This window comes from Mesoplodon densirostris, chromosome 2 (genome assembly GCF_025265405.1).
Source record: "Mesoplodon densirostris isolate mMesDen1 chromosome 2, mMesDen1 primary haplotype, whole genome shotgun sequence".
Taxonomy (NCBI): Eukaryota; Metazoa; Chordata; class Mammalia; order Artiodactyla; family Ziphiidae; genus Mesoplodon; species Mesoplodon densirostris.
The window spans coordinates 47,437,766-47,509,555 of NC_082662.1; the positions used below are offsets into that span (position 1 = coordinate 47,437,766).

The window sequence follows — 71,790 nt, forward strand, 5'->3', positions numbered from 1 at the left end:
TCAATTCTTTTCATTCTTTTATCTTTATTCTGTTCCACAGCAGTGAATTCCACCATTCTGTCTTCCAGGTCACTTATCCGTTCTTCTGCCTCAGTTATTATGCTATTGATTTCTTCTAGTGTAGTTTTCATTTCAGTTATTGTATTGCTCATCCCTGTTTGTTTGTTCTTTAATTCTTCTAGGTCTTTGTTAAACATTTCTTGCATCTTCTCGAACTTTGCCTCCATTCTTTTTCTAAGGTCCTGGATCATCTTCACTATCATTATTCTGAATTCTTTTTCTGGAAGGTTGCCTATCTCCACTTCATTTAGTTGTTTTTCTGGGGTTTTATCTTGTTCCTTCATCTGGTACATAGCCCTCTGCCTTTTCATCTTGTCTATCTTTCTGTGAATGTGGTTTTTGTTCCACAGGCTGCAGGATTGTAGTTCTTCTTGCTTCTGCTGTCTGCCCTCTGGCGGATGAGGCTATCTAAGAGGCTTGTGGAAGTTTCCTGATGGGAGGGACTGGTGGTTGGTAGAGCTGACTGTTGCTCTTGTGGGCAGAGCTCAGTAAAACTTTAATCCGCTTGACTGTTGATGGGTGGAGCTGGGTCCCCTCCCTGTTGGTTGTTTGGCCTGAGGCAACCCAATACTGGAGCCTACCCGGGCTCTTTGGTGGGGCTAATGGCAGACTCTGGGAGGGCTTACACCAAGGAATTCTTCCCAGAACTTCTGCTGCCAGTGTCCTTGTCCCCACGGTGAGCCACAGCCACCCCCTGCCGTTGCAGGAGACCCTCCAACACTAGCAAGTAGGTCTGGTTCAGTCTCCCCTGGTGTCACTGCTCCTTCCCCTGGGTCCCGATGCACACACTACTTCGTGTGTGACCTCCAAGAGTGCAGTCTCTGTTTCCCCCAGTCCTGTCGAAGTCCTGCAATCAAATCCCACTAGCCTTCAAAGTCTGATTCTCTAGGAATTCCTCTTCCTGTTGCCGGACCCCCAGGTTCAGAGGCCTGATGTGGGGCTCAGAACCTTCACTCCAGTGGGTGAACTTCTGTGGTATAAGTGTTTTCCAGTCCGTGAGTCACCCACCCAGCAGTTATGGGATTTGATTTTACTGTGATTGCGCCCCTCCTACCATCTCATTGTGGCTTCTCGTTTGTCTTTGAAAGTGGGGTATCTTTTTTGGTGAGTTCCAGTGTCTTCCTGTCGATGACTGTCCAGCAGCTAGCTGCGATTCTGGTGTTTTCACAAGAGGGAGTGAGAGCACGTCCTGCTACTCCACCATCTTGGTTCAGGCCCTTGACATTGTGGCTTTATTATCAATAACCGTTTGATTTGTTCACTGTCGTACACATTTGCTTTTTATCTTAGTAGAGAAATTTCTGAAAAATTTTAGAAATAGCCATATTTTAGTATTTTTCTATTCTTATGTAACAATCTACCTTGATTTTGCTCATCCAAAACAATAATTCATAACTTATTTGACTCAGTCCTGTGGGTCACTCATTTTCTCAACATTCAGTTCAACTTTTTACCTACTTGCCAATGTCTCTTTCCTGCACTCTTTCTTGCTCTCATCCCGTCTTCCTAAAAACTTACTCCTAAGTATTTTATTAACAAGGAGGCATAATTGATTAAAAACAACTTAATGTTTTCCTTTCTGAAGTTATTTGCATTTTAACCCTTATATTAACAAGATAGGACTCTAGTGGAGGAATTGTAGGCATCCATCAGAAAGTTGGAGAAGACCCCTATAAGCAATTCCTATAAAGTGTTGCTTATTCTGCTTATTTTAAGGATTTGGGGGTATTACCCACTCTGTTTACTCATCAGTTAAGCTGCAAATATGCTTGATATACCTCAAGTCCTTCATATGAGTCAAGGTGGCAAAACAGAGAGTTGGCAATTTCAGGCAGAGATTACCTGTTGTTGTCATGCTGGGATGCCTAGCATAGTGCCAAGCATACAACGAATGCACAACTATCTGTTGTTTAATTGGTCAGCCAAGAGTGATTCAGGCTGTGGCCATTGATCCCTAGATTGCTGACTTTATTTGCTTTCACTGCCAATCCCTGCAATTCTGTTACAGATTATATGCAGGAGATGGTTGTGAGCTCTGTTCATGGTTTCTTCGTATGTAGAAGAACGAATGGTCTTACAAAATCAGGAACATGCCTAATCAGGCATGATCAATTATTAACTCCATTTCCAGCCCCTCTCCCCACCCTGGAGGATGGGGGTGGTGGTGGCAGGGGCTGAAATCATGGCTTGGCCTTTCTGGTGACCAGCCCCCATCCAAGAGCAATCCAGGTGCCCACCCAGAGTCACCTCATTAGAACAAAAGACACCCCATTACCCAGGAAATTCCAAGAAATTTAGGAGTTCAGTGTCAGGAACCAGAAGTATCTATCTATCAGCTATATCTATCTATCTATCATCTATCTATCTATCATCTCTATCTATAGATATACATTTATATCTATATTTATTTATTTTTATTATCTTACAGTGCCCCATTTTTTTTTAAATCATTCCTTTGGATCTACCCCCTAGGGAAACCCATGGGGAGGAGTATGATGGGCAGAGCAGGATTCGGCTATTTCTGTGTTCCTTGGCTCAACTATCTTCAAACCATCTGTCATCAGCAGTTCAGGCTGCTATAATAAATTATCACAGATTGTGTGGCTTATACAACAATTTATTTTGCATGGTTCTGGAGGCTGGGAAGTCCAAGATCAAGGTGCTGGAAGATCTGATGAGAGCCCTCTTCCTGGTCTGCAGATGGGCATCTTGTATCCTCACAAAGAGGGCTAGCTGTTTCATTTCTCTTCTTAGGACACCACTCCTATCATGAGGGTTCCACCCTCATGGCCTAATTACCTCCCAAAAGGCCCACCTCCCAATTCCATAACACTGTCAACATATGAATTTCAGGTCACAAACAGTCCATAGAATCAAAATACCACCTCCTAGAACTCAACAAATCCTCCCAATCTTTCACAACCTGCAATGACTACAGCGATCCTACAGGATGAAACCTGTAGGCCATCTTAACACCAGGACATAGCTAGAAAACATATTTTTGAAACACATCTACATTTAACTTGTGTAGTGTGTGTACGTGTGTGTGTATGTGCGTGTGTGTGTGATTTTTCTTATATAAGCCAAGTTTGGAGAACCAACTGTTGCAACTCTGGCCTGAATGTTGGTGTCTGGACACTGCCCACAGTGCCCACAGGGTCTGGTAGGGCAAGACGGTTCCCTTGCAGAAGGAAATGCTTTGGGTCAAAGCAGAACCCTCTGCTGATCCCTAGTGGCTTCCTTTCTGAGCTGAGTTCATGAAGAGATTCCTGACTCCCCACTACGTGTGGGGCTCAGCCAAGGGTCTCATTTCACTGTTTCTAGACCTGGAGCTAAGGTCTCAACTAGCTCGGGGTGAGGCTCTTGAAGCATTTTGATGTTTTAAGACATGAGTCTGCATCCTTGTTTAACTCGTTAACGGCCTCAATGTGGCCTCCAAGCAAATCACTTGACCTTTCCTGAGCTTCACTTTCCTCATCTGTAAAATGGGGATAAAAACTGACCTGCTTTTGTTACAGGACTGTGAGGATTAAAGAAGATATTGTATGTTGCATGCTATTCAAATATAAGGTGATATTTCAGGTTTCAACTACAAAATCTGTTTTAAGGACATTAAAGATTTCTCCTTTAAGGAGAATTTACAAATCCTGATTTGTGAAACTGAACAATTGAAAAAAGAATTTCCTAAGGGGTTCCTCTCAAACAACTTTAGGATGGGACCCTGACATCACATATATTTTAGGAAAACGTCCATCATGTATATCTATGCATTTGCATAAAACTTTATTGCACTAAACTCAACCCTTGTGTCTCTGTTCATTTAAACCTGACGACCTGTAACAATTAGGGTGAACTAAATTGCTCTAATAAATAGTCCTGAATATGCAGTGACTCAACTACAGTGAGTTTATTTCTTGTTCCCAGACCAGGCCAAAGTTCAGGTTGGTGGGCAGTTCTCCATACAGTGATTCCGAGATCTAGCTCCTTCCCCTTATGACTCTGCTACCACCTATGGCCTGGTTGTCATCTGCGTCCAAATAACAGAAGAGCCAGGAGAACCTCACACAGGGCCTTACCACTTCTGCTCACATTCTCCTGGAGCGACTCTAACACAAGGGCACATCTGAGGGCGAGGGAGGCTGGGAAATGTAGTCCAGTGGTGTGCTCAAAGGGAGGAAGGGGTTTTGGTGGACAGTTAGTGGTCTCTACCAGTGTGTAAATGAGGAAAGAGTCTCAATAGGATTAACTGATTTGCCAAAATTAGTCAGGTCATCCAAGTGACAAAGCCAGGACTGCAGCCCAGAGCTTCGGTCAGGTCTGGTGCCTTAAAAAGCACAGCCCCACCTCGATCTGAGCCCCACCTCACCTGAACTCTTCTCACTGGTCTCCTAGCTTCCAAGTTCCTCCTTGTACTCTGTTCTCCACACTGCAGATAGGGGAACATTATCAACATCCATGCCAGATCATTGTGACGGTGACGGAAATTCAAAAACAGTTAAGAAAATCACCCTGGTCCCTCTGCCCTAACACACCTGTCCCTTCCCCGCCATCTTCCAGCCCTCGCGGGTTCAGAGGGAAACTGGAGCCTGCACTTGAGCCCGGAGTGCCTCCACGTCGTGGTCCCCTGATCAAGAAACGACAAAGGCTACTTTCCAGATCACACTTTTATTCTTACAGAAGCGGGGGTCACACAGCCATAGGGACATGAAGTGTTCAGACAGTAGGCACAGCGCCTGCAGCTGCAAGAGCCTGCTGGGGGGTGGGGGGGACCCATGCCTTTTTCCGTGGTCCCCACGATTAAGGAAAAAACTAAAAATCACACAGCATTCACTGCCATCCCCACCCCTTCCCTTTCAGTAACAGCTAATTAGATTATGCATCCTTCCAGCCAAAGAAACTGGCTAGAATCCGGATTTTACAGAAAACCTTCATGCAGAGAAACTCAGCGTTCCGGAAGGGAGGCCTCTTCTTATACTTTCCACACACGCTGCCCCACTCCCGCCATGTGCCAAGTTTAATTCCACCTGAAACCACCACCTGGATGGGTAGTGACAAGACTGGCTACAAGAAAGAGCTGGTCACTCAGCTCAACATGCTTGGAAGACTGCCCCTTTCTAGGCAAGATATCACTGAAGCAAAACACTAACCTGAGGCTGGTGTGATCCCCAGACCCTCCCTTCCAAGCCCCGGGTTCCGAGTGAGGTCTGTGAAGGGCAGGATTTTGGTTTGTAGGACTGAGGATAACAGAAGCTGCTGGCATCTCTGCCCACACTCCCAGGGGCCCAGGGACGGAGGCCCCACTGGTGAAAGGATGGGGCCTTATCTGTTGGGCTAATCTAGCTCGGGCTCACCATTCCTCTACAGCAAGTAGGATCATCAGTTTAGCACCGAGCGGGAAGCCCACGGGCCCACTAGGAGAGCTAATGCCAAGTATTCACGTGCTTTGCATACAAGCGAGAAAATGAGGTTTCTTATTTTTTTCTTATGCCCCCTCCAGAGGCCAAATGGGGAAGAGTGGTTCCTCTGCCTTCTGAGTGCCCTGAATGCGCCCAGAACTCCCAGGACCATGCCAAGACACTACAGCGTGCCAAGCCCAGGGAAGGATGACTGAGCCTCGGCAGCCAAATCGTGGCTCTGGGAGGATTCTGGCAACCTGTGGTGCCAAGACTGACACTTCCTTTGAGGCCATGGATGCGCCTTTCTGAAAAGATGAGAGCTGGCTCTGGGCTGAAGGAAGGACCTTAAGTGGCAGACAACCCCCAAGCGTCCACTTAGATCATTTGTTTTTCCTCTGACTATCCGCACACAAGAGGCTTTTCACGGGGTTTGCAGTCGTGTTTAAGACAGCTCTGCACTTCTAAAGCAGAAGGGCCCCCGGTGGTCTTGTGTGTGCTGATGTGACAGATGAGGAAACTACAGCTCAGAGGGACAAATGACTTGCCCACGGGTGCAGAGCTCGTGAAGAATACAGCAAGGACTGAAACCCAGGCCTCCTGGCTCCCGGTGCAGTGCTCTCTCTCTCTCTCCCCAAAAACGTCACCGCCTGGCACAGTTCACTTGATTCCAGCTTCCCTTACACAATTCCCTCTCAGATTCTGGGTTTTCAGCTGAGGCTGGGCAGTTCTTAAGACGGAGCTGCATAAACAACCAAGCTTTACTAGGTGGGCAGGGACCTGGGAAGGTTTCCTTCCTTCTGGAATGGAAATGGAGCTAAATTTTCTCTGAGCTTAGGATTTGTAAGGCACTAAAATTAACTACAGTTGGGGGCCAGGGGAGAAAGAAAAAAAGGGGGAGATGAGTGGTTGGAGAAATCAAGTTGATGCTGTTTTCTTTCAGCCCTGCAGTGAGGAACCCCACGAAACCGGGTGACGGTGGGCTCCATTTTCCTGCTTGGCACGGTCCCACCCCCCCAACTCCCACTCCTACTGCAGAGCAGAGGACACAGCCCCACCATGGCAAAGCGGGTCCTGGGAACAAGAGCCATGGAGGGTGGACAGCCAAGAATGAGCCCAGGTCCTCTGGATTCAATTCAGAGCAGAGACCACTCACCCAACCTGGGCAGGTGTCCCAGGCCTGGGCCCGGCCAGGATTCAACCCTGAAGTGTCTTCTCCAAGGACACAGTCCCCTCTGAGTGGATTTGGGCAATGGCTGCAGTGGGCCTGCAAGCCTGAGCATGGAGGAGGAAGGGGCAAGGCGCCACCGAGCATGGCAGGGAGAACTTCGGAATCAGACCTGGCTTTGGCACAGCACATCTTGGGCCCGCCCCATCTGTTGTCCTCCCAAGACCCCAGGGATGGAGAGGAACCTTCCTTCCTTCCCTCCGCGAGGAGGTCTTGCAGCTGACAAGTGATGGCAGCGCAACTCGAGGGCACCCACTTCAGCCAAACCCGAGCCCAGGTGACCTAACATGGAGCCTTCCCGGACTCAACCACTGAATCCAAAGCACTTTAGTCCGACGTGACGCTGAGTGGGAAGCCGTGCTAACAGAAGCTGCCACTTCTCCGGCATCTCTGCTGCGACAGGTGCTTGACTTAGATGACAACAGCAGGCAGACAGCATTACCCCCTTTTAACAGATGAGGAGCAGGGCTCAGAGTGGCTGAGTGACTCACTCAGAGTCACACAGCTAATGAGCGGCAGAACTGGGAACTAGATTCGGGTTTGTCTGACTCCAAATCTCATGTCCTGTCCACTCTACTTGGCTGCCCCTGAAAGCTGGGAGCAAGCTGTCGGGGCCATCTGGGTGGGGTTTCTGGAGGGGTTTCTTTCTGAAAGTGTGGATCTGGCAGAGCAGCCAAGCTTGAGTGAAGGGAAGATAGATGCCTTCTGGCCCTGGGGACAGGGTCCGCCCTCGCGTCCGCCTTCTTCCGAGTGGGCTCCGGCTCAGTGCCTGGCAGCCTTGCAGATCTTGTCATAGACCTCCGGGAAGGCGTCCTGGCAGCCGAGCTGTTTCCGCAGCCTATGGTACAGGGAGCCGTCAAACATCTCCCAGAACTCCTCCCGGTCCATGTAGCAGTCGGCATACAGCATCTGGAACCTGCAGCGCAGACACAAGGGTGAGGACGTGGGGACGGGGGTAAGAGGGGCGGGGAGGGGAAAGGGGCGCAAAGAACCCCAACCATCCCTAATGCGCCCCTAATGCACCGCCTGCTCTGCAGGGCAGGACGCGCTTTTGGAGGATTTCTCTTGTTTAATCCCCCTAATGAGCTAGTGCTTGAGGCTGGTGCAGGAAATTTTATCCCCATTTTACAGACGGCGGGCGGGGGGTGGAATCTGGGCTCAGGGCTTTAAGTGGCAGTGGAGGCAGAGTCAGGAGCAGAATGCAGTGCACCGAATGCCCGTCTCCCCGATACGGTCGCCAGGCTGCTTTCTCTCTCTTTTTTGATGTTCAGTAAACTGCACATAAGGAAAGTGTACAACTTGAAGCTACAAGGACGTATGTCGCAACACAGGGAATATAGCCAATATTTTATAATAACTATAAATAGACTATGACCTTTAAAAATTGTGAATCACTAAATTGTACACCTGTAACATAATATTGTACAGCAACTACACTTCAGTAACATAAATAAATAAAATAAGCACAAAAATTTTTTTTAATGAATTAAAAAAAAGAAACATACTGCTTGATAAGTTTGATGTATGTCTGTAACCTTGAAACTGTCACCTCAGTCCAGATAACGGCCATATCCATCACCCCCAAACTTTCTTCATGCCCCAAATTCCCGTGTTGTCTGTCCATCACCCTCCACCATCCCAGGCAGAACTGCCTTCTGTCACCATGGGTTCATCTGCATTTTCCAGAATTTTATATAAATAAAATATATATATATAAATAGAATCATACAGTACTCTTTTTTCCTGGCTTCTTTCCATCAGCATAATTATTTTGAGATTCGTCCACGTGGATTTTGCACATCCATGGTTTGTTCCAGGATGTTTCTGAGCAATGCTCTGTCCAGGCCTCTGTGTGGTTTTCATGGTCCTGAGTACCCCCCCAACCTCAGCTTTGGCCTCCAACCTGGAGTGGGAGCCCCTGGACACGTCTAAAGCACCCCCATCAGCGCTCTGCGGCTGACGGCCACACTCTGGGCACTCGCTCACCCGTGCACACTTCGGACGAACTTCTCCAACTGCCTCATGCAGGACCGGGCTTCAAAGTGCTTCACACGCGGCTCCCCGTAGGCACCAATGTCGACATAGAGCTCGGCCTCGTCTCCCTTGGGGTGTACCAGGCCCGGCTGGCTGGGCAGGATGAATGGGCACAGCCAGATGGGGTAGACCTGGGGGGCCAGGGAAGGCGTGTTGGTGCTTTTCCTCCCCCAGGAGGCAGGCTCTGCAGCACTCCCCTCTCTCTACTGCTCACAGGCCACCCTCACCCCGCGTCCCCACTGAGCTCCCGGCCCGGCTCACGTGGATGTCGCTGTGGAAGGTGTGCAGGGCCCGCGGCAGGCACTTCATGGGCACCAGCATGTCCTGCACCACGTGGTGCTGCTCGTACAGCTTGCGCAGCGTCTCGCCCTGGGTCAGCTTCAGGAGGGAGATCTTGGGAGGCACCATCCAACCAAAGAGGTAGCGGAAGACGGGGTTGTTGCCAAAGGGGATGATGTCCTGAAAGACAAGGGTTGGGGATGGAGAGAAGGAACTCAGCAGGGCCCAGTGTCCCCAGGTGCCAGGGGCCGGGTCCTCCTCTGGTGCTGGACAGAAATGCGACAGGTCCACTCCTATCTGGCGGGGAGTGGTGGTACCCAGGATTTACCCAGCTGGATCTGGGTTTGATTCCCAGCTCCGGCATTTACCAGCTCTGATGATGATCTTGGGCTGGGGACTTAACCTCCCTGAGCTCAGTTTCCTGATCTGCAAAATGGGGCTCGTGAGAATGAATGGTAAGATACCAAATGGAAGGCACTCAGCCCATTGCCTGAAGCAAAATAACAACGAAGCTATCATTGCTGTTCTAGTGGCTGAGGTCAGTGTGGCTGGCACAGAGCAGACACTCCATAAATGTTTGAGAATGCTGTTGAATGGCAAGAGGGATGGATACTCAGAGAGCTTAAGCCATTTCCCTAAGGTCACACCGCCAGAGACGGCTCCCACCGAGGTGGGGAAGGTCTCGCTCAGGTTCAACGATGAGCCCTTTGGTTTATAGCATCTCCTTAGAGGCCTTCTCTGACGCCCCTATTAAAATGTCACTGCTTCCCATCCCTCCATACACACAACAGCAAATTTTTGCTCACCTGTAAAGCCAAGCTTGACAGCTACCTTCAGTCCTAGGCAGAGCTATAGCCACTTTCTCTTGCTCCTGTGGCCCTGCACAGTGCTACCCACCCTGCCTCCCCCAAGCTGGCCTCTTGGGAAACCCCCCTGAGCAGGGCTGTCCTTCCTCTCCCACGCCTCAAACCTCCACAAGGGAGGAGCCCCCCATTCACGATCGTCCTCCCTGCCCCCAGTCTGCCGTCTTCCTGAGGGCTGCCAGCGTGCACCTGATACCCCATCCCCATAGCTCCTGGGCCCTAGAAGCCAAGGACATTCCTTCATTCGTTAGACAATTACGAGGCGCCTATGCGCTCAGGTGCCAGGTTCTGTGCTGGGTGCTGGGGATACCCAGATCATCGAGCCGTGGTCCCTGACCTCAGGTGTGAAGAGCTGCAACAGAGAGATGCAGAGGCAGCTCATAAAAGGGTCCACGTCAGACTAGGGTCAGCGGTGGCTGCCCAAAGAAGCCCCCAGGCTAAGCTTCAGAGGCTGCATGACTCTTCCTCTCCCCTCCCTTCCCCTCCCCTGGAATCATCTCCTCTGATCACCAGCCCACTCCCATGAGGGAGGGAGGGGCCTGTCTGCTCTCTGCTCTGTTAGATTCCAGCTCCTACACCAGTTCCTGGCTCACAACAGAAGCTCAGGAAATAGCATGGCTTTTATTGTTCCCTTGGTTGTCCTTGGAAAAGCCACACAGGCCCATAGCAGAAATCCCCCTCAAAGGCTAAGCCCTGATCCCATTTCCCTCACAGCCCTGACCACTCATCATTCCTCCTCCATCCCAATCTCTTTCCCCTCCACAAAGGCAACCATTCTGAGGAATTATTTGTGGACCCTTCTAGAGACATTCGATGCACAGACAAGTCCATGGGCTTAAAAAAAAAATACATGTCACAAATGGCAGCGTCCTCCTGCTTATCACTGTATCCTGGGTGTCGGCACACAACGCTACTGCATTCTTTGTCCTGGATGCCTGACCCTGTACAGACAGACCTTGTTTTATTGCACTTCTGATTTGTGATCAGTGATCTTTGATGTCACTACTCTGACTTGCTGACAGCTCAGATAATGGTTAGCATTTTTTAGCAATAAAGTATTTTTAAATTAAGGTATGCCTCCCCCCTTTTTTTAGACATAATGCTAGTGCCCACTTAATAGACTACAGTATAGTGTAAACATAACTTTTATGTGCGCTGGGACAACACTGTAAAGCAATTATAGCCTAATAAAAATATTAAATTAAAAAATATATATATATGCACTGGGAAACCAAAAAATTTGTGTAACTCACTTTATTGTGATATTTGCTTTATTGCAGTGGTCTGGAACCCAACATGCAATACCTCCAAGGTCACCCTTCACGGGGTGGGGCTGCGAAGTTCTAGCCCCCTGGCCTCAAGGTGGGACAGCTCTGGAGGGCCATCCAGCCCCAGAGCTCCCTGTGGGTTGGCTGAGGTCTTTGTTGTGACTGCCTCACACCTCCCCTTTTCCCTCTGCCCGGCCCTGCTTCCCTTTCCCCTCGCAGCTGAGGATCACCAGAGTTCTCCTGAACAAACTTCCTGTGCGCACATCTTGGTAGTAAAATACCCATCCTTCCAGATTCTTCCTTTAACTTCAGGCAGTACAGGCTAGTGTTTAACAGCACAAAAATATAAGACAAACCTCATTTTGAAACCTAACTCTGTGGTTTGTTTTGTTTTGTTTTGTTTTTTAGTTTCTGCTTTATAACAAAGTGAATCAGTTATACATATACATTTGTTCCCATATCCCTTCCCTCTTGCGTCTCCCTCCCTCCCACCCTCCCTATCCCACCCCTCCAGGCGGTCTAGCTCTGTGGTTTTAAAACCCATCCAGGAGTTCTCTGCTGCTCCTTTCTTCAAGAGGTGGAGCTTAATTCCCCCCTCCTTGGGTGTGGGCCTGACTTGGTGACTCCGTTCTAATAAGAGAGTACGGCGGGAGTGGCGAGGTGCCAAGACTGGGTCATGGAAGGCACTGAGGACCCCTCCTTGGTCTCTCTCTTGGATCACCTGCTCTGGGGGAAGCCAGCTGCCCTGTTGTGAAGACACTTGAGCAGCCCAGGTGGCAAGGGACGGAGGCCTCTTGTCAACAGCCACGTGAGGGACCCTTCCAGGAAGCAGACTCTCCAGCCCTACTAGAGCCTCCAGCACACCAGCCCTGCCGACACCTTGACTGCAGCCCTGAGCCAGAAACACCCACGTCATCGCTCTCCAATCCCTGAGCCTCGAAACTGAGATAACAGAGGGCAGTTGTTGTAATCCTCACAATTTGGGGTTAATTCATTATGCAGCAATAGGTAACCAATACACTCTTATCTCTTACTGAGTTGTGTTACTTTAGATAACCTAAACCAGTTTCTTCATCTGTAAAGGGGAAATAGCACTAGCACCTACCCTCACAGGGCTGTTAGGAAGATGGAGAGAATGCATGTGAAGTGTCTGGCCTAAGAACTAACATGTAAGGAGTGATTCATGTTCATTGCTGCTGTTATCATTCGGATGTGCCCTCACGTACTTTGCTGGCCCCTCTTTCCTTTCCTGTCTCTTAAATATCCCTGCTCTTGACAAAACCACACCTCCCACATCCTTAACACTGCTCTTGGCAGGGATAAAGAGGGACTCGGGGGTCTTCTGCCTTTGGCAAAACTTTCCACCAAACGCTCTGGGCCTGGACACTGCTCAGAGGATTAACAGGGATGGGGGAAGCCCAGAGCTCCCCAGGCCTTGATGAAGCCTCTGCTGGCCACTCCTCCACCCCGTACCACTGCCCCATCACATCCTGCCTGAGAGACCTAGCCTACGATTAGAAGGGATCCGACACCTCCTCCTAGGAGACCACCAGGTGTAATTCCTTCATGCCTGACATCCCTATTTATCTCAGTCACGGTGGACTTTTGGGTGCCTCCCACTAGCACCCTTGATGTGCTACAGCGATGCAATGTCTTTTAACCTGACCCCACTGGCCACTGTCCCCCCATCTGCCAAACCCCTCCCCTGTGCTCTCTCGTGGTCTAGACAGCAGCAAACCCCCTCCATCCTCAAGCTCTTCTCTCGACCGTCGTGTCCTCTCCTTGCTCTTAGCTGGAACCTGGCTGGCCCCTGCAGCCCTCCGAGGTGGTATCATTTTCTCTCCATGACCCTCTGGGGTAGACGGAGGTGAGGTGGGTTCCTCATTACTGCTTCTAGGTCTCTGCCCCTCCCATTCCCTGAAAACCCTCAGCGGCTTTGCAGCCACCTGCCCATCATCTCCACCCCCGTCATCTCCCTCGTTCCCAGGTCACTGCCACCTTCTTCAACACCCATCTTATCACTGATGTGATTTAATATCCACCTCTATGATCTTTCCCACGCCCCAGCCTCCTGTCTTCCAGCGATCTTACCTTCCACCTGGCCTCTGCCCTGACTCTCTTGTCACACTCCAGAGCAGGGGATGAGGAACTATAGCCCGTGGGAATCGGTCTGCAAGAGGATCCAGTCTGCTGGCCAAATCTGGCCCCCTGCCTGTGTTTATACATAGTATCACTGGAGCACAGCCATGCACGTCTGTTTGTGCACTGCCTGTGGCTGCTTTTGTGCTACAAGGGCAGGGCTGAGCGGCTGCGACAGGGCGTAGGACCCGCAGAGCCTAAAGCTTTTGCTATTTGGCCCTTTAAGAAAGTTTGCTGACCTCTCGATGTTGTCCTATTGTCTGTATTCATTGCCTCTGCTGACTTGGAAAAAAACAAAGCACATCAGAGCTGTGAGTTGAGTTTATTCAGTGTCTCACTGACTATAGCCTGGGAGACCCGCTCTCAAACGGCTCTGAGAAACCGTTCCGAAGAGGTAAAGGCCAGATCAGTATGTATGTGATTCTGGCAAAGCGTACGTGTAATCAAGCACAGGTCTCGGTCGAAGGTTGTTGCTAGTTATGAGGCACAGCCATCTTATTAATGGTTTTGGTACTTTTCTAAGTATGGGAAGATCCAAGAATTTGGGTTCATAAAATTTTCTCCCCAAAATATCTACCTATCTGAAGGCTGTCTTTATCTGCCAGTTTTCCCATAGCACAGAGTGCCTCATTAATGACCTTTGCCCTGAATTTCTTTCAGAGGGGGTTGACGGTGACCGCAAGGCCTAATGACTTCATTCTTGCAGAACTGGATGGTAGGCAATATTCTTCATTTGGCATCTCCATAGTTTCAATTCCGAGCGTGTGCCCTCTGACCACCACTAACTCTCCTTCCTGCTGCTCATGCCCTCCAGTGCTCTGACGTCAATTCTTCACCCCACGGGGCACCCAGGCCACCATATCAGTCCCTTCAGCCCCGCACATCCTCACTGGCCCCCCTCAGCTGGCTTGGATTTCATCCTGATCATGTCCTGGCTTTTCCAACCCCACCCCACTTGTACTACTCATTTGCAAAACCTCAACCGTGGTTAAATCTAACTTTCTCCCTAGGCTGTACCCCGTCCACAGAGCTGAACGTGTGAAAATCCACAACCACCAGGGCTGGTCTCACTGTAAACTCATGGTCATGAATCTTTGGCAGGCCCAGTGTTGCCCAGCAATCCTATGACATTTTCCCAGTTAATTCATTCCCACTCTCCAAGGGACAATTTCCCATCTCCTCTCTCCTCAGTCCTTCAACAACCCCTCACCCCCCCGTCTTGGCTAAAATCCTTGCTTCCTATTTCGTTGAGAAAATAGAAGAACTCCCACACCCTCCCCCCACCAAATGGTCCTCCTGTTTGTAGCAACTGTTCCATTAACACTTACTCCCTCCTGTCCAGTGGGTGAATCTCCATGCTCTCACCTAAAGGCAACCTCTCCACCTGAGCACAGGATCCATCCATCCTCAAGGTTCACCCTGCGAGCACACCCTCTCCCCTGCACTGCCAGCACGTCAACATGCGGTAACCTCTCCCTTCTTGAAAGTCACACATGGACTTCCCTGGCGGTCCAGTGGTTAACACTCTGCACTTCCATTGCAGGGGGCACGGGTTTGATCCCTGGTTGGGGAACTAAGATCCCATGTGCCGTGCGGCACAGCCAAAAATAAAAAAATCAAAATAAAAAATAAAACAGTCACACAAAATATTTCCCCTAGATCCTACATCCCCCTCTGGCTCCCACCCTACTTTTCTGCTTTCCCTTATACTGAGCCTTCTCAGATTTCCATTTTCACTGTCTCCACTTGCCTATCTCTGTTTTCTCTTGAACCCACGTCAGGCTTTCAGCCCCATGGCTCCAGGTCATCAGTGACCTTCTCACGACTAAGACCAGGGGTCGATGCTTTGTCGTCATCTCGCTCAGGGGCATTTGACACAGCTGTTCATCTTCCTTCTTGACATGCTGTCCTCAAGTAGCTTCCGGGATGCCAGTCCTCCTGGGTTTCTCCTCCCCTCGGGCTGATGGCGTCTTCTCCTCTCCTGGCTGGTTCCTCCTCCCTCAACTTGCAGGGCTTGGCTCTGGGACTTCTCTTCTCTAACCTCCCTCACTCATCTAGTCCCCCGGTGTTAATTAACATTTCTCTGCTGATGATACCCACAGTGATATGGATTTCTTCGACCTCTGCCCTGAAGACCTGACGTATGTGCCAGCCGCCCACTCAACGTCTCACCTGGATGTGTGAAAAGCATCTCACGCTGACAATGTCCCAAACCAAACTTCTGATTTTCCTTCCCAGACCCCTCCCCCATGCTGTCCCTAGCAGTCAATGGCACCTCAGGTCACCCAGTTGCTTGGGTCCCTAACCTCGGAATCACACCCAAGGGCAATCTGTGGGGAATCCTGTTGGTTGGTCCAACCTTCACAGCACCTCCCAGGTCTGAGACCCCTTTCCTCCTCCACCGCTACCACCATGGACGACAGAATCTTCTTTCTTCCGCTCTCCCAATCTTGCCACCCCCACCCCGTCCACTCTCCACCTAGCTGTCAAAATTATCCTTTTAAAACAAACATCAGGTCATGTCACTTTTCTGCACCAAGTCCTCCACTGGCTTCCTTATCACACAAGGTAAAATACAAAGTCTTCCCCTGACCTACAAGGGCCCACATGATCTAGGCTATGGCTGCTGTTTGACAGCATTCTCCACCATGGGTCTAGCTCAAGGGCCTTCTTGCTGTTTTCAGAAACACGCAGCCTTGCTGTGACAACTTGCACTTGCTGTGATGCAAAAGAGTGGAGTTGGACCCCCACCTCACACCATATACAAAACTTAACTTAAAATGGATCAAGAAGCTAAATACAAGAGCTAAAACCATAAAGCTTTTAGAAGATAACACAGGAAGAAATCTTCATGACTTTGGATTTAGCAATGGATTCTTAGATACGACACTAAAAGCACGAGTAACAAAAGGAAAAATAGATCAACTGGACTTCATCAAAACCAAAAACTTTTGTGAATCAAAAGACATTATCGGACAGGGAACTATATTCAATATCTTGTAATAACCTATAATGGAAGAGAATGTACAAAAAGAATATATATGTGTATATATATGAATATGAATCACTTTGCTGTACATCCGAAACTATCACAACATTGTAAATCAACTATATTTCAATAAAGTTAAAAAAAAAAAAAGACATTATTGGGACTTCCCTGGCGGTCTAGTGGTTAAGACTTCACCTTACAATACAGGGGGTGTGGGTTCCAGCCCTGGTCGGGGAGTAAGATCCCACATGCCTCATGGCCAAAAAACCAAAACAGAAGCAATACTGTAACAAATTCAATAAAGACTTTAAAAATGGTCCACGTCAAAAAAAATCTAAAAAAAAAAAAAAGACATTATCAAGGAAGTGAAAGACAACCTACAGAACGAGAGGAAATATTTGTAAATCATGTATTTGATAAGGGCCTAATATCCAGAATATATATAGAACTCTTACAACTCAACAACAAAGATCAATAACTCAATTAAAATTGGGCATAGGATCTGAACAGATACTTCTCCAAGAAATATACAAATGGCCAATAGGCACATGGAAGGATACTGAACACTGCTAGTCATTAGGAAAATGCAAGTCAAAATCACAGTGAGATTCCACTTCTTACCCACTAGGATAGCTATAGCAAAAAACCAGAAAACAACAAGTGCTGGTGAGAATGTAGAGAAATTGGAACCTACACATGCTGCTGTTGAGAATGTAAAATGGCTCAGCCACCACGGAAAACGTTTGGCAGTTCCTCAATAGGTTATACACAGAATCATCACGCGACCCAGCAGTTCCACTCCTAGGCATGTATCCTCCAAAACTGAAAACTAGTACTCAAACAAATTCTTGTACATGAATGTTTGCAGCAGCATTGTTCACAGTGCCAATAGGTGGAAACAACTCAAATGTCCACCAGCAGATGAGCGGAAAAACAAACTGTGGTCCAACCATACAATGGAGAATTATTCAGCCACAAAAAGGAATGATGTACTGATACATGCTACAGCGTGGATGAACCTTGAAAACAGGCTTAGTGAAAGAAGCCAGGCACAAAAGGCCACATGTTGTATGATTCCATTTATATAAAATGTCTAGAATAGGTAAATCCATAGAGACAGAATGCAGACTGATGGTTGCCAGAGTCTGGGGAAAGGGAACGGGGAGTAACTGCTTAATGGGTACAGGATTTCCTTTTAGGGTGATGAAAATATTTTGAAACTAGATATAGTAGACACACAACATCATGAATGTACCAAATACCACTGAACTGTACACGTTAAAATGTTTCATTTTATGTTTTCACTTCAATTAAAAAAAATAAATAAAAAGCTACCCACTCAGCCCATCTGAGGACCTGTGCTCTGGCTCTTCCTCTGCCTGGCGTGTCCTCCCTATGTTCAGGTCCCGCTCACAAGGCATCTCCTGAGAGGCCTTCCCTGACCGCTTATTTAAAATGTCACTGCTCCCCGTCGCTCATCACACAACAGCAAATTCTTGCTCACACGTCAAGGCCACGCTTGACAGCTACCTCCAGCCCTGGGCAGGACCAGCCACTTCCTCTTCTCAGGCCGCAGTCTGTCTGCTTGGCTAGGCTACAGCTCCTCAAGGACAGGTCAGTGTTCCCCAAAGCACTGGGCCCCGCGCCCCACCTTCTGGCACAGGCAGGTGTGTGGGGAGAGCCTGCTGCTTTAAGGCAAGGTGGCTGCTCCTGAAGAAGGAAGCACTGTGCTGCTGGGTTAAGAGGCTGTTCTGGTCCCTAGGACAAAGCCACTCTTTTCCCCCAAGGGAGGGGAAACCATCCTGGTTGCCAGCCTGGCCGGGAGCCAGGACTACCAGGAAATCCTAGCCTCACCTGGAGCTCCCAGAAGATGCTGCGCGTGTGGCGATGGTAGTAGTGTCTCAAGGGGATGTACTCCAGGCCCTCGCGGTTTGTCTTCAGGTAGTTCTCCACGTGCTTGAAGAACCACGGCTTGTAGTAGTTGCCAATGCTATTCAGCTGCAATGACAGAGGGCACTGTGTCAGGCCACAGGCAAGTCCCAATGCCATTGGGCTGTAACAGTGATACCTGGCTTCTGTTCCGCACTCCTGGCCTCTCCAGAGCTCTTTCATGTCTATTATTGCCTCGGAGGCTCTTGAAAGCCGGGCGAGGTTAATGCGCAGAGCCAGCATTCTCTAGCAGAGAGAGAAGCTCACAGAGGTTAAGTGGTGAGCCCAGGGCCCGACAGCGAACTCCTGACAGGCTCGAGAGCTCAGCCTGCTACTCCTCCTCGGTGAGAGAACTGAAGTGCTGGTGTCTGTCGCCGTAGGCCACAGTGCAGCGCTCCATACAGGCGTGTTCCTCCCCACCTCCCTCCCACGAGGCCAGCGTCGGCACGAACACTGAGCGTGGGTCATCCTCCCCACTGGGTCCCACAGCCGACAGCACTAACTGACCACGGTGCTTTCCCTGCTGCCCTGGACCAAGCTCCACATCCTCTGGCCACAGCGCTCCCCCCACGCAGCCACCATCAACGGAGGAAGCTCACAGTAAAGCTACAGTCTTCCCTGGCACTGGGCCCCATGGTCTCCAAGCCTAAATCATATATTTAGCTGGTGTTTTCTTCAGCCCTAAATGGTTCAGGACTCTATCTACTGTGTGCCCTGGGATGACTTAGCTTCTCTGAGCCTCAGCTTCCTCACCCATGAAAGGAACTGTGGGCCGATGCTTTTGGAGACAGGCAGGGCAGCAACCCGGAAGGGTCATGGGCTTCAGGTTGGGCGGCCGAGGCCAGACCCTGGCCGTCACCCACTAGCTGTGTGACCTGGCGCAGGACACTTTGAGCTTGTTTCTTCACATGTAAAATGGCAATAAAGATAAATACTTTGTGGGAGATCTTTGGGCCTATTAGAAATTACATACACACACACTTCAGACGCTCGGGCCCATGTCATACCAGCTTCTCTTGGGGTGGGAGAGGCGCCCGACTTTTGTGGGGCAGGTGAGATCACACCCAGCAAAGGGACAGGAGGAAGCGGAGAGTGGAGGCCACGTAGGAGAGGTAGAATGTTGCCAGGGGACCATCAGGGAGGGAAAGACAGGAGCAGAGGCAAGAAGTAAGCAAGCCCAGAGTGGCTGGAGAATAATCACAGCACAGGCTAAGTGCCCACACTCCAGGCAGGCAGCACCAGTACCCGGCGTATTCACTCTTTGTCCCCTCCCTGACTTTGCATACATTCATTATCTCCTCCATGACCTTGCACACATCCCTTCTTTCTCTCCTCCATGACCTTGCACAGAAGGGCTGTCCCTGCTTCACTAACCAGGAGAAAGAATCATCAAGGTTGAAGGGACTACCCGAGGTCACAAGGCTGGCAAAAGGCAAGGCAAGGACTCAAGCACATTCCATGTTGCAAAAGAAGGCCAAGGCGGATGGCAGAGAACCTTGAATGGTGGGTTCTAGAATGTGGGCATTATATATATAAAAAAAAAACTATTAACTTTTTTCCCGATTCTAAAAGCAACGTACGCGCCTTGTGAAAACTTCAGACACTGCAGTAATGTATAACCTGAGAGATGCCCCTGTAGCCTCATCCTTCAGGGGGAACTGCTAAAAACTGATGTGTATTCATTAGGTTTTATTTTCACACACACACAGATTTATATAAATGGGACTGCTGTGTGCCTACTGTTTGCTGATTTGCTGTCTCCACTTTTAATGCACTAGGCTGATCCTGGCAGGTTACTTAGCCTCTCTGAGCCTCATTTTCAGTACAGGCAAAATGGTTAGAGAGACTACAAGAGATAATGCAGGAAGTGCCAAGCACAGGGCCTGCCCACAACAGGGGCACGGTATTCAGTTCCCGGCCCTCTCACTGCACCCAGCCCTCGGCAGCTCCCTCCACCCTGGAGCCAGGCAACCTCTGCCCTCCACCTCTGGCAGCCAACACTTGCAGCCCATCTGGGGGTCACCGCTGTGTGCAGGCCACTCTGCTGCTAGGCCACTCTGCAGTGGGGAAACCAGGCCACAAAGTACCAGGAAACGGGCTAAAGAGCCTGCTTGTCCAAGTCAGTTAGAGTGTGGATAGTGCAGGGCGGGGAAGAAGTCACCACAGGCTGGCCTCCACCTGCGAATGCAAAGGGGAGTCAGATCTAACAGGAACAGAGCAACTTGATGTAACCCTAGGTGGACCTGGTCACACACCGGCAGTGGCACCAGCTGCCTGATGAACCCGAGACTCGGGGGAACCTGGATACAGGCACTCCTGGTGTTCATGGACTCATCGGTAACTCTTTGTGCCAGAGAAGCCTGGGACATGATAAAGAACCTGGATGGCACGTCTCTCCTGGGGCATATAGCAGCCGTGGCAGCCAAGAGGCGGCAGGAGTTCCAGTTCCAATCCAAGCACTTAGATAACAAGCCACTTCCTATCTCCGGGCTCCCCTGTAAAACGGGGTGGCTGCCTTCTCCCAGGGTGGACAGTGCCTGGGCACGCAGGGACAAATGCCTGAGCAGCCTGCCAAACAGGCATGTTTGGGAGAAATGCTCTTCCGATGAAACATGCACAGGCCTCTGGCACCCATCACTCTCCCGCGGCCCCAGGCCCCGTTCTCATCCGGCATCATGGGAACACTTTGCAAAAGTCTGTGGCTCGAGGCCTGGCCCCTCTGCCACTGATACCAGGCAAGCCTCTGGGGAAAACCTTGGTCTTCCTGGGAAATAAGGGAACTGGTCAGAGTGTTCAAACAATTTAAAAGCTGTACAATCCCTTTTGCCCAACTGCAACCTTAGGTGGCATCTAATACATCAAAGAGATGACTTTCAGTACAAAGCGGGTGGTGATACCCCTTGGTCCCGGCCCTTAGCTTATCACCACTGGCAGCCTCCAGAGGAACATCTCAGACAAGGTGGAAAACCCCTGGACGAGACCTCCTTGCCAGGTGACTAGGTTCAGAGTGACACACTGCCTGGGCTTTGGCCCGACCTGAGCTCAGGCAGAGCCAGGGCCTGGGGACACCAGAACATTTGGGCTCAGTGTCTGAAGTCCCACTCCTGCTCCAGGATCCCCATCCTCCAGTGCCCACTAATGACCCATAAAGAATGGTGCTCGATCAAAGTTTGCAGATGATGCCAAATTCTAGAAGCTGGTATGGCGGGGAACAAACACCCAACCAGGAGTCAGAGACCCAAACTTCAATCTGCCTCATGCTTGCTGTGGGTCCTCAGAGGAGCCTCTTTCCCCTTCTGGGCCTCCGTTCCTTATTTGGAGAGGGAATTGTATCAGATGATTTTTGAGTCCTTTTTGATTTTAAAATGCTTTAAGTATATAGGGATAGATCAAGAGCCTTAAAAGTGCCTATGCTTTGTTGTACGAATTCTACTTGAAGGTGTTATTCAAATTATAGACAAAAGATGTCTACTGCTACATTAATTAAAATGATGAAAAACTGGATGCAACTTTAATTTCCAACTATGGGGCAGTGGTTTAGTAGATGATAGGGCATTTGCTCACTGCAATGTTTCTGCAGTCATTAAACATGAAGGTAATGTAACGATATGTAGAAATGCTTATCACATTAAACCAGAAACTACAAATTTGAACAGGTGATCACAGCTGAAGACAAACAAACCGAAACGCTGTGCAAAGAGATGGTAACCTTGAAAGTACCTGAGAACTGAAAAATAAAACGAGCTACTATTTTTAACCCTATCAGATTGGCAAAAATGAAAGAATGATGCTATCCAGCACTGGCAAGGAGGTGGGGGAAAGGTATTCTCACACACGACTGCGTCGCTGGAAGTGGACAAAAGCACACATTTCTGGCAGGTCACTGGTCATATCTATCAATATTTAATATATTCAAACCCCTTGGGTCAGGAATTCCTTTTTTTGGACTCAATCCTACAGAAATGCATGCACAAGAGGCCAAGGATAGATGCAAGAGAATCTTCAATGCAATGTTACTTGTAAGAGCAAAACATTTTAAGCAAAATAAATGCTCATCGGGAAGCAATGAGTTAGGCTAATTACAGGCAACAACAGAAAGCATGGGATAAAACGAGGGCGTGGGCATGTACACACGCGTACATGCGCACGCACAGGCACAGGCCTTGAAGAGTGCAGTGTTACAAGTGGTTACCCTGGGAGCATGCTTGGGTGAAGAGATGCACTTTAACTTTTTCTTTATATATTTCAACATTGTTATACTACTTTTGTAAAAGCTTTAAAAAAATCTGTGCATCGAAAAGAGAGGAAACAAATCTATCAAACACATTAGCAAGAACTGGATTGGGTCATATTTATAGGTGGAGTCTTTTCTTTCCTTTTACTTCTGTACACTTTCCAAGCCTCTCATAATAAGCACAAATCCTTTCTCAATGGAGAAAGAACGGCTATTAAAAATTACACAGTGTACGCTGAAGGGGTGTGAATCTGGATTCTGAGGCATCAAATCCATTACTCAAATCTTGGCTTTGTCATCTTGTGGAAGTTTACATGGCCTCTTGGAGCCTTGGTTTCTTCATCTATAAAATGGGGTTACTGTGAGGATCAAAGAGTACGCCTATCAAGAGACACACACGTCACCAGGCAGATGGTAGGGGCAGAGTAAATGGATACTTTGGTCACAGCCTAAGACGGCTGACCATAGCTCCTGCTGCCCAGGTGGGCTGACCCAGGTCGCAGCCTCAAAGAGCGTGGCTGCCAGGGTCAGGGTGGGGAATGAGGCTCCATCCCAGCCCGTCCAGGCCCTCCTCCTCCAGGCCTACCTTGCCAGGCTCTGCCTCATCCGTCATGACCCCCGTCATGATTACGGCCTCCTCCAGGGAGTACAGCAGCCCTTCCACGAAGTGGTTCTCCTGCCGCTGGGACTCACGGGTGAACCTGTCACAGATGGCCTCCAGGCCGCACACCGGCTCAAACCGCAGCTTGACGTACTTCTTGGCGGGGATGATGCGGATTTCGGCGGCCACCAGGAAGCCCAGGGTCCCACAGGACCAGGGCACAGCGTAGAACAGGTCTGAGTTTTCCGACTGTGAGGCGGAGTGGACACATGCTGAATGTTTGACCCCCAAACCCCGCGCTGCAGTGAGTCATCAGCGGGGCGCAGAGGACGCAGGGCCTGGGCTAAATCCCTGTCCTGGCACTATCTGTGTCAACTTGAACAAGGACCTCGCAACTGCACTTTCTGGGCCTCAGTCCTCCCCCTGCAGCTTCAGCATGACATTTGACCTTACACTGCCCTCTGTATCAGGGATGCTCAGGGAGAGTACATCCTCTCTCCTCCACCTGGGCACAGCCCCTGGACCACAGGCTACCCAGGAAGAGGCCAGGACCAGCTCTGCCCAGAGTCCTAAAATGAGGGACCAAGGGCCAGGGGTCCCAGGCCAGGCTAGAGAGAGATGAACCCTTAATGAGGGTCAAGGTAGCCAGGGGACATTAAAATGGGCCATTACTGAAACTTACAAAGCCTTTCCCATTCCGTTAGCTGTGCATTCCCCGCTCCCCAACCACAGTCCAGGGAGAGCATTAACATTCCTGCTTGAATGGCTAAGGAGAGTGAGGCTCCAAGAGGGGACAATGGCTCACCCAAGGCTTCCCCCCAATTCAGTGCAGCGATGTCGGGCTCAGGCAAGGCCGCCTGACACCTGATCCAGCGACCCTCCTTCTAACCTCATGATTTTCTTGTTTTGGTATTTGTCTTGGAGACAAACAACTTTTCATCTGGCCGTTCTAAGGCAGCTTCTTTGATTCTAATAAAGCTCCTTGTGAAGAAGTCTAGCCTTGTCCAGGCTTTACGGAGAGGACAGTCCTGCATGGTCTCTGCTCACGCTGAACGCCCTTGGTGCTGGTGTGGTGGGTGCAGCGAGGTGGTGGGGTGAGGGCCATGATGGAGCAGGGGAGCTCTGCAGCAGGTTGGCAGAAGTCTCTGCAACAGCGGACATGGGCCACCCGATGCCCATCTGGGCCACCGCCTGATCACACCGTCAGCTCACAGCAGTAATAACCAGGTGTCCGCTGCACGCCCGGCTCTGTGCTAGGAGCTTAATATACGGCATCTACGTTCTCCTCCTGACAACGCATTTGCCAGATGAGGAAACTGGACCTCAGAGCAGGGAAGTAATTCATGAATGCCTGTCTCCTTTCTCTGCTCATAATAAACAGGTTAGAAGGCAGGGACCAGCGAGCGTTTCGGGAAAGGTGCTGAACTGGTGTGAATCCTGAAAGAGGTCTATCTTGTCCAGACCAGAGCTCTCAAGCCTGCAGTCCTGCCCTGGACTCTGTGAGGCCAACAACTCTGGTGGCTCTCAGAAACATTCACTTTTTTTTTTTTTTTTTTTTGCGGTACGTGGGCCTCCCACCGCTGCGGCCTCTCCCGCCGTGGAGCACAGGCTCTGGATGTGCAGGCCCAGCAGCCATGGCCCACGGGCCCAGCTGCTCCGTGGCACGCGGGATCCTCCCAGACCGGGGCACGAACCCGCGTCCCCTGCATCGGCAGGTGGACTCTCAACCACTGCGCCACCAGGGAAGCCCGGAAACATTCACTTCTAAAGGATCACACTGTTCCTCCCATCCCAGGGGCTCCTTAGATATGCTCAGTGAGATCTGAGTTTATTTAAAGTTTCCATCTGTCCTGCTCCGTAACTGTTTGCATCCTACTTTGGGCCGTGGAATTGCCTTTTATTTCTCCAAAACCGCCCCTCTGATTACTGTTGGTTACACCTCACCACTGGCATAGAATGTTGATGCTTGGGCCTGACTTCAAGACAGTATGGTGACATGAACTGCTAAGGGCATTGACTTGGGAGCCCGATAAGCTGGGTTTGAATCCCAGCCGTGTGGGATTTACTAGCTGTGTGATCTTGGGCAAGTTCATTAACCTCTCTGTGCTTTAGTTTCCTATCTGTAAAATGTGTCTAATAATAGTACCCACCTCATAAAGTTGTTTAACAATTAAATGCCTTAATATACATGAGGCATTTACAACAGTATCTGAGCACATATCAGGGGCTACATAAATCTGTTATTATTATGGATACAGACCCAGACTGGACAGGTGTATTTGAAATGAAGCACCCCCAGGGGAGCCACCTCCCAGGGGTCTTTAATGCCCAGAGCAGGCTGGTGGGGGCATCCCCCAACTCTGAACTCACCGGTGTGCATCGCACAAAGCTGCCATCGGCCAGGACCAGCTCGTAGGCAGTGCAGATGTGCTGGAACAGGCCATACTTGTGGGATGAAGACTCGATGCCTGTGCCCATGATCAATCCCCCTGCAGAGACATGTGCATTAGCCAGGCAGAGCTGGAAGGGGGTTGGGGAGAGCTGGGAAAAGGACACCTCGCTGGAGCTGGGGAAACTCAGAGCATGAAGGAGGCATGACAGGGCTGGCAGATCTTAGGGGAGATTTCCCATCTCTATGGATGTAGAGAGCAGGAGAGAGAAGGAGGGCCTAAGATGTGGGCATGAGGGCTTGCTTAGAGGTGGAAGATGGGTGGGAGACCCCGTCAAGGGCGCTCACGCCATCACCTCTGGCCAGACCCAACCTAGAAACCTGTCTGTGCACATTCATTTCAGCAGGGACATTGATGAAAAGAGGGTTGGTTGGGTGGGGGAAGCCGTGTCCCTTGGGAACAGTTAAAGGACCTGAAGGTGTTTCCCCTGGAGAAGAAAAGGCTCTGGGACCTCGAATCCTACGGAAGGAGAGACTAGACTTATTCTGTGTGTTTCACGGGGCAGAACTGGAGCGATGGATGCAAGTCACAGGGAAGCAGGTTCCAACCACCGATCGAAAAGTGCATGCTGATAACGTAAGCTGTTCAGACATGGACTGACAGGCAGTGAGTGCCCTGTCTTTGGTGCTGGACGAGACAGGGTGACATCCGTCACAGATGGGACAGTGGTGACTCCTGGACCTGAAGGAAGGTGGGCCGAGGTTCCTCAGCTCTGATGAAATCTGTCTGATTTCTCACCCACTGTGAGGTCATCCAACTCGGGCAACACAGGCAGAGTCCAGCCAATGGAGGTCAGCAGGGCAGTCACCTGACCCATGGTCACCAAGGGCTCCACGCGGACAATCTGCTGACACAGAAGAGAGACCCTGGGTCACAAGGAGGCTGCCAGGCCTAATGGGGGCTTCTGTCTGCAGAAGGTGTTATCCCAGACCTTCCCAAACAATCAACATGGGGATTCCTATATGGGCTTTACAGCCTCTTTCCAGAGCATTCCACCACCTTTAGTTACAGTGAATGGGGTTTCTCGTGCTGGGTTAGATAGTGTTTAATCTTGTTCTTTCAAATACCTTTATATTTAATACTTAGTTTATTCTTCTTCTAGAAGAAGAAATACTCATTTATTTGGAAGAAACAGCATATACGAAGAAGACAAAAATCATTAATCCTAGTTCTTCCAAGTTATCAATGTTAATACTGGAGTATATCTCCTTTCAGTCTTTTCCCATGCATATCTATATTACTACTTTTATGTTTTAATACAACACACACACACACACGCCCACAAATGCAAACACACATAACACAGACTTTTTTAAAAAAATTTAATGCTATACCGTGACATGATCCCTTGTCATTAAATCCTCCTGGAAAACATGATTTTTGTTCAAAGGACAGGGCAATATTAATTCAGTATCTGGCATCATTGGTTTTCTTGGCTTTGTGCATGTTAGACCTGGTATTTCTACCGATACAGTATTCCTGTAGTTTCTCATACTATTCAATTTGACATAATCTTCAATAGGAACTAATGCTTCTCTTTTTCTAGGGTGTGTAAAATTCAGAACCAGGAAGATTCATCCCCTCTGACCCTAAACACGGTCCTAAAGTAAACTGCTTGGGGAAATTGGATCCCAAAGATTACAGGTGGGGAATTTTGTAGTGTGTCCATATTCCACTGTAGATCAAAGAAGCCCAGCTAAAAGAATTGTGGACTGACTGACAAGACAACTGTGTATTGAGCAAAAATTCTTTTTGAAAGGGCTATCTTGAAGATTATGACCCAAACACTGGAGGAACTGAGGTGACCAGCAGTAAAAGGAAATCCTTAAAAATTTATTGACTTAAGTAATTTTGCCTATGTTACACATAATAATTAAAAAAAAAGTTTATGCTTAAAAAAAAACATGATTTTTTTTTTTTTTTTTTTTTTTTTTTTTTGTGGTACGCGGGCCTCTCCCTGTTGTGGCCTCTCTCATTGCGGAGCACAGGCTCCGGAGGCGCAGGCTCAGCGGCCATGGCTCACAGGCCCAGCTGCTCCACGGCATGTGGGATCTTCCCGGACCGGGGCACGAACCCGTGTCCCCTGCATCGGCAGGTGGACTCTCAACCACTGCGCCACCAGGGAAGCCCAAAACATGATTTTTAATGGACACACGAATACGCCATCAAGAGGACTTCTGCTTTCAGTCAAGATGGAGCGAAAAGAACCAGTTTAACCTGCTGCCTGGAGAAAAAAAGGACAAAATATATGAAACAGGAGTTTTCAACACAGTAAACATCAGGCAGCGAAGTTAATGATTGCTGACAGGAAACAAACAGGGTGAGCTCTATGAATGCCCCAGCTAACTCCCTGGAGTTAGGCAGTGCAGGAAGGGAGAGCCCAGTGGACTCTGAGTCAAGGGCCCTAGAAGACCAAGGTGAATAGAGTCTGCAGGACAGAGTACTGGAGAGGAGAGAACTGCAGAGAGAAAACTCTGAAGTACTGCGAAGAGTGCCCGTTGAGTATTCAACTGAGTACTGATTGGTGCATACACAGGACGAAATTATCAGAGGCTGAGGCCAGGGGAAGAGCCTGGCAGGTAACAGTGCCAGGGGCTCACACAGGGCAGGAAATAGTATCTGTTCCCACAAGCCAGACTGGAAAACTTCATGACTCCCAGGGCACTGGGTAGAGTACTCAGAATATTCTTGCCTGAGCAGCGGGGAATAATTGCCCCTAGATTACATGCTGCTCCAGGCCCACCTGAAAAATCAACACCAAACAGGATCAAACTGTTTCTCAGTAACTCGGCTCTATCTTAGAACAAAGCTCACTAAGGTTTACAGGGGTATAAAAATATCCAGCACCCCACACAAGGTAAAATTCATGATGCCTAGAATCCAATCAAAGTTCACCAGGCATGCAAAGAGGCAGGAAAATTCAACCCATAATGAGAATAATCAATCAATCTGTTTTGATAAAACAGACCCAGAATTGACACAGATATTAAAATCAGCAAACAAGGACATTAAAATAATTATTGATACTGTATTCCCTATGTTCAGAAAGTTAAGTACAGACATTTAAAAGGCAGTAAAAGGATCCAAATCAAACTTCTAGAAATGAAAACCACAATGTTAGAGATGAAAAATACACTGGTTGGAACTGACAGCAAATTAGACACTGCAGAAGAAGAGTGATGAATTTAAATACACAGCAATAGAAACTATCCAAGATGAAACACACAGAGGAAAAAAACCTTTAATGAACTGCTGTTCATTCAGCTCAGTGAGCTGAGCTGTAGAACTACTTCAAGTGGCCCAACATATGTGTAACAGCAGTCCTCAAAGGAGAGAGAGGAAGGGAAAGAAAAATATTTGAAGAAATAATGACCCCCAAAATTTCAAATTTGATGAAAGATTATGACTCCCGAGCACAAGAATTATGAAGAAAACTATACCACAGCACACTGTAATAATTGCTCAGAACTAGTTATAAAGATAAAATCTTAAAAGTAGCCAGAGGAAAAAGATAAGTTACATACAGAGGGACAAAGATAAGGATGAGAGATTTCTTGTTAGAAATAACGCAAGCAAGAAGACACTGGAGGGCTTCCCTGGTGGCACAGTGGTTGAGAATCTGCCTGGCAACACAGGGGACACGGGTTCACGCCCTAGTCCAGGAAGATCCCACGTGCCACAGAGCAACTAAGCTCGTGCACCACAACTACTGAGCCTGTGCTCTAGAGCCCAGGAGCCACAACTACTGAGCCTGTGTACCACAACTACTGAAGCTAACGCACCTAGAGCCTGTGCTCCGCAACAAGAGAAGCCACCACAATGAGAAGTCCTCATACTGCAATGAAGAGTAGCCCCTGCTCGCAACTAGAGAAAGCCCGCATGAAGCAACAAAGACTCAATGCAGCCAAAAATAAAATAAATAAATAAATTTATTAAAAAAAAAAAAAGACACTGGAGCATCTTTAAAGTACTGAAGGAAAAAAACTGTCAACCTGGAGTTCCATGCCCTCTGACAATATCTTTCAAAAATGAAGGCAACCTCATACCCATTAAGATGGCTATTATTAAAAACAAAACAAAAACAGAAAATAACAGGTGTTGGTGAGGATTTGGAAAAATTAAAACCCTTGTGCACTGTTGGTGGGGATGTTAAAATGGTGCAGCCACTATGCAAAACAGTATGGCTGTTCCTCAAAAAATTAAAAATAGAACTACCATGTGATCCAGCAATTCCACTTCTGGGTATATACCCAAAATAATTGAAAGCAGCGTCTTGAAATGCTATGTGTACACCCATGTTCATAGCAGCATTATTCACAATAGCTAAAACATAGAAGCAGCCCAAGTGTCCATGGATGAATGAGTGGATAAGCAAAATGTGCTATGTACATACAATGGAATATTATTCAGCCTTAAAAAGTAAGAAAATTCTGCAATATGCTACAACATGGATGAACCTTGAAGACATTATGCTAAGTCAAATAAGCCAGTCACAAAAAGACAAATATTGTATGATTCCATTTACATGAGTTACTTAGAGTGGTTAAAATCATAGAAAGATAGTAGAATATGGTTGCCAGGGTCTGGGGGGAGGGAAGAATGGGGAGTTATTGTTGAATGGATATAGTTTCCATTTTACAAGAAGAAAAGAGTCATGGGGATGGGTGGTGGTGATGGCTGAATGACAAGGTGCATATATTTAATACCACTGAACTGCACACTTAAAAGTGGTTAAGATGGTCATTGTTATGTGTATCTTACCACAACACAAGTTGGAAAAGAAATGAAGACAAAATAAATTATTTCAGACATACAACAGCTGAAAGATTCATCACCAGCAAAATCACTATAAGAAATGTCAGAGGAGGTTCTTCAGGCAGAAGGAACATGAAACAGATGGAAATACATATCTACAAAACGGAATGAAGAAATGGTAACTATATGGGTAAGTATATAAGATTTTTCTTATTATTTAAATTTCTTTAAAAGATAACTTAATAACAACCATAATGTAGTGTGGGGTCTGTAACATGTATAAAAGTACAAGGATGACAGCAATAGCACAAAGGTGGAAAGAAGAGAAATGGAAGCATATTATTCTAAGAGTCTTATACTGTACATGAAATGGGATACCATCACTTGAAGGTAGAGGGTGACAAGGAAAGTGTATACCATAAATCCTAAAACAACGGCTAAAATAACAAAACAAAGGCTTATAGCTAGTAAGTCAACAAAAGAGCTACGGCAGAATCATAAAAATTATTCAGTAATCCAAAAGCAGACAGAAAAAAAGAAAAAAGGAACAAAGAACAAATGAGACAAATAGAAAACAAAGAGCAAGGCAACAAGTTTAAACCAAACCGTGTCAATAATAACATTAAATGTAAATGGTCTTAAATCTGAATTAAAAGGCAGAAATGGTCAGATTGGATAAAAAAGCAAGACTTAATTATATGCTGCCTACAAGAAACACTTTAACTATAAAGATACAAATAGATTAAAAGGAAAATGATGGGGCTTCCCTGGTGGCGCAGTGGTTGAGAGTCCGCCTGCCAATGCAGGGGATATGGGTTCGTGCCCCGGTCCGGGAAGATCCCACATGCTGCGGAGCGGTTGGGCCCGTGAGCCATGGCCACTGAGCCTGCGCGTCCGGAGCCTGTGCTCCGCAACGGGAGAGGCCACAACAGTGAGAGGCTCGCGTACCACCAAAAAAAAAAAAAAAAAGGAAAATGATGGAAAAAGATACACCATGTCACCACTTAGTCAAAAAACGCTGGAGTGGCTTCATTAATATCAGACAAAGTAGATTTCCAGGCAAAGAATATAACTAGTAATAGAAAAGGTCATTTCACAGATACATGCACCCCTATGTTCATAGCAGCACTATTTACAATAGTCAAGACATAGAAACAACCTAAATGTCCACTGACAATGAATGGATAAAGAAGATGTGGTATATATATACATTGGAATATTACTCAGCCATAAAAAAGAATGAAATAATGCCATTTGCAGAAACATGGATGGACCTAGAGATTATCATACTAAGTGAAGTAAGTCAGGGAGAGAAAGACAAATACCATATAATATCACTTATATGTGGAATCTAAACTACGACACAAATGAACATGTCTACGAAACAACAGATTCACAAACATAAAGAACAGACTTCTGGTTGCCAAGGGGGAGGTGGGGTGGGGGAGGGAAAGATTGGGAGTTTGGGATTAGCAGATGCAAACTATTATACATAGGATGGATAAACAACAAGTCCTACTGTATAGCACAGGGAACTATAGTCAATATCCTGTGATAAACCATAATGGAAAAGAATATGAAAAAGAATATATACATGTATAACTGAATCACTTTGCTGTACAGCAGAAATTAACACAACATTGTAAATCAACTATACTTCAATAAAACAAATTGTTAAAAAAGGTCATTTCACAATGATAAAGAGATCAATTGGGCTTACCTGGTGGCGCAGTGGTTAAGAATCTGCCTGCCAATGCAGGGGACATGGGTTCGAGCCCTAGTCCGGGAAGATCCCACATGCTGCGGAGCAACTAAGCCTGTACGCCACAACTACTGAGCCTGCCCTCTAGAGCATGCATGCCGCAACTATTGAAGCCTGCATGCCTAGAGCCTGTGCTCCGCAACAAGAGAAGCCACCACAATGAGAAGCCCACGCACCGCAACAAAGAATAGCCCCTGCTCGCTGCAACTAGAGAAAACCCACGTGCAGCGATGAAGACCCAATGCAGCCAAAAATAAATAAATTTATTTAAAAAAAGAGATCAATTAATCAAGAGGACATAAAAATCCCAAACATTTATATACCTAATAACAGAGCTTCAAATTACATGAAGCAAAAACTGAAAGAAGTTCAAGAGATATAAACAAATCTACAATCACAGGCAGATTTCAATATCCCCCTTTCAAGAATTGATGGAATAAGTAAAGAGAAAATTCATAAGGATATAGAAGACTTGAACAACACTATCAACCAATTTGACCTAATTGACACAGTACACATCACCCCAAAACAGCAGAATACACATTTTTTTTTAAAAGGCACAAGGAACACTTACCAAGTAGACCATATTCTGGGCCATAAAGTATGTCTCAATAAGTTGAAAAGCATTCTAATCATATAAAGTATGTTTTCTGACAACAACTAAATTAAATTAGAAATCAGTAACAGAAAGATCTCTGGAAAATCCCAAATATTTGGAAACTAAATAACATACTTCTAAAAAACCTCTGGGTCAAAGCAGGTATCAAACAGGAAACCAGAGGGCTTCCCTGGTGGCGCAGTGGTTGAGAGTCCGTCTGCCGATGCAGGGGACACGTGTTCATGCCCCAGTCCGGGAGGGTCCCACGTGCCGCGGAGCGGCTGGGCCCGTGAGCCATGGCCGCTGAGCCTGTGCGTCTGGAGCCTGTGCTCCGCAACGGGAGGGGCCACAGCAGTGAGAGGCCCGCGTACCGCAAAAAAAAAAAAAAGGAAACAAGAAAGTAGTCTGAACTGAATGAAAATGAAAAGGTAAGATATCAGATTTGGGGATGGCTCTAAAACCGTGCTTAGGTGGAAATTTATAGCACTAAACATCTATATTAAAAAAAAAAAAGAAAGGTCTAATTCAATGGCCTCAGCTGTCACCTTAAAAAACTAGACAAAGGGGCCTCCCTGGTGGCGCAGTGGTTGAGAGTCCGCCTGCTGATGCAGGGGACACGGGTTCGTGCCCCGGTCCGGGAAGACCCCACATGCCACGGAGCGGCTGGCCCCATGAGCCATGGCCGCTGAGCCTGTGCATCCAAAGCCTGTGCTCCGCAACGGGAGAGGCCACAAGAGTGAGAGGCCCGCATACCAAAAAAAAAAAAAAAAAAAAAAAAAAACTAGACAAGGAAGAGTAAAATTAAACCCAAAGTCAGCCAAAGAAAGAAATTAACAAAAATCAAAGTAGAAGTAAGTGAAATAGAAAACAAACAAACAAAAAGAAAGATCAATCAATGAAACCAAAAGCTAGTTCTCTGAGATCAGTAAAACTAATTAACCTCTAGCCAGACTGCTCAGGAAGAAAAGAAAGCAGACACAAAATGACCAGTATCAGGAATGAAAGACATGACATCACTACAGATTCTACAGATGTTCACAGGACAGTAAGGGAATATTATGAATAACCTTATGTCAATCAATTATACAACTTAGTGAAATGGACAAATACCTTTAGAGACACAAACTGCCAAAGCTCACTGAGAAGAAACAAATAAATTGAGGAGCCCTATATCTATTTAAAAAAATTAACTTGTTGTTAAAAACTTGCTCACAAACAGAACTCCAGGCCCAGATGGCTTCACTGGTTAATTCCACTAATTATTAAAGAAGTAATACAAATTCTATACAAACTCCTTCAGAAAAGTGAAAAGGAAGGAATACTTCCCAACTCATTCTTTTGGACTTTTTATTATAAAGCTACAGTAATCAAGACAGTGTGTTCTTGGCATACAGATGGGCAAATAGATCAATAGAACAGCAGAGTCCAGAAACAGACCTGTGTATATGGACAACTGATTTCAACAAAGGTGCAAAGGCAATTCAGTGGAGAAAGGGTTGTCTTTTCAACAAAAGAGGCTGGGACAATTGGAAATCCACGTGCAAAAAAAAGTTTTTTGGACCCATATCTCACATCATATGCAAAAATTAACTCAAAATGGATCATAGTTCTAAATGTAAACCCTAAAAAATATAATACTGCTAGAAGAAAACAGAAGAGAAAACCTTTGTGACATGGAGTAGGGCAAGATTTCTTAAATAAAATGTCAAAAGCACAAGCTATAAAAGAAATTACTAAATCCGACTTCCTCAAAATTAAAAATTTCTGGGTTTTAAAAGACAAGCCAAAGCCTGGGAGAAAATATTGACAAATTGTATATATGATGAAGGTCTTGTTTCTAGTAAGAAAACAAACAACCCAATTAAAAATTTTTAGCAAAAGACTTGAACAAGCACTTCATCAAAGATATACAAAGGGCAAATATGCACATGAAAAGATGCCCAATATCGTTCATTAGTCATTAGGAAAATGCAAGTTAAAACCACACTGAGATACCTACTATACACCAACTGAATGGCTAAAATTAAGACTAACCATAGCAAGTTTACAATGATATGGAACAACTGGAATACTTGCGGGAATGTAAATGATACAACTACCTCGGAAAATAATTTGGCAGTTTCTTAAAAAGTTAACCATACACCTACCATATGACCCAGCTATTCCACTGCCAGGTATTTACCCAAAAGAAAAAAGAGCATATGTCCACCCAATGACTATATACAAATGCTCCTTGCCACTTTACTTGTAACAGCCCCAAACTGGAAACAACCCAAATATCCATCAATAAGTGAAAGAATAAACAAACTGTGAGATATATATATATATATATATATATACAATATATATAAAAACAGAATGTGCTTCTGATACATGCTTCAACATGGATGAATCTCAGAATAATTACGCTGAGTGAAAGAAGCCAGACAAAATAAAAGAGAGTACATAATGCATGATTCTATTTATATAAAACTCTAAATACAAACCAATCTATAGTGATGAAAAGCAGGTCATTATTTGCTTAGGGATGTGGGGAAAAGAGGCAGGGAGGAATCTGAGGAAGGGATTACAAAGTGGCATGAAGAAACTTTGGGGTGATGGTTCATTGTCTTGATTGTGGTAATGGTTTCACAGGTGCATACAAATGTCAAATTTTATTATCAATTGTACATTTTACATGCAGTTTATTGTATGTCAGGTATATGTCAAGAAAGCTGTTAAGGAAAAAAAAGGCACAGGGAAATTAAGCAACTTGGCCAAGGTGTCACAACAAAATGCCATCACGTGGATATACCATATTTAACAACTCACTACTATTCGATATTGTGTTGTCTTTGATTAAAAACAAAGCCATAATACAATCTCTCTCTCTGAGTTGTTTTTGATTTAAGTTTATTTCCCTTTTCCTTGAGCCCGGTTTCAAGAAGTAGAAATGCTAGATAGGCCAAAGAGTATACACACATCTAAGGCTATTAACAAGTGGGTCCCCAGAAAGCTTGGAACGAGGCCCACCCTCTGAGCCACCTCCACAGCCCAATTTTTACTAGCACGCTTCCTTACTGGGAAGAGGTAAATAGGTTCCTTTTTATCTCTCATTTTTGCCCATGATTTCCCCATCCCTGTCTTCCTGTAGAATTGCAGATAATCAAAGAATCCCCCTGAGCTCTCACTTTGCCCACCTGTGAGATGGGGCTATGACCATTCTTTTCCAAAGCTGTGAGGCTCTAGAGGATGGCAATGGTGGGCAGAGCCTTCTGTGATGACCAAGGGCCTTGGTCCTGTCCACTCTGGGACGGCTTTGGCTAAAATCATCTCCCCGTGAGTCATCTGCACCAGAGGCAGTGCCCCACCCACTGCCAGAGCCAGGGAACCATGGCACTCTCACCTGTTTCTTGGTGTCCACCTCCAGAATGTCCATCAGGTTGATCATGATGTTTTTGTGTGTCTTCTTGTACTTCCCAACCCGCAGTGAGACGGTGAGCCAGCCAGGGCGCCCTGTACACATGAAGGTCTTGCTGCCCTGCTCCTTCCAGTCCCGCACCTGCAGACATGAGAAGAGGCTGAGCTGGGCCTGCCAGAGATCCCCTGGGCAGCTCACAGCCTTGCTTTCAGGAGAGGGAGCTGGGAATTTACCGAGACCCTGAATCCTTCCAGGTACCAGGAGGAGCGGGATGATGAAACACCCACTGGCCCTGTCCTCTGGACTCTCCCTGGCTAGTGAGGCCGACAGAAAAGCCAAAGCGCTGCCACATCACAAAGCAGAATGAAAAAAGAGCAAGAGGGCTTCCCTGGTGGCGCAGTGGTTGAGAGTCAGCCTGCCGATGCAGGGGACACGGGTTCGTGCCCCGGTCCGGGAAGATCCCACATGCCGCGGAGCGGCTGGGTCCGTGAGCCATGGCTGCTGAACCTGCGCGTCCGGAGCCTGTGCTCCGCAACGGGAGAGGCCACAGCAGTGAGAGGCCCGCGTACCGCAAAAAAAAAAAAAAAAAAAAAGCAAGAGAACAGGATCAAAGCACTTTGAAAACATTAATTCTCACTGCAAAGTTCAGGACAGGTTTCGTAATGGTAGTAATAACAACCGCACAAATTATAACTATTTACTAGCTGCCACCATTGTACCAAGCACTGCTGTATCTCGTCTCACTTAATTCTCACAACCACCCCAGGGGGTTGGGATGACCTGCCTCCTTTTGCAGACGAAGAAAATGAGAGTCAAAATAACAAGGTCACACAACCACTGAAGGGCAGAGCCCAGATTCACCATCAGAGCTAACGAACTTTAGGCCTGGAAGGATAAATGGGCTTGAATTAATAGTCAACAGAGTAACAGCTAACATTGACTGAGGCTTATTAGGTGCCAAGCCCTGTTCCAAGCATTTGCGCATGTTAACTCACGCATCACTAGCAGGGGGAGAGAACAGGCAGGGGAGGCCCACCAAGCCAATGGAAGGAAGGACTTTTGCAAAACCCTTCTGTAAGTGACCAGAGCACAAAATACAGAGAAGAAATGGCCCAGGAAATGACAAGCCCATCAGGAACATGGGAGGAAGCATTCCCTTCCTGCTGATGGACAAGGGCAGGGAGGTGCATATCTGTTGCTGAGACCTGTGACCATCCATGTCCTCTTCATCTGCCTGTAACACTCCCATCTTCCTTTGGTCCAGGTGAAGCTGATTCCCCGCCTGCCCCAGGAGGTGGGCACATGACTGAGGTCTGATTCTATCCTCCTGGCCACAGTGACTGGTTCAGGGATGGGCCTATGATCCAAGTGAAGCCAGTTAAGACCGAGCCTGGGAGAGGCCCTCTCACTTCACTTGGGTTGCTAGGCTGGTTGGATGTAAGCCAGAAACTGCTGGGGCCTCCGCAGGGAGACGGCCTCCCTGAGAGTAAAGTCAACTCAGAGGAAAGCAGAGCCAAGGGATGGCAGCTGGAGATGAATCCTGGATCCAGTGATGTCTGAGCCACTTTTACTCCTGGACTTTTCAAGACCTGGGTCAACGAAGTCCCTTTTTGCTCAAGCCAGTTGGAGTTGATTTTCTATCACTTGCAACCAAGAGTCCTTGGAAGAAGCTGGACTGAAGCTGGTCAGGCAAACAGTTCAACGTGGGGAAGAACTGTTCTGCGATCGGAGAGGCCAGGGTGCCACGTGAAGCAGAGGCATTCGCGCAGAGGGGTGTTACTGAGGAAGGGATTCCTGTGAGTAGCGGGTAAAGGGATGACCAGGCAGACCTTGCCCCTGCCTAACTCCGCAGTCGCAGGACTTAATACAAGATCAGAGGTGTGGAGGATGGATTGGGAGAGCTGCATGCAGCCTGGAATGGGAAGGGGGGCAGTGGGGCAAGAAGTGAACGTGGAGACCATCAAGCCTGAAACACTGAATGCGGAGGCCATCACGCCTGAAACATTGGTTGGGTTGGATCCTGACCAGAGCCAACCAAGATTTTGGGCAGGGAGGCAATCCTGTGGAGTGTTGCCCTTATGATTAAGGGCAGGCCAAGGAGAGGTGGGGAGGGCCCAGGGAACAGGCAACTGGTCAGGTAGCTATTATCACGTTCCAGGTGTGAGGCAACAGAACCAGACCCCCAGGGTGGAATGAAATGGGCTGGGAAAGAAGAAATGTCACAGTTCAGGCTCTGACATCAAGCTGACCTGAGTTCCAGACCCAATTACTAGCTATACCATCTTGGGAACATGACTTACAGTTTGAACCTCAATATCTCCCACCTGTAGAACAGGTACAAGACCTACCAGGGTGGTCCTTTTCCGGTAAGCTGCCTGAGGTGACCTCTAAAAACGATTCGGTATTCACTTGACCCAGAAAACCCCACAAAACCATGCAAATCAAGAGGTTCGAATCTTCGTGTTCACTTTAAGAACACGGGTGAAACTGTCCAGGCCGTTAAGGGTATGCATATCCAAAAAGCCACCAAGTATCTGAAGGATATCACTTTACAGAAGCAATGTGTGCCATTCCGTTGTTACAATGGTGGAGTTAGTAGGTGTGCCCAGGCCAAACAGTGGGGCTGGACGCGGGGTCAGTGGCCCAAAAAGAGTGCTGAATTTTGACAGCACATGCTCAAAAATGCAGAGAGTAATGCTGAACTTAAGGGCTTAAATGCAGATTCTCTGGTCATTGAGCACATCCAAGTGAATAAAGCCCCCAAGATGCGGCACAGGACTTAACAGAGCTCGTGGTCAGATCAACCCATACATGAGCTCTCCCTGCCACACTGAGATGATCTTTACTGAAAAAGAGCAGATTGTTACTAAACCAGAAGAAGAGGTTGCACGGAAGAAAAAGATATTCCAGAAGAAACTGAAGAAATAAAAACTTATGCCCTATGGGACTTCCCTGGTGGCACAGTGGTTAAGAATCCACCTGCCAATGCAGGGGACATGGGTTCGAGCCCTGGTCTGGGAAGATCCCACATGCCGCGGAGCAACTAAGCCCATGCACCACAACTACTGAGCCTGCGCTTTAGAGCCCATGAGCCACAACTACTGAGCCCATGCACCACAACTACTGAACCCATGTGCCACAACAACTGAAGCCTGTGCGCCTAGAGCCCATGCTCCACAATAAGAGAAGCCACCACAATGAGAAGTCCCCGCACAGCAACAAAGAGTAGCCCCTGCACGCCACAACTAGAGAAAAGCCTGCGTGCAGCAACGAAGACCCAATGCAGCCAAAAATTAATTAATTAATTAATTAAACAAAACAACAACAAAAAAACTTATGGCCTGGGAATAAATGCCACACACAAAAAAATGCAGGGCTTCCCTGGTGGCGCAGTGGTTGAGAGTCCGCCTGCCGATGCAGGGGACATGGGTTCGGGACACGGGTTCGTGCCCCGGTCCGGGAAGATCCCACATGCCGCGGAGCGGCTGGGCCCGTGAGCCATGGCCGCTGAGCCTGCGCGTCCGGAGCCTGTGCTCCGCAACGGGAGAGGCCACAACAGTGAGAGGCCCGCGTACTGCAAAAAAAAAAAAAAAGAAAGAAAAAAGCAAATAAGAGTTAAAAAAAAAAAAGACTTATCAGTGTTGCTGTGAGGATGAGAAATAATGGTCATCAATGGCATGGGGGGGTGGCACAGGGCAGGTCCTCAGCGGTGGGCCGGACTGGCAAGGCCAGTTGTCTTTCTGTCCCTAGTGAGCCCTTTGGTTTAGCTTAGGTTCCTAAGCACTCACTGCGCTGCTTTGGGCCAGGGCCCATGGGATAGAGGGGAGTCAGACAGCAGTCTCTGCCTTCAAGTAGCTCACACTCTGATGGGGCAGACAAGCAGGTAAATCAAGAATCTGAACACATAGAAAGAACTAGGCAACAGGGTGCATTTGGGAGGGAGGGTAGGCTGGGCTCTGGAGCTGTGACTGTGACCAGCGCAACCCATGGCAGCCCGAGTAAAGCGCTTCCAGATGTTGCCTGCTCCCACCTGGCCCAAGGTCTATCCCTCACAGGGATGGCTCTCCGCATCCATCTTCACGCTCTTGGAGGCAGAACCCAGCCAGCAGCAAAGAGAACATGGAGGCTGCTACACCTGCGGCGAGGGTGGCAGCAGGAAACAGAAGCTCTTTGCAACCTGACGCCAGTAAGAGAGGAACATAAGGAGGGGCAGAGGGAGCCAAGAAACTGCTCAGGCCTGATGCCCAGGCCTGATGCCCATGCCAGCTGTGGCCATGAAGAACGAGGCGCGGCTGTGAGCGGCAGCAGGGGCAGGGGTTCTGTGGGTGCTGACACAGAGGAGGGCGTACAGAGTTACTGGGAGGTGGGCACTGCCTTGTCAAGAGTGAGCGCCTGGCGCGGGGTCTGTGAGGCTCCCCACCCTGGTGTGGGGCTACCTTCTCTCTTTAGTCCTCTATTATAAGAAGGTGGAAAGCTCCTTCTTGCTAAGGAGTAAACTCCAAACTGAAGGGCCCTCCCCAACCTAGTTCCAAACTGACTTTCCAACCTTCTGCCTCTCTTCTCCTATGCTCACACTTTCCCCCAATCACTCCCCCTGCTTCCCTGTCTCCAGCGCCAGGTGAACCTTCCTGAAGACCCCCTCCTCCTCTGAAATCGATTGGGCCCGGTGAGAGCTACTTGAGCATGGCTCACCTACCCTCTCTTATGATTCTTTACATCCCTACAGATCCCCGCACGTACTCTGCACATAGTAGGCACTCCATAAATGTCGGAGCAATGCTCTGTTCTACTCTTTTGCTTACTCCGTTCCCTCTCCGGGAGCACCCCTCCCCCCAGTTACATTTTTGTTTAGTTCAAATCCCGCTCAGACGCCACCTCCTCCGCGAAGCCCTGGCTCCCCTGCGCCGCGCACCACTTCGCGCCAGTCTCCCGCCCCACCCGGCTCCGCTCACCTGCTTCTGGATGTCCCGCACGCGCTGCTCGTGCAGCCGCGGCGCGCTGCTGAGCTTGAACACCACCCAGGCGCGCACGTAGTAGTAGATGTCGAAGATGAGCGAGAGCGGCAGGAGGAAGAGGCACACGAACACCCAGCGCTGGTGGATGAGCACGAACTCCAGCCCCTTCACGCGGACCCAGAGCAGGAAGAGCAGAGCGCACACTGCCAGCGACACGGCGGGCTCCATGGTGGAGCCGGCGGCTCACCGCGCGGGGGAGGGGATGCCGGCTCGCGCCGCTGGTCACCGCCACCCGCTCTTCGCCGGCCTGCGCTCGCCGCTACCCGCGGCCCGCTCCCCGCGAGCCCGAGGACACCCTCGCCGCCTCGCGATTGGCTCGGGTCGCAAAGGTTCGGTGGGCCGAGACCCGGGTGGTGACCAATGGCGAGCCGCGCCGGAGATCGGACCAGGAACCTGCTGCTTTTATTGGCTGCGGGAGTCAGGCCGCTCCACCCTCTTCTCCTCTCAGACACACTGGGAGGGGGTGGCCGGGGACCCTGGCGCTGGTGGGGTCTACGGCACTCTGCAGCTCCGGGATTCAGGTTTCCCGGCCCTGGGGACTGAGGAGTCGCCCCGCCGCTGAGGGGCGCGGCTGCAACCTCCTCCCCTCCTCCTTAGGTGGCGCCTTCTCGTGAGGCTCGTTAAGCGGTCACGCGTTCGGTTACCTCCTGGGGGGTCGGGTCGGGGCGCCCCACGACTTGGGTCAGTCACCCTGCAGCTTGGCCGAGGATGCCCGTACCGGCCAGGGAGGGTGGAAACCTGGCCTCGACCTCCACAGGTCGTGTCACTCTATGCCCTCATGGCCACGAGATGCACCTTTTCGTTTTTCGAGGCGCTTTCTGTAAATTCATTTGAGTTACGCAACAGTCCAGCGCGGCGGGTCTGTGAGCCCGTTTTATAGATGAGGAAACATCCTAGAAGGGTGAAGGCCTGCCTCTGAACTCCCGAGGACTTAAGAAGCGTAGGCTAGGGTTGGCGCTCTTCCCCCTCTCCCTCTGTACTGAGGGGGAGGGGAGGACTGGGGGAAAGGACTGAAGGAAGGTACCGGCTCTGTAAACTTATAGTTCCCACTCTGCCAGGCAGCGTTGCAGGCCCTGGGACAGGGTAGTGAGCAAAGCAGACGGCCCAGCCCTCAAGGAGCAGTCAGTCCAGAGGAGCGTGACTGTTACCAGCAAAAGCTTAAATCCAGTGTTATTTGCATTCCACCGCAATCCTGTAGAGAGACAGTTACTTTTTTTTATTTTTTTTTTGCGGTAGGCGGGCCTCTCACTGCTGTGACCTCTCCCGTTGCGGAGCCTGTGCTCCGGACGCGCAGGCTCAGCGGCCACGGCTCACGGGCCCAGCCGCTCCGCGGCATGTGGGATCCTCCCGGACCGGGGCACGAACCCGTGTCCCAAACCCGTGTCCCCTGCACCGGCAGGCGGACTCTCAACCACTGCACCACCAGGGAAGCCCCTACAGTTACTTCTTATGAAATTTTAGGAAGTGTAGATTTTTTATTTTAGAAGCCAAACATGACTTACCAGGCCCTTCAGTGGCCTTGCTTGCCTCCGCACTTTCCTCTCTTTCGTCTCTGCCCTAACACGCACTCTTTGGACGTTCCCAGGGCCCCACTATCTCTCATTTCAGGCCTTTGCTCAAGCTGACACCTCTAGAATGCCATTTCCCATCCTCTTCATAGAGCTGACATTACAGGTCCTTGAAGTCAACTCAGGGACACCTCTAAAACTACATTTATGGCACTTCCTTCTCCTTCCTTCTCCTTTCAGGTGCTCATAAAATAGAGGGTGTCTATGTCATGATTCTTTTGCATTATTTCATAATCATCTCTGGGTGTCTCACCCTCACAGACTGAGCTTTAGGATAGAATGTCCACTTTTGTATTTCTAGTTTCTAGCATAATGCTTGGTGCATAGTGGGCACGCCAGTGTTTGCTGACCATGAATGAAGGAAGAATGTAGGCAGAGGCTCAAACATTCAAGTAAATGTAAAAGTCAGAATAGAGGCTGTTTGCATTAGGCTTCAAAAATGAATTGTCTAGACTTGTACTCTCTTACACAATAGCTTCTAGCTACTGGTACATGGCTAGTCCAAACTGAGACATACTTTTAGTGTAAAACACACACTGGCTTTCAAAGACAGTACAAAAAAGAGAATGCAGAATACCTCATTAATAATTTTGATATTGATTACTTTTCCTTTGTATGTCTGAATAATATTCCATTTTATGTACCACATTTTGCTTATCCATTTATCCATCCATGGACCCTTGAGTGGCTTCTATGTTTTAGCTATTGTGAATAATTCTGCTATAAACATGTGTGTACCAATATCTTTCTGAGACCCTTTTAATTCTTTTGGCATATACCCAGAAGTGGAATTGCTGGATTGTATGGTAATTCTGTGTTTAATTTTTAAGTTGCCATATTGCTCCACAGTGGCTGTGCCAGTGCTTGTTGCTTTCTATTTTGATTTTTTGACAGTAGTCGTCCTAATGGTTGTAAGGTGGTATCTCATTGTAGTTTTGATTTGCATTTACCTGTTGATTAATGATGTTGAACGTCTTTTCATGTGCTTTTTGGCCATACCTATATCTTCTTTGGAGAAATGTCTGTTGAAATCCTTTGCCTATTTTTGAATTGGGGTTTTTTGTTATTGTTGTTGAGTTTTAGGTGTTCTCTGTGTACTCTGGATATTATCCCTTATCAGACACATGATTTGCAAATATTTTCTCCAATTCTGTGGGCTGTTGGGCCCATTAATTTTTGCACAAGTCAAGGAAGCTCCCTTTGATAGGGAGTCTACTCATTAATTACTGTTAATAAATGTATATTATTTACATAAAAACCTAGTTAGAATGCTTAGGAATAGGATGTTCTGGTTAACAAGTACTCAGGTTAACTGGAAATTAAGCAAAATCCCTTTTACAGTTTGACCATGAAACAATCTTTCTAAAATGTGAGTCCCCATTTCTTGCTTAATGAATAGAGCCTAAGGAACACAAATAATTTTACTTATTAAGGAGCTCAGTAAACACCAGAGTCCTAACAAAGAGCATTTTATTATATTTGTACAGTACAGCTACTGATATCATCTGGTCTTCACAACCAGTCTGAGGGGTGGCAATACAGAGAACTATTAATCTGAGTTGTTTTTAATAAATGGGGTCATTCAGACAGAGCTTGAGAGACTTGCCTGATCAGTGCCTTATTCTGGTGAATAGAGAAGCCCAGATATGGCTCCCATTTTCTGGATCTTTCCATCACTTGAATCTGCTCCCTTGATTATTGTGTGAAACAACATATCTTGTGGTTAGGTTCTAGAGATACGAAGTGCAAACTTTAGAATAGGGCTTCTTGGGCTTCCCTGGTGGCGCAGTGGTTAAGAATCCACCTGCCAATGCAGGGGATACAGATACGAGCCCTGGTCTGGGAAGATCCCACATGCCGTGGAGCAACTAGGCCGTGAGCCACAACTACTGAACCCGTGTGCCACAACTACTGAAGCCCACGTGCCCAGAGTCTGTGCTCTGCAACAAGAGAAGCCGCCGCAATGAGAAGCCCACGCGCCACGATGAAAAGTAACCCCCACTCGCCACAACTAGAGAAAGCCCGCGTGCAGCAACAGAGACCCAGCGCAGCCAAAAATAAATAAATAAAATAAATAAATTTATTTAAAAAAAAAAAGAATAGGGTTTCTTGAAGTGTGGTCTGAGACCATCCACATCAGATTGCCGGCTAAAATGCAGATTCTAGGACCCCACCACATCCCACTGAATCAGAATCTCCCTAGGTGAGGCCCAGGAGTCAGCTTTTTAACAGGTCTCCAAGTTATGATTACACGTGCTAACATTTAGGAGATTGGACTGAATGTGTATGGACTCTGAAACATCTCTAAGAATATTATCTTTGTTTTTAAATGAAGCCCTAATAAGAGATTCTTTTCCCTTGCAAAAGCTTTTGCCTAAAAGCCCAGTTTATCTGGAAAACCATAATAAGCTAACAAAGATAATAAAGGCTTTGTTGTCTTATCACCTTGTGTATCTTAAGAACAGTAAGCAGTTTTTGAAGTCTCCAGGACAAGACTTTAACTCCATTCTAGGGGAGCTGGCTTTCTTATGCTCGTGGTCAGAGTAATTCATTTGTTCCCTCAACCTCTCACTGGTGATGCTTTATAACTCAAACAGCAGCAACAATAAGGGTGTTTATTCTCTCATATAGCCAGAAGCCTGAGTGTAGTTTGACCCAGAGTTGGTTAAGTCATTAGCTCAATGACTTTTTTTTTTTTTTAATTTATTTTTGGCTGCATTGGGTCTTCATTGCTGCGCGAGGGCTTTTCTCTAGTTGTGGCCAGCGGGGGCTACTCTTCGTTGCAGTGCGTAGGCTTCTCATTGTGGTGGCTTCTCTTATTGCAGATCACAGGCTCTAGGCACGTGGGCTTCAGTAGTTGTGGCTCACGGGCTCAGTAGTTGTGGCTCACGGGAACGGGCTCAGTAGTTGTGGCGCATGGGCCTAGTTGCTCTGCGGCATGTGGGATCTTCCCGGACCAGGGCTCGAACCCGTGTCCCCTGCATTGGCAGGCAGATTCCTGACCACTGAGCCACCAGGGAAGCCCCTCAATGACTTCTTGAAAGACCCGGTTCTTCCTGTCTTCTGCTTATTCTGTCTTTCCTGGGTTAGCTTCCCTGATAATGACCAGAGTGGCCACGGTTCCAGGGGCTCCATCAGATACAGCAACATCCTGGAGGAGAAGGGGAATCAATTTTAGATGGAAGTTAACCGTGTCTACAGTCTTCAGTGATTATTGATGTGCAGGAATCGTGCAAGGTACTGGGGATACAGTAGTGAACTAGACACAGTCATTGTCCTGACAGATCATTGTGAGGGATCTGGACAAATGAATAGGCAATTATGAATCAATGTGCTAAGTATTATGGTAAGGAATTATAGGGTACTATGGAAGCACATGAAGAGTTGTATACATTTTATATATATATATATATGTCTAAACAGTTGACCCTTGAACAACATGGGTTTGAACTGTACGAGTCCACTTATGTGTGGATTTCTTTCACTAGATACATACTACAGTATCACCTGATTCCCAGGGGGTTGAATCTGTGGATACAGAACTGCACACATGGAGGGCCAACTGTAAAGTGATAGGTTGGGGGCAGAGTACGAGAAAAGATGAGTGCTATGGACTGCATGTTTGTGTCCCCTCAGATTCATAAGTTGAAACCCTAATCCCCAATGTGATGGTATTAGGAGATGAGGGCTTTGGGAGGTAATTGGGGTTAGATGAGGTCATGAGGGAAGAGCTAATCATGGTGCGATTAGTGCCCCTATAAGGAGGTGATAGGACCAGAGCTCTTTCTCTCTGCCATGTGAGGGTGCAGTGAGAAGGCAGCCACCTGTGGACCAAGAAGAAGGCCATCACCAAGAACCCTACCGTGTTGGCACCCTGATCTCAGACTTCCAGCCTCCAGAACTGTGAGAAATAAATGTCTGTTGTTTAAGCTCCTCACTCTACAGTATTCTGTTACACTGACTGAGAGAGTGAGTCTATGGTCGTTGGGTCTGGGGCAAAGAAATGGTAAATGGACATCATTGGGGTGAGTAGTGGACAAGCCATCAGAGTCCATTTTCTGATCCTTTGCCTTTAGGGCACTGTTGTCTTCTTTCCAAGATGTTAATGAATCAATCTAGCAAATTAGCCCTTACTAATTTGTCGTGGCTATTTTAAAGGCATGGCTGTTTTAGAAGGAGCAATATTTTTAAAAAGCAGATTAATAATACTATAACTTATTATATTTTGTGTAAAAGTAGCTTTATTGCTTTTGAAATGTGGGGTATATTCTTCTAAACAATTCAAACTATACAAAAAAAGCCAGAAAAGAAAGTAAAAAATCATCTCAAATGGTTCATCATCCAGAGACAACTAAAGTTCCCATATTCATGAACATCCTCCTAGACATACCTCTGGGCCCACGTACATATATGTACATAATTTCCCAAACAAGATCAACTCAACATGAACTTTGCAGTTTGCTTTATAAAAACTGAACCATAGGCTATAGACATTTTTAATGGTTTCCTTGTATTCCAGTGTGTGTTTGTATGTATGAGTACGGGGGTATTTGTGTGTGTGGCTTAATTTATTCAATCAGTCCTCTATTGAAGGACATTTATTTTCAAAGTTTTGTTATGATGGGCAAAGTTCCAGTGAATTTTCGTTATCATACATGTTTTTGAACACAGTACACAAGTTGCACAGCAGAGGAACATAGGGTAGTAAAGCAAGGGACTTCATGAGGTCCAGAGCCTCTTACTCAAAACGTGGTCCTTGGACTGGCAGCACCTGATTCACCCGGGAACTTGGTAGAAATGCAGAATCTTAGGCTCCACCCCAGACCTACAGAATCAGAATCTTCATTTTAACAAGATCTTGTCTGGGGGAGAAGGGACAGTTTGCCTGAGAAACCTGAAAAGTGAACAGGCATCATCCAGGCAACGACTGGGGGTGAGACTTGGTCAAGATGGAGGAAATAGCCTCCTGGAAGGAAGGCTCTGGGCCTGGGAGGACCCACAGGAAGAAGTCCTGTGTGGCTGGAGCTTAAGGAACAAGGAGAAGAGTGGAGGAGACAGGCAGGAGCTAGGCCACAGTAATGATTCTGGACTTCATTTGGGGGCCAGAAAAAACATTAAAAATTTCAGAGTAATATAGTCAGATTATTATTTTAACAAGCAACCTGTATCAATAAGGATATTTCCAGGTTTTATGGCGTCTAAGCTTGTTTGTTTGTTTGTTTGTTTTGGCTGCGCCATGCAGCTCTCAAGATCTTAACTCCCTGACCAGGGCCGAACCCACACCCTCTGCTGTGAATGCGTGGAGTCCTAACCACTGGACCACCAAGGAATTCCCAGAGTCTAAGTTTTATACAATTCAGGATGCTCTTTTTAAGGAAAAGACCACAAAATTATGAAGCATCAATGTGGTTACTTATTTAGAATGAGAAAAAAAGCACGAATTATACATTTTAAGAAGCTGACAGTTACCACAAATATCACGAAATCTAGAAAAATGGGCTTCCCTGGTGGCGCAGTGGTTGAGAGTCCGCCTGCCGATGCAGGGGACACGGGTTCGTGCCCCGGTCTGGGAAGACCCCACATGCTGCGGAGCAGCTAGGCCCGTGAGCCACGGCCACTGAGCCTGCGCGTCCAGAGCCTGTGCTCCGCAACGGGAGAGGCCACAACAGTGAGAGGCCCGCATACCGCAAAAACAAACAAACAAAAAAATCTAGAAAAATAACAAAATTTTTATTAAACTGCTGGATACACCTCTCTAATACTTTTTTCTTATATTTTTGGGGCTCAATTCTCTTTTATCATTTCTTCATGTGAAAACAATTTTATAGTATCATTTTATAAGCAGAGAGAATAAAATGATAGTTCAGTACTTCTTCCAACATGGCTGATCAACATTTGCTTTTTTTTTTTTTTTTTTTGTGGTACGCGGGCCTCTCACTATTGTGGCCTCTCCCGTTGCGGAGCACAGGCTATGGACGCTCAGGCTCAGAGGCCATGGCTCACGGGTCCAGCTGCTCCACGGCATGTGGGATCTTCCCGGACCGGGGCACGAACCCGTGTCCCCTGCATCAGCAGGCGGACTCTCAACCACTGCGCCACCAGGGAAGCCCAACATTTGCTTTTTATTATTGATAGTTTGGAAACGTTTTGGTATATAAGTAGCTATTGTCAATGTCATGGCAAATTTTTTCGGATCATTATCAAATTCGGAAAAATTTCTATTAAGTTTCTTTCAATTATGAGCTGTAAGTTTTCAAAACATTTCGAATTTTCTCATGCAGTGAATAATCTCTACTTTTTGAATTGAGGACACTCATTAACCAGGGATTCAGGAGGTGCTCCTGTAAGTGAGGGTCCCTGAAGCTTAAGTTTCATTTATTTCATATAAACACTTTTCTGTGTATCCACCTTTAACGCCATACAGCAAACTGAACTGGTTCTTAGGTTATAGAGACACAGTCCTTGTCCATGGGAAGATCATGGATTAATGGGGAGACATGACAAAAGCTAACTATAAAGTAAGGCAGAATGTGAGTACTATACAACTGAGAGACAAACACAACTGTTAGTGAAATTCTGGGAATGTTATATACATATTCATAACTATATAAGATAGGCCATAGTCCATTCCAAAAATATTGGTCAAATGCCTACTATGTGCCTATCACTGCCGGGAACAGGTTGGGAGAGCAAAGATGGATACATCCAACAGGACCTCTGTCCCATGGGTCATAGTGTGGTAGGTAAGATATATATGCAGAAAGAGCAATGCCAATCATAATAATCATAGCAGCTAATATTTATGGAACATGATTCTTTGTCAGGCACAATTCTCAATGCTCTACATTTAAATACAATATCATAATACAATTAAATACAATATAACAGTACAAAGTAGAATATGCTAAATACCTCATGAGTGGTCCAATTATGCAGAATACTTAACAGGGAGGGAAATTTTTCTGGCATATCATCATAAGGAGAAGAATTGAGCACCTGTTGTACCAGGCATGACTCATCCATCATCTTAATATAACCTTCAAAACAACACTGTAATGTAGGCATTGATGTGCCCTTGATATGTCAGTGTTTGGAGAGGTTAGGGAGCTGGACAAAGAGAATAAGATGTTGGGCATTGACCTCCTAAGAAAGCTATCATGTACCAGGCACACACAAGTGGTATGGGTCCGGGCTTTGTTCAACTTCAGCGAAGGCCACAAGCATATATATAGTTCAACAGGCCAAAGCACAATAAGAGGTTTTTTCACAAAAATAGCAGTCTCCTGCTCCTCCCTTCCCATACCCAGTCCTGCTCCTCTCTTGCAGCTGCGCTGTGAGCTCCTGGGGACAAAAGAGCTGTCTCCTAGTTGCCCAGTGCCCAGCACAGGGCCAGTGTCCGGAAGTTAGCTGTTCTCCATCTTGATTCTTGAAATCAGAATAATTTCAATTTCTCCCAACAAAATCAGTACATCCCTTAAAAAATTATCACTGACTAAGCATCACATACAAACAATAACATCTATGAACCTTCATTTATTCAGTGCTCAGACCTCCAGCTGCTCAGCATTGCAAACACCCCTGAAGGCAGGTGGAGTACAGGTTAGCTGTACCAATCTCATTCCCGTAGCTCTGATTTGAATCCTGACTCCTCCATATATGAACCTTGGGCAAGTTACTTATCCACCCTAGAGAAGTCCTGGCAGGTGGTAAATTCCCAGTGAATATTATCTGTCATCATTTCCCAGAAGAAAGGGGCAAATCTCTTTGATCATGTACTGGGCCTATGGCCTCATTCCTTGGCAGAGATAAACAGTCCCAAAGTCACAGACTACTGACTTAAAAATGTGCAAAATGAAACCACTGATTTAATAAGCTTGGCGGCCTGACATTCTGTGGGTGATGGGTGGAAGAATAGACAACAGCGGATGGGGTGAGAGTGAATTGCAGAGGCAGCAGGATTGCTACTCACAACTGGAAAGCAGTCTGTGTGGTTTAATGAGGGACAAACAGTCCTTTGCTAAGTAGCCTCCCTGAGGGCATGTTTGTGGGTTTGACAGGGCTTTATAGCAATAGATGTGTATAATAATATATTGAAGCATCAATAAAAGGTCACATATATTCCGAGTAAGCAGCTCAGCCAGGCAAAGAGGTGTGTAATGCCTTTTTAAAAGACCCCTAGCTTAACTTTGGATGGCATCTCTTAGAGAAACTCAGTCTAAACTCTTACATGCCCAGGAGCAGCGTGTCCTCAATTTTAGAAGTACATGGACCAAAAAGATGTTTTAAAAAATTGAAGACCATGACAGGGCTGCCAGCTTGTTATTTTGCCATGTAAAGAAACCAAGAAACTAACGAGAGAACCGCCATCTGTTATCATCTTTCCACGAAAGGAAGGAAATCTTAACGTTGGAGAAAGTAGGAAAGTCACAGTCTCAGAATAAAGGACAGTCCTTCAAACTGAACACATTTGGCATTGCAAAACACTTGCTGCATTTCATGACTTTTCTGACTTTGCTGCACCTTCTGGAAGTGTTGCTATGTACCGACCAAATGGGCCTGGGATTTAGAAACTACTGCTTTCTCGAGTGGAGGTTCTCCAAGCCTGGGCCCGGACCAGCAGTAGCACCCCTGGGAACTGGTTACAGAGGCATATTCTCAGGCCCCACCCCAGGCCTAGTGAAGCAAAAATTCTGGAAGCAGGCCCAGCAACCTGTACTTTCACAAGCCCTCCATGGGATGCTGACACACCCAAGTTTGAGAAGAACCACGGTTGCAAAGCATCCCTTCTATTTTTTTTTTCCTTTGGCTGTGCCTTGTGGCATGCAGGATCTTAGTTCCCTGACCAGGGATTGAACCTGTGCCCCCTGCATTGGGATCATGGAGCCTTAACCACTGGACAGCCAGGGATGTCCCCCAAAGCATCCCTTCTAGATGGATGGCACAGATGCTCTCTGGAAACCCTCCAATGACAGGATCCCAACCACCTCGCAAAGAAGCCTGTTTCAATGTGAGTCAGCTCAGGTGGTTCGAAACTCCTGGATGGGTCTCGCTGGTCCCAGTTCTACCCTCTTGAGCCACCCATAATGATTCTTCCCTGTCTCCTGGCACTTGACAACACACTGTCTACATTTGAAGGTGATGATTATAGCTTTCTTCTCCAGGTGAGCACAGCCACTGCTCATCAGTGGTCCTCACATGCCTCGATCTCTAGTCCTCTCATCAGCCTGGTTGCCCTCATGTGAAGGCCCCTTTATTCTCATTATTAACAACCACCATTTATTGAACACTTGATACTATGTGCCACACACTGCCTAGGGATATTCCATATCTCCTCATTTTTAAAGTTCTCAACAGCCCTGGGAAGTTGGTCTCTTATCTCCATTTTACAGAAAGAGTAAGTTCAGAGAGGTCAAGTAACTGCCCAATATCCCTCAGCTGGTGAGTAGCTGAGCCAGGATTCCACCACACTTAGGCCTGTGGCACTCCTGGTCTCATGTTCTTTCCACTGTATGGGGTTGCCCTTAAATTTCCATCAAAATCTTCTTATTTTAGGGGGAGCTGAGCCAGGAAGAGGTAGCCATGAGGACTGAGTATGTAACAGGTGGGTAACAGTATGGACTCTGGAGTCACACAAATCTGGGTTGAGTTCCATTTTCTGCAGTTGCTAATTATATGACCTGGCATGTGTTTCCTATTCTGTGTAAGCCTCAGTTTCTTCATCTGTACAATGGGGATAATAACAGCATCCATTTAAGTCTGCTATGAGTAGTAAATGAATTTGTGCTTGTAAAGCACTTAGCAAAGTGCCCAGTACACTGTAAGTACTCAGTAAATATCTCTTATTGTTACTGAGTAGATGTACTCAGCAATTATATAATTATAGCACAGATGGATCACATCCACACACGTGTACATTATAGCAATATAAACCATTGTCTCCTTTCCAACTCCACCGAACACCCATTTATTTCTGGCCCTGCATGATTTCAGCAACTTCCTGATTCCCTCCCTCCAGTTTCTCACTTTTGTAAGCTGACCTGCATACACTGATAGGTTACTCTTCCCAAAGCCCGGCTCTGATTATGTGTGCCATCTCCCTGTTGAAACACTATCTTCAAAGTAAGTCCAAGTTTCTCTTCCTGGCTTTCAAGGGTCTGCCTATGATATGGCCCTAAGTTCCCACTCCCCTCTTGTCCCCACTATTGCCTGACATGGACTCTAGTTCCAGCTAAACTGATTTATGGGCCTTTCTTCATACATGAAGTTCCTTCTGCATTTTCTCCATCCAAGACAGCCACCCATCTCCTTACCTTCCCTCCACCTCATGGCTTTCTGTCAAAGTTTTCAATCAAGTACTCTCTCATCTCCAAGAGATGCAGGCAACTTCTTCGTTTGAACTCATTTGGCCTTTATTTCTTGAATTATAATAGTGTTAGGAAAAGAGCTTAGATTTTGCCACCAGATAGACCTGCGTTCCAATTTTGAATCTTCCTCTAGTGTCTCATGTCCCGGAGATTAAATGTCCTCATCTGTAAATTGGGGAAAATAAAATTATGGAGACTGAAGGAGACTGAAGGAGACTGGCGAATATACGGTTCCGGCTCAGAGCCTGATTCAAGGACTTTTTCAGCGTCTCTTCCCTTCTCCTGTACAGGCATGACGCAGTTTAAGTCCCCTATTTGTGGAGAGCGAGGACTTGACCTTCATTGTGTTGGTGTCACTCACAGTCCTCAGAATAACTCTTTATAGACAGATGCTCACTAAGGACATGCTGAACTGAACCCACTGCCTCTTATTCGCTAAGGGGTCAGTTCACTTAAGCTCTCTGAGCATCAGTACTCTTGTCCCTAAAGTTAGGGATATTAAAAAGAAATCTTTATGTTCCTTCCAGCTAGGCCATTCTTTCATTCATTCAATAAATACCTACTGAGCAACTTACAATGTGTTAGACAATCTGCTAGGTTGTGGGGATGCCATGGGGAAGGTCAGAGGTTCTATAATTAGAACTCTGGTCCACAGCAATGAAAACTCAGCCTAGCGCTGGCTGTGGACCGGTGGAGCGTGGGCCAGCAGTGCTGGGCCGCAGATGTCAGTAGCAGAGAGCAATGTGTGTAGGCAGCTTGGGAGAGCTGGAGCCTCCAGGAAGACAGTACTCTTTCATCATAGGTTGGAAAACCTATTGTTCCCCTTGGCTTGGTGCTTCATAGGCGGCTGCCCGTTAGCTGGGTATGAAAAAAATTTTAATGGCTTTACTGAGATAGAATTTACATATGATAAAATTTGCCTGTTTAAAGTGTACACTTCAATGGTTTTTTAGTATATTTACAGAGTTGTGCAACCATCATCATATCTAATCGAATTAGAACATTTTGATTCCCCAGAAGAAACTGACAACTTTATCTTTGTAATAAAGGTCAAGTGAATGAATACCTTAGCCCAAGTCAAGTCCCGCCTTTCTTCACCAGCACAGAAATGTGGCGCAGATTGTTGTGGAGATGATAGGGTTGAGAAGTCAGAGTGTAGAAATATATGTCTTAATTAGATCACTGGTATTCATTCGGTAAGTTGGCTTAAAACATAACATCAACCCCAGAGATCTCCAGCTTGGTTAAATGTGAAGTAAACATCCAGTCACATGATCTTCTCCAAGCACAGCCCCTGCTCTACCAGCTCCATGGCTCCCTGCTGGCTACAAGCAGGTTCCTTAAGCTGGTATCACATGATGACTCAAGATGGGGCCAACCTACCCTTCCTGTTCCTCTCCGTCTCCTCCCAACATTTGCCCTCAATCCCTCTCTCTCCTCCCTCAGTCAAGTCAATTACCCCTTCTGTGTGCTATCTTCACAGGCACCCCCCCTGTGATAGCAAAGCCTTCTCGGACCTGCCCCTCTCCCTACCCCAACTCTGGCTTCTCTTTACAGACACGCTCCTTGGGTAAGTTACACATACTTCTGCCCATTTCCTCATTCCTAATCCCACTGCAACCTCACTTAGGCTGCTGTGACCCCCTCCGAATGCTTGCATCAAGACCACCCATGACTTTAGAATTGCCTGACCCAGAGGGTCCTTTCAGGCCTCCTCCCTGCCCTCTTGGTCCTCTCTCCTTGAAACCCTGTCCCCCCTGGCCTGTGACCCATGCCCTCCTTCCACCAGTCTGCTCAGCCTCCCACCTGGCACTGCCCCCTCCCTCCCTCTTCCCAGCCTTGGTGGGGCTCAGGGCCCCCTCCTTGGCCCATGGCTCTCCTAGTGCTCAGTCCCCAGTCCTGCTGTGACCTCACTCTTCACCTATACGCAGAGGCTCCCAAACCTTTCTGGACATCAGGTGTCTGGCAAGACAGAAATGCCGTTCCCAAGCAAGACGCCTTGGCACTGACCTTGGCTCTGTGCAGGGTCTCTGGACTCAGGCTCGGATAAGCAGGGGATCGGAGGGGAACGTGGGCCAATTTACATAAGAATCCAGCACCGCTGGGGAGAAGAGGGCCCCCTCCTCAGCCCCTTCTCCTTGAGATCTGAGGGTAGAGACACCCAGCAGGTGGACCCAACGAGCTTGTCCCTGGTCCTGGAACTGGTGAAAAGGGCAAAAGTCTCAACCGACAGCTTGCCACAGGGATCCAATGGACGAGCATCCACCAAGGGACGGGGAGGGCTGGTTCGGGGCAGTGCTTAGCTCTGCTCTTCTGTTTGGGGAGATGAAGGAGAGGGCTGTTGGCCTCTATGGGCTGCAGCTGGAGTGGTGTTGAACAGTGACACCATCTGACAGTGGTGAGTCATTACAACAGTGACATAAGGACTTCAATCCTCCTTGGGAAGGAAACAGGTCTCTTAACAGAGAGATACTGGACTCTCTGTTAAGAAGGGCAGGTGGGGGCTTGAGCAGTTAATTTGAAAAACAAAGATGTGACCACATTTGTACACTGAGGAAGTGAGTGAGACATATCGGGCACACATATACAAACATACCCCATTCTCATCCTGTATAGACAATGCTACTGGACATCTCCTCTTGGAGTCCTGCGGGAACGCCAAGCTCAGCATGCCTGGAGTTCTTGCTGTTTAACCTCCCAAAGGCCCTATCCCGGAATGTGGCACAACCAGTACAGTCCCCAAGCCGGAAGCATTGGAGTCACTCTTTAAAAAATAAACGACTCTGCAAATGTCTTTTCATTATATAAGTAATGTCCACCATGGGAAAATTACAAAATGATCCCATTTTACAGATGTGGGAACTGAGCCAGGAGAAGAGTCATCATGACTTCAAGAGCACACAACCAATACGAGGCATTCCTAGGTGCACACTGTTTATTCTAGAGACGAGAACAAATGTTTGACATTTCTGGCTTTTTAAGAAGTCTCTTCAGATGCCAGTCTCCTTGGAGTGTGGTTAATCTGTTGATGTCCTGTGAATTCATTGAGGTCCGGTTTCAGTGTTGCTCCCAGGAAGACTGACTGTCCTGATGTCCTGACTCACACTGGTACACTGCTTCTGTAACAGATTCTATAAAAGTCTTCTTAAGGCCCTCCTGCTGGTGTCTGGAGACTTTGCATATTTCACCTTATCTCATCCTTACTGTGATCCCATGAGTTTCATGAAATCCCTCTTCTTTTTTTTTTTTTTTTTTAAGATGAGGAAATTGAAGTTGAGAGAAGCTAAGCAACTTGCCAGCTCCCATGGCAGAATTTGAGTCAGACCTGTCTGACCACGAGCCTCGGTCCTGTCCCTGGCCTTGCTATGCTTGCCAGCCTTGGGCCTGGCTAGGAGGGGCACTCTGATCACTGCTTGTCAAACTTGACCGTGCACTGGGAATCTCACCAAGATGCAGATTCTGATTCAGGACGTCGGGGTGGGATCAGAACGTCTGCATTTCTAACAAGCTCCCAAGGGATTCCAAAGCTTCTAGTCTGAGGACCACAGTTTGAAAAGCAGGAGTTCAGAGCACCCCTCTCATTCTGCAGCAGAAGAAACCAAAGCTTGAAGTAAAGCAACATACTTCAAGCCACATGGCAAGGTAGTGGAAGGGGCGGGAGAAGATTCAGGAACGCTGATTTCCAGTCCAGACCCTTTCCTATCCTGTGTGTCAGTTAGTAAGTTATCGCCTCTCGGCTCCAACCCTGTCTTTCTACGCTTGGCTTTGGATACTGGAGATGGGATTCTGCAAACTACCCTGTTCCGCTTTGCCCACTGGCCCTACATTAGGATCTGTGCATGTGCTCAAGAGATGAGAGACAGAGACAGAGAGAGAAAGAGAGAGACAGAGGGGGGGAGAGAGGGAGAAAGGCTGCTCAGCCATCAGTTGGAGTGGGGGAGGGGAAGGGGGAAGAAGGGACTTGCTCCCTCCTATTTGCTTCCAGAGGACTTGTGTCTGCCATCCTCTCCCTGTGAGCAGAACCCAGCAGTGCTTCTATTGCAGTAGCAGTTCCTCCCTGTAGCAGCAGCTGGATCCAGTCCGCAGTTTTCCCAGTCCTTGCAGAACATCCTCACAGGTACCAGCAGCAGCAACCAGCCCCCCTTCCCCAGGGGTTGGGTCCCAGGCCCACAGGGCCCTCCCCCAAGTGTTTACTCTGAATAATTCCAACCTCTTCCCTTAGTCCCCCAGCCCTCGGAGTCAGCAGCTTCTTGCACTTACTCTCTCCTAAGTGTTTCCTTCTTGACTCTTCAGCTACCGAGTCAACATCATTAACTGACCTTATATTTCTTTATACTAAACTCTCTCTGTTAAAATAACTGGACCTTGGCCAAGATACTCTATGATATATTAATTTCAAAATAAACAAAACATCCCCTCTAGATTCTGAATTCCTGGAAGGCGGCCACTGGGTCATTATGATGAGTCTGGCGTCTATCGGAGTGAGTGCCTGGGCATAGCAGCAAATATACACACGCACACACGCGCACACACACACACAGAATGGATGAAGCTGTTACACACTTTTCTTTTAATGCGAGACCCGTAGACAGGCCTTAAAGTCCAGGTTTTAGCATTAACAGGATTTGGGTTTCTAATCAGACTTTTTCGATTATTAGGCAAATTGCTTGCACTTCCTCTCCATTTCCTCCTCTGGAAAATGGAGGTAATACCCCCCTTTGGGTTGTTATAATTAGAAATGATGCAGGCAAAGAGCTGACACCATGCTTTGGAGAGCTGCCAGGACACAAGCTGTTAAAAGGGGATCAAGTCGATGTTCTAATCAGGTTCCAGCGGAGAAGAACAAGAAGCACATGGTGACCTAGGAAGGTTAAATTGTCCACGAGGATGAGATAAATGGGAGGTAATTTTCTGACGAGGTTAAGACAGGGAGGGAGTCGAGGCCTAAAGTCTCCTTGGAGAAGGTTTTGGGTTTATGAGGAGCCTGGTGAGCACCAAGTGGCCATTCAGGGCCCTCCACGTGCCAGACCCAGTGCCAGGCTCTAGGGCTGCCGAGGTGAATGGGACAGGCCTGTTGTCTTGGAAACACACAGGGCATCCAATCAATTCACTCAACTCACATCGCGGAGGGTCTACTGGGGGCTGGGCCCTGAGCCAGTGGCTGGGCGGCAAAGGTAAATTAAAGTAGTCTCCGACCTGAGGAATTCAGAATTGAGTAAGGGGCAAGTGAGACCAAAAGGATAGGAGGCACGTAAAGCTTGGAGGATGCTCTGCTACTTAAATGGTCTTGCAGCCCCTGTCTCCCTCTGCAGCCCATCCTGCCAACTCATGGCTGTTGCAGCCATATCCCTAAGGCTAAGCTCTGCTCTGAAAAAGAGCTTAGCAGGCGAGAACTCTAGTTCAGGGCACAGGCACATCTGGGTTCAAATTCTGGCTCCTCCTCTTGTTACCTGTGTGGCTTTGAGCAAGTCTAAGGCGGATTTCATCTGTAAAATGGGACAGTACACAACCTAACAGGGATGTGCTGGTGGTTAAGGGAGAGAAAGTGTGGAAAATGCTCAGCACAGGGACTTCCCTGGTGGCGCAGTGGTTAGGAATCCACCTGCCAACGCAGGGGACACAGGTTCAAGCCCTGGTCCGGAAAGATCCCACATGCCACGGAGCAACTAAGCCTGTGCACCACAACTACTGAGCCCGCGCTCTAGAGCCCGTGAGCCACAACGACTGAGCCCATGTGCCACAACTGCTGAAGCCCGTGCACCTTCTGTGGCTTTGCTCAAGGCTGTGTAGTCTCCAAGCCAGGTTCTCCGGGCCTCCCAGAGATGCAGTGAGATACCCAAGATCCTTTAATGTGTTCCTTTTCTGCTTAATTATCTGGAGTTGTGTTACGTTGCTTGCAAACACAGCTCACTGCCAATGTGTTGGACCCTGTTGGGTGCTGGGGTACAGAGAGGCAGAAGGTGCGGTTCTTGCTCTCAGGGGTGCCCAGTTTAGTGGTGGTCATAGCGTAATGTGTAAATAAAGTCACTTTATATTTTATTCATTCAACAGCTTGTTTGCAAGTCAGCTCTGTGGTGGGCATCCTGCAGCATGAACTGTACAATGGTCAAGGCTCAAAAATAAGGCAGAGAAGGGACAATAAATCTGCTTTTCCTTCCCATCCATCTGGGCCAAGGGAAACCCTGCCTACTCCTCAAAGTGAGCTCCATCACCAATGAAGTCCCCTTTGATCAGTGCCCCCTGCCCCACCTTCAGCTTCCAGCTGAGTTCTGTCACTCCTTCCTTTCAACACTTGTGGCTCTTTCTACCTTTGTAAGAGATTGATCACACCGCCTGGGGAGAGGAGTTCAGGGGAGATCAATCAATAGGACCAACAGGCCAAGCTCTGTGCTAGACTCGGGGCAGACAGAACTAATAGTAGACACTTGACACCTGGCAGCTCTGAGCTACCACATTACAGGCGTTATCTCGTTTCTTCTCCCAACAAGTCTAGGAATAGGTGCCACTCATCTAATTTTATGGATGAAGTGTGGAGAGGCCTGGCTCAGAGTTACGGAGCCATTTAAAGGCAGAGCCAGGATTTGAAACCAGGCCACTTTGACTTTAGGACCCACTACGTCAGGTAGTTCAGGTGAAGCGAGGAGCCATGCTGCCTAACTATGTGCTCTGAGCACGCTTTCCTGGCTGTTCAATGTGCTCCTCGTGGACAGGGAGCCCTGTTTAGTATCCACACAACACTCTATGTGTACCAACCATCTGGCTGATACAGCCACAGAAAGTCCTGTAGGAAACCCACCAGAGAAAGATTGGCATTGACACATCTGGGGACAAACTGCATTGGGAAAGCTGATTTTGTTAACAACTGAACAGGAGTTGAGAAAGTGAGGAGGACTTAGCACTCTAAAACTCTTTGAATGAGCTTTGGATACAATGACCATGATGATGATGGTGGTGGAACTGGTGGTAGAAGTGATGGCAGTGGTAATGATGGCGGTGGTGGTCATGGTCATGATGGGGGTAATTGAGAGGTTAATGGAGGTGTTGGTAGTAGTGATATTGGTGGTGGTCGTGAAGCTCATGGTGATGCTGATAGTGTTGGTAGTGGCGGCAGTGGTGGTGATGGTGGTGGTGACAGTGCTGATGATGGTGGCAGTGATGTTTGTGTTGATGGCAGTAGTGGCAATGGTAATGGTTGTGATTGTGATGATGGTGGTGATGGTAGAGGAGGTGGTGGTGATTAGTGATGCTGGTGATGGTGGTTGTGGTGATGATGGTGGTAATTGTGGTGGTGATTACGGTGATGCTGGTGATGGTGGTTGTGATGATGGTGGTAATTGTGGTGGTGATTACGGTGATGCTGGTGATGGTGGTTGTGATGATGGTGGTAATTGTGGTGGTGATTACGGTGATGCTGTTGATGGTGGTTGTGGTGATGATGGTAGTAATTGTGGTGGTGATTACGGTGATGCTGGTGATGGTTGTGGTGATGATGTTAGTAATTGTGGTGTGATTACGGTGATGCTGGTGATGGTGGTTGTGATGATGGTGGTAATTGTGGTGGTGGTGGTGATGGTGGTACTGGTGGTAGTGATGTTGTGATAGTAGTTATGATGGTTGTATGATTGTGGTGTGATGGTGATGGAGGTGGTGATGTCGATGGTGATCACAGTGATGATGATGATCATGGTGAAGGCATAGAAATGGAAAGAGCACAGGACTGAGGATTCAGACTGACCCGATTTTAAATCCCAGCTCCACTATTTACTTGCTCTATTACTTGGAGCAACTTAATACTTCTTTCTTTGAGTCCCACTTTCTTCATCTGTCAGATGAGAGGACTAAACTGAATCCATTCATTTATTCTATCATCAAACATTTATTGAGCATTAGTAGGTGACCAGTAGTGTATAGTTGCTAAGGATTCAACAGACTTGTAGTTCAATAAAGTTATCAGAGGGCACAGAACCAATTGTGTGTATAATCAGTACGAAAAGCACTGAAATAGAACACAGAAGAGTGAATGATAAGTGTTCATTCTGGAGTGGGAATGGGTGGTGTTTTGCAGAGGTGACCTGGGCCATGTAGGAGGGCATAATCCCATTAGGCAGAGGAGAGGGTCGGCTTCCAGGAGCCCTGCCTGAGCAAAGGTGCAGAGGTGTGAGGGGCTGGGAGGGTGGTGAACTCTCCAGACTGATGAAGACAGGGGTCAGGTGGGAGGGGCCAAATCTTGATCGCCCCAAATAATAGATTTTAGCTCTTCTCCAAGGTTAGCCCCCTATGATGGTGTTAATCTCAGCCAGTTGATTTCCTGAGGTCCTGCAGGCATAAATAATAGTTTGCTCCTGAAGGTAGAGAGAATGTTACCAACTATCAGATAACACAGCTGGGCATTCCAGCATTCCAGCATTCCAGAAGGCTGATGGCCAGAGGTCAGGACATGCCCAAGGCTGGTGCTGCTATTTATCTCCACTGGAGTGAGAGAGAGAGAGAGAAAGAGAAACAGAGACCTCAACCTTTCAACCTTACAGCTGGCTTGAGACTTAATCATACACATTCAACATCAAGTGCAATTCAGCTCTGTCAGTAAGGCTCTTCCTTCCTTCCTCCCTCCCTCCCTCCCTTCCTTCCTTCTCTCTCTCTTTCTCAAGCTCAGAAATGGGTCCTGGCTAATCCAAGAGGAAAAGGAATCTGTGGAGGGTATCAGGAAGCTGTAAGACATGATGGGATGGCTTGAGAGCCAGACTTTGACAGGAAGTAAGGGAGGCCAAGCACACTGAAGACGCTGCCCACGAAGTGTCTGCTGAGGGATAAAGCCTTCTTGTATTGCTGTCTGGACACTTGCTGCAGGGCCACTGAAGACCTCACCCCCATCTTCAAGAATCCCTAATGACCAGATGTCTTTCAAAGGTCAAAGCCAGGAAGGAGCAGCTAATCAGCTACACCTAGAATGTGTGCCCACACTCCAGTGCCACGGGGCTGGATGGGACTCTCTCCTCCTTAGGTTTTCTGTCTGTTTCTCCCTGTTTGGGAGTCCCTAAAATATAGGAAGGATGTTCAGATGCTGAACAGCTGTTGGATTTTTAGTATTCATGCTTATTAATTTTATACTGAATGTGCACACAAGGTGACTACATCAGATTATCATTATTCACTTAAAAGACAAATAATAATCACTTGACTCCCCACATCCCAATTCTCACCCTTGGGGTAATATAATGAAAGTCAGAAAAAGCTCCTGTGTATACAAAATCTGTTTCATAATGAGGAAGGAATGAAAAATGAAGTTTCTCTGCTTACAGAGGGGAAGGAGGCAGCTGTCCCCTGCCCCTCCTGGAAGGGTCTCCTTGGAAACTGGATGGGCCTGAGTCCTCACTGCAGCCCTGTGGTATGTAAGTCAGCCCGGCAGAGACTGAGTACCTGAGAAACTCCATTCTCCCTGGAAATGTAAACACATTCCTCCACGATTAGGTACATCTCTCTGGAATTCTCTCATCTAAACTTTTGTAAATAACTTTAAGTTTTGCTCTTAGGTCTGGCCCAGGTTTCAGGAAAATTTGTTCAGAAAGCCCTAATTGTGCAGAAACACACAGATATTTTTCATATGCTCTGTAGCAACCAAAGTGACAGATGTTTGCCACATCCATGAACATTCACTAACAGCCACGTTGTGCCAGGCTCTGTGATGGCACTAGGGGCGGGCAAGGAGCAAGCCATGGCCCCTGCCTTCACGGAACACTCAGCTCCGAAGGGAGAAGAGGCACGGCCCCAGACCCAGTTCAAGCGTCCCCACCCCTACATCTGCTCAGCTCACGTGACTTGCTTCCTGTCCGGAGTGGCCTTAGTGACAAGTCCCACCTTACATTGGCCTTAAAGCCTGGACACTCATCACAGACCGAGAAGCCCCCATGTCAGCGCCAGCTGACAAAGAGAGACTGCTGCTCCTGCCCACTAGCTGGTCTGGACCAAAACTTCAGAGGCCCTGGCTTTCCCAGCAGCTTCCTGGGGGGCCAAGCTGGCCGTGCAGGGGGCTAGTGCCCACGGGGTGGACTTTGACCAGAGAGAGCAGGAGATGGAAATAATCCAGCAACTAAATTACTTGCCCTACTCCTCCAACTCCAGGGCTGTTTAAGATGCAGTGAATCCTAGTCTGATTGAGCTGCCATAACAAAATCCCATAGACTGGGTGAGATGAAACAACAGAAATTTATTTATTTATTTATTTATTTATTGGCCATGCTGTGCGGCTTGTGAGGATCTTAGTTCCCCAACCAGAAATTGAACCTGGGCCCTAAGCAGTGAGAGTGCAGAGCCCTAACCACTGGACTACCAGGGAATTCCCCAAAAAACAGAAATTTATTTCTCACATTTCTGGAGGCTGGAAGTCTGAGATCAAGGTGCCGGCATGGTCGGGTTCTGGTGAGGACTCTCTTCCTGGCTTGCAGACGGCCGCTTTCCAAGAAGCCTACCTCACCATTCATTCATTCATTCATCCATTTGTTCATTCATTCATCTCTGAGCCAACATCGGGAGACTCCCAGGCCTGGCTGGGCCCCAGGGGAATCAGACCAGCCTGCCCTCTCCACACAGTGTGAGAAGCTCTGACTGACCATCTGCAAGGGGCAAGAGGCACAAAGTAGGACAGGAGTCATTGGGAGTAGCAGGGGGTGAGCGGTGGTCAGGGGGACATCGTAGAGAGTGGGTGAGTGGAGGTGGTCTGGGCAAAAGAAACTGCCTGTGCAAACAGGGATGAGGGAGAGAAGCCAGGGGTTCAGGAGGGCTGCTGTGCAGTGTGAGGGGGCGATGGAGGGGTCAGGTCCTGGGAACACTTCGGGTGAGGTACCTGGACTGTTTCCTGTGGGAGGCTTCTGAGAGATAAGGAGGAGGGACAGTGACAGGCCCCTAGCATCAGGTAGGGAGACCAGCAAGAAAACAATGAGATTACACATTGTCAGTCCCAGGCTGAGGAACTGGGGCTGGAATCAAAAGTTCTAGGGAGGGCTTCCTAGGTGGCACAGTGGTTGAGAGTCTGTCTGCCGATGCAGGGGACACGGGTTCGTGCCCCAGTCGGGGAAGATCCCACATGCCGCAGAGCGGCTGGACCCGTGAGCCATGGCCGCTGAGCCTGCACGTCCGGAGCCTGTGCTCCGCGACGGGAGAGGCCACAACAGTGAGAGGCCCACGTACCGCAAAAAAAAAAAAAAAAAAAAAAAAAAAAAAAAAAAAAATTCTAGGGAGGAACTAGAACCCTCCTGGGGTTTCCTGCAACACGGAGGTACCTGGGCAACATTAAGTAGTGATGCCTGTCTGTATGCATGCATGAATTCTGGGCGGATGGACCCTGTTCTTCCCTCTGGTAGCCCTTGCCCTGAGCCAGTACTTTCCAGGGAAGGGCAGAACAGAGCAAAGCTCTTTCCCTCTTGCTCATGAGACCCGTCCCAGGCTTGAAAAATGGGGTGAATGAGGTCTACGTTCCTGGAACCCAGGAGGATGGACAAATGTACTTACTGTGTTGGAAAAGAAGCAGAGCTATGAGACCTTGGGCAAGTCCTTTCACCTCTCTGGGCCTCAGTTTCCTCTCCTGTACAGCAAGGAAATGATATCTGTCATGTGATTGTTGTGATCATAAATTTGGTCTGTGAAGCATCCAGCCCACCTTGGATACCTAAATATGGCTAGTTCCGACCCCTTCCGCGCCTTCATTCTCTCCCATCCCCACCCACACCAGCAATGATGGCAGCTGGCTGGGTGGTGACTCAGCTAAAGTACCTGCAGCCACCACTCCTTTATGCACAAATCGATCCATAGACCACCCCGCCCTCCCTCACTGGGCTGGGGAGATTTGGAGCTCTGGCCCTCCAGGCGTCTGGGGCTGGACTCTGCACGCACACCTCACACCCCCCCGCCCCCAGAGCCTTTGGTGATTTGTTTTCAAAGCCACTTTAGTGCTCATTTCAGGGAAACGAAGGGGAAAAGAAGCAAACTCCAGGCTCCTATGAGTAAGCACTGCAGAAAAGGACACACAAAGAGCTCCCACAACCCTAAGAAGTAGTTTCTATTAAAGCCCAATTTAGAAGAGGAATTTGAGGTACAGAGAGGTTAAGGTACACGGCTGGCAGGGTGGCCCAGCTGGAAGGTGGTTGAATCACATGGAAACGCACATCTGTCTGTCTGACCCCAATGCCTTTGCTTCTTCCATCACTCCCCCCTGGCCTAGAGCCACAGAAAAAACACAGGGCCTGGCTGCTCAGCATCAGGGACCTCCCAGAGGAAGAGAAGTCCACCCACCCTCGTTGCCTGCCCACATTTTATTGTAAAGTTAACCAAGGCCCAGAGAGGGCCAGTGGCCTGTGGGGTCACACAGCTAGCTAACTCCGCTCTCCCACCCTGATCTCCACACGCCCCATTCAACTACCACAATTTCCTGATTTTAGACAATTGTCATTAAGAACTTTGTATACATTTAACTGTGAAAAGAGCCCTTGCCCAACACCAGAACAAAGCAGAGAAAAGACCCTGGAGGGTGAAAAGGGTTCTTGGTAGGAGTGATGCAAGAGGGGTTCGAGCATTACCCTGGTTTCTGGAAAGAACAAATGATGGGCTTTTTATTCTTGTCTTTTTTTTTTTTTTTTTTTTTTTTTTTTGCGGTACGTGGACCTCTCACTGTTGTGGCCTCTCCCGTTGCGGAGCACAGGCTCCGGACGCGCAGGCTCAGTGGCCATGGCTCATGAGCCCAGCCGCTCCGCGGCATGTGGGATCCTCCCGGACCGGGGCACGAACCCGTGTCCCCTGCATCGGCAGGCGGACTCTCAACCACTGCGCCACCAGAGAAGCCCTATTCTTGTCTTTTTAATGAGAAAGCTTTCAAAACAAACTGGCGACTTCTCAGTGTGTCTGCAGCTGTCACCATCAGCCCTTTAGCCCTGCACATGGTGGCCGTCAATGTGATCAGGTCTGTACAACTGACCCTTCTGAGTCTGGCCATGTCTCCAGGCAGGGTTGTTCCACATTCGAGGGTGGCAGGGATCAGCCTGGTGGTGGCATTGTTGGGACAGGGTCCTGCCAGGAGGCCAAGTGCTGGCAGTGAGAGCTGCAGGATAGCTGAGGCACGGCCTCCCCTCAGGGGCTCCCCCTCTGCAGCAGGTGTCCCCCAGTGCATGAAGCCCTGGGAGTGGGTTAAAATGCGGATCCTGACTCAGGGATCTGGGTGGGGCTCAGATGCTGCATTTCTAACAAGTTCCCAGGGATACAAAGCTGCTGGTTGTGGACAAACTTTGAGGAGCAAGGTTTTAGTGGATATATGTTGAACACCGGGCCCTTTAAAAAATAACCTCTTTACATGTTGATTTTTACATCTCCTTTATATATCCATTTTGTACATTTCCCCTACTTTTGTCCTTCCCCCTCCCATTTCAGTCATTATAGAGCTGAGAGCTTGCCATGGGGGTTTCTACAGAGAAATTTCCATTGCCTACATTTCCATTCTAGAAGGTTGACTCAGGTCATAGTGCAGAGAGTAAGTGTAGGGGTCAAGAATGGAGGTGGGGAGGCCAGTGAGCGGGCCTTAGAGGTTGTCCAGGGCCGAGATGGTGGTGGCTTGGATTAGGATAGTGATGGGAGGGGAGAGAAGCGAGAGATGCCACAGTATTGAGGTGTGGAGACTGGGGGTATGACTGGAATGAGGGGAGACCTGGGAAGGATTCCTAGAGTGGAGGTGGGTGCCACTGATGGGCATGTGGGGCTGGGAGGAGGGGGACTGGGGCAGGGAGGGGAGAAGTGTCTCTGGCAGAAGCACAGGACATGGGACACCCTGGGGTCAGGCTTTGGAGATGACCAGGCAGCAGGCACCTAGCATAGCGCCTGGCACAGTGCCTCAGTGGATGTGCATGGAATGAGTAAAACTGAGGCTGTGGGCCCCCACACATGGCACAGCAGGGACCAGTGGATGGGCAATTGACCCCATTGTGCCTGAGAGGCCCTGAGCCATTAAAGACTATTTGTGAACCCTCTGGGGCTGGCAGACTGGGCTCCTGGCCCTGGGGATGTGGCCGTGTGGTGGTCACTGGAGCCCTTTCTTTTCCTGTGGCCCATGTGACTTGGGAACCAAGAAGCACGGATTACATGCATGATGGTGGAGCTCGCCACAAGGGGGCGCTCATAGGCTTTCTTTAGTTTTAATTTCAAACTCCCATGACAAATTTGGGATTTCTTGTGCTGCTGAACAAAGAGAAGCCCGACTTAGCCTTCACAAGTTACAAGGCTGACCCCAAGTGCTGTGGTGTTTCCTATTCTACCATGTTGCAACTACCCCCAGCCTGGGGAATACAGGCTAGGGTTCCAAGACCAAGATAAAGGTCCTCATTCAACCACTCAGTTTGGATGGCAGCCTCCAATGGCACAATAATGCAACACTCCCACTGGCTGTGTGACCTTGGGCACATCATTTAACTTCTCGGAACCCCAGCTTTCCTAGAATGAAGAATGGGGACGATGACCATTCTTTTCACACACAGCTGTTGCGGGAAGTGAGCACACATGGAAGCAGTACTATATTATTTTTTTTAGCCAAACCCCGCCCCATGCTACTACCTTAGTTGGATTCTTCCAGCCAACATTTACAAAGTCCCCACTTGGTCCCTGGCCCTGTGCCGGCTGCTGGGGAAGCAGAGATGAATGTGAGGCAGTGGCTGCCCTCAGGGGCCCCCAGCCTGGGGGAGTCTCCCATGAGGATGGGCCCTCCCTGGGCCCAGGATTGTGAATGATGCCCCTGTGGTCTCACAGACTAACTGAGGCCCATCCGGAGCTGGACTGAGTGTCCTAACTGCCTGTCCAAGGTGACAGGTGTTCAGAACAGCGACCTCAGCTCTCCCAGGTGGAACTAGATTCCTCTGATACCTGCCCCATGCCTGTTAACACATTGGCATTAGGTTGGCAGGTCCTGGTGAGTGAAGTTCCAGTTCGCACTCCAGTGAAGGGATTTACAAGGAAGCAGAGTCAGATTGCTTCCAGAAATGACGTGGTTTCCTGCAGGTCTGGACCTTTGCAAAACCATAATAGGAGCCATTGTCCACTCAGTGACTCAGGGCCTCCCGGACAGTGGAGCACGGGATGTGCTTCTCACTGAATGAAGTTCCCAGGAAGGGCTCCCCTCTGTGCAGACAGTTTGGTCTGCTTTCTTTTCTGAGGAAAGAAACACCAAGTAAGTCTGACTTTTCTTTGATGTCTGCTCAGCCAGGGAATGACTGGGAGTTGGATTTGGCTGTCACCAGCTCTTTGTAGGTGCCTGGTATCAGTGGCTCTTTCTGTCCCTTTTTGGTAGGCTCTGCTCACTTAGAAGTATAGCATTATGGTTAGGAGCACAGACCCTGCAGCCAGATGGTGTGGGTTCAAATCCCAGCTCTGCAATTACTAGCTTGGTCATGTGACTTAACTTTAGTGTGGCTCAGTTTCCCCATCTGTGAAATGGGCTGCTGTGAGAATTAAATGAGCCCTTTCTGTAAAGTGCTTGGTCACAAAATAAGTTGTATGTAACTGTGAGCTATTTTGTATCTTCTTTACCTGCCTTGCTTCACCCTCTGTGGATGGGGATGCAATAGAGAGCAGGGGACACAAACATTTGTTTTTTTATTTTTAATTTTTTTGATGGTACAATTCACAGAGTTTATTCAGATTTCATCAGTTACATATGCATTCATGAATGTATGTGTGTGCATATGTGTGTATGTGTGTAGCTCTATGTAATTTTTTTATTGGAGTGTAGTTGCTTTACAATGTTGTGTTAGTTTCTACTGTACAGCAAAGTGAATCAGCTATACGTATACACTATCCCCTCTTTTTTGGATTTCCTTCCCATTTAGGTCACCGCAGAGCATTGAGTAGAGTTCCCTGTGCTATACAGTAGGTTCTCATTAGTTATCTATTTTATACATAGTATCAATAGTGTATATATGTCAATCCCCATCTCCCAGTTCATCCCACCGCCCCCCCCTTGGTATCCATATGTTTGTTCTCTATGTCTGTGCCTCCATTTCTGCTTTGCAAATTAGATCATCTATACCATGTTTTTAGGTTCCACATATATGCATTCATATACAATATTTGTTTTTCTCTTTCTGGCTTATTTCACTCTCTATGACAGTCTCTAGGTCCACCCATGTAAGGGACACAAACATTTATAAAGCAGCATTATAGCTGAAGCACTCTATGTATGTAATTTTTGATGCTCTGAGTAGCCATGAGAGGTAGGAACTCTCATCCTCATTTGATCAAGGAGGAAACAGAGGTTCATGTGGGGAAGTGACTAATACTAGGTCACCTGTGCTGCCAAGAACTACCCACATCTTCATCCCCTAAGCTGGGGCATCTTCTCTGTCCTTATGTTCTTGCCCAGCCCCCTCAGCCTTCAGGTGCCTCTCAGTGCCCCCTCACTCTAATCTGTCTGACCCAGGAGTCAGGAAAGACACTGGGGTCCATTAGGGTAAATAACACTGACTGCCTAACAAATAGCCCTCAAATCTCAACACTTACCACACTGGAGATTTCTTTATTCACATCACAGTTTAATGAAGGGCAGGCATGGTGAGGGGGTCTGCTCCATACAGCCACTCAAGAACCCAGGGACCTTTCATCTAGTGACCTTGCCACCCTCCAGGGGCTCAGAGTCCCCCCTGGATCCTCTCCATTTTGTCAGTCAACAGAGGAAGAGCGATTGTGTAAAGGGGCTTTATAGGTAGAGACCACGTCTGCTTCATCTGAATCTCACCCCAACCAGGACACATGAAATACATGTTTGCTGAACTGAGGGGCTCATCGTGGGGGAGCTTAGATGACACCTAACTCTGCCCAGGAAAGGTGGGGAAGTGTTCACCAAAAAGGACACATCTGAGTTGGGTGTTGAAGGATGAACAGGAGGTCTCTGGATAAGGTGGAGGGGAAGAGTATTCTGGCAGGGTGGAACAGCATGTGCAAAGACACATGGATAGGAAAAGTAAAGGGCCAACCTGGCAGGGTCACAGAGTGGGAGGTGGGGGGAGGGGAGATGGGGCTAGAGAGGTAACCAGGGCTGGAGTTGAAGGTTCTTATTCCTCATTGTTTCCTATCCTTCAAGTACCAGCCCCAGGCCTCCTCCCCAGGACTCTAGGACATAGGGAGCCTCCCTCTCTCCTTGGAAGCACTGATGTTCAGGCCATTTTAGCCTGGAATGACTCAGCCTGACCCTGACAGCAGCCCAGTGAAGGAGGAATTATGATCCCATTTCTTATATTGTCTAACTGTTTATTGCCAGTTTACTTTAAAATTTTTGAATTTTGTTTATTGAACTTGTGTATAGTGAAATTGCTCAATTCACTTGTAGATTCTTTTGGATTTGCAACACAATCATATCATGTGCATATAATGAGTTTTATTTCTTCCTCTATAATCCTTATACATTTTATTTCTTTTCCTTACCTTGTTGCACTGGCTAGGATCTCCAATAAAATGGAACTGAATCAATGATGGCAAGCAGCCTTGTCTCTTTCTTGAGCTCATGGGGAAAACTTTCAAATTTTCACCATTAAGAATTATATTAGCTTGGGCTGCCATAACAAAATACTATAGACTGGGTGGTTTTAAACAACAGAAATTTATTTCTCACAGTTCTGGAAGCTGGGAAATCCAAGATCAAGGTGCTGGCAAAATAGGTTTTATTCTGAGACCTCTTTTCTTGGCTTGTAGGCACTGCTGTCTTGCTCTGTTTTCACATGACCAGAGAGAGAGAGGTCTCTTCATAAAAAGTCACCAGTTCTATTGGATTAGGGTCCCACCTTTATGATCTCATTTAACCTTAATTTCCTTCTAAGGGCTCTATCTCCATATACAGCCATATTGAGGGTTAGGGTTTTAACATATGAACTTCTGGGGAACACAATTCCAACCATAGCAAGTATAATGTTTACTGTAGATTATTTTAGTAGATACCACTTATCAAATTATTTCCTTCCATTCTAGTTTGCCAAGTACTTTTTAAAAAACATGAATTGGCATTGAATTTTATCAAATGGTTTTTCTATACCTACCAAGATAATTTTATAAACTTTCTAGTTTATTCTATTAATAAGATGATTTTATTATTGGTTCTCAACTGAGGGCAATTTTGCTCCCTAGGGGACGTTTGACAATGTCTAGAGACATTTTTGATTGACTCAACTGGTGTGTGTGTGTGTGTGTTACTGGCATGTAGTGAGTAGAAGCTACAATGCACAGGACTGCCCTTTACAACAAAGGATTATCCAACCAAAAAGGTCAATAGTGCCAAGATTAAGAAACCCTGATTTACACTGATTAATTTTTTTTTTAGACAAGGTGATATATTTTTTTTAACTTGTGAGATGGCAGCATTTATTTATTCACTTTTTTTTAATCAAATATTTTTTTGGATATTACACTGATTAATTTTTGAACGTTAAATAAACCTTGCAATTTGGAAATAAATCCAACTTGGTGGTGATATAATATTAAAAAACCCTCAGGTGCTGCCTTTTGCTGGAGGTGGGAGGGGACATTTCCAGGAGCCTGAGGGGAAAGGCTGGTGGTATGAGCAGGAGATTCCTGTGACCCCAAATCCTCAGAGCCCAATCAAGGGGCAGTGGAGAAGATCCCAGGCCACCGGAGGGCAGATAATCCTGGAGAATAGGGATCTCTGAGTGCACGACTGAGAATAGGAGGAAATGTTTAACAACATCACTGTGATTGGCCCCTGGGATCTTGGCAGCAATGTCTGAGTGACAGGAAGTGAGGTGCTGCTGGACCGGCAGACAAGGGACAGAAGTGGAGAACAGAGTGAGTCCCAGGGACCAAGGGGGCAGTGTTGGGGAGATGACATTC

General features: G+C 47.6%; 1 protein-coding gene, 1 non-coding gene and 1 pseudogene across 2 annotated transcripts; 2 read left to right on the forward strand and 1 right to left on the reverse strand.

Annotated features, from left to right (window-relative positions):
• Positions 1–4,709: 4,709 nt before the first annotated feature.
• On the reverse strand, positions 4,710–41,288 carry DHCR24 (24-dehydrocholesterol reductase). Its single transcript, XM_060089861.1, has 9 exons — positions 40,935–41,288; positions 35,968–36,123; positions 26,206–26,311; positions 25,388–25,506; positions 23,003–23,266; positions 18,108–18,251; positions 8,977–9,174; positions 8,668–8,846; positions 4,710–7,597 (listed from the first exon to the last, which is right to left on the reverse strand). The coding sequence occupies exons 1-9, from the start codon at positions 41,163–41,165 to the stop codon at positions 7,444–7,446; spliced, it is 1,551 nt and encodes a 516-aa protein (XP_059945844.1). The 5' UTR covers positions 41,166–41,288; the 3' UTR covers positions 4,710–7,443.
• On the forward strand, positions 26,812–26,943 carry LOC132484787 (small nucleolar RNA SNORA8). The gene has a single exon (XR_009531336.1). It is a non-coding gene; the product is annotated as a small nucleolar RNA SNORA8 (small nucleolar RNA).
• Positions 38,385–38,916, forward strand: LOC132480059 (large ribosomal subunit protein uL22-like; annotated as a pseudogene).
• Positions 41,289–71,790: the final 30,502 nt, after the last annotated feature.

Coding starts and splice junctions, on each gene's coding strand:
- DHCR24 (XM_060089861.1), bottom strand. CDS start 41,165: ATGGAGCCCGCCGTGTCGCTGGCAGTGTGCGCTCTGCTCTTCCTGCTC. Junction 25,507..26,205: donor GTTGGATGACCTCACAGTGG/GTGAGAAATCAG, acceptor ATGTCTCTGCAG/GGGGATTGATCATGGGCACA. Junction 7,598..8,667: donor TTCGTCCGAAGTGTGCACGG/GTGAGCGAGTGC, acceptor TCTGCGCTGCAG/GTTCCAGATGCTGTATGCCG.